General features: G+C 41.7%; 1 protein-coding gene and 1 long non-coding RNA gene across 3 annotated transcripts; one reads left to right on the forward strand and one right to left on the reverse strand.

Moving 5' to 3' along the window:
* Positions 1-12269: 12269 nt before the first annotated feature.
* On the forward strand, positions 12270-58859 carry BEND4 (BEN domain containing 4). 2 transcript variants are annotated; one of them, XM_050791555.1, is made up of 5 exons: positions 12270-12827; positions 20501-21067; positions 44196-44287; positions 49598-49838; positions 52127-58859. In XM_050791555.1, the coding sequence occupies exons 1-5, from the start codon at positions 12341-12343 to the stop codon at positions 52342-52344; spliced, it is 1605 nt and encodes a 534-aa protein (XP_050647512.1). In that variant the 5' UTR covers positions 12270-12340; the 3' UTR covers positions 52345-58859. The 2 variants fall into 2 exon arrangements, with proteins under 2 accessions (XP_050647512.1, XP_050647513.1); XM_050791556.1 differs by having other exon boundaries at positions 49598-49767; positions 52127-52246.
* Positions 58860-61129: 2270 nt separating this feature from the next.
* Positions 61130-70533, reverse strand: LOC126955225 (uncharacterized). The gene is made up of 5 exons (XR_007725847.1): positions 69736-70533; positions 68041-68082; positions 66942-67008; positions 64465-64687; positions 61130-61747 (listed from the first exon to the last, which is right to left on the reverse strand). It is a non-coding gene; the product is annotated as an uncharacterized LOC126955225 (long non-coding RNA).
* Positions 70534-72089: the final 1556 nt, after the last annotated feature.

The raw sequence follows: 72089 nt of genomic DNA on the forward strand, positions 1-72089 counted from the left end.
ATTCAAGATTGTCTGTCTGACTCTGTCCTTTCACTTTTCCCTTCCGATTTCACAGAAGGTTTTACAGTTGACTTAGAAATATTTTTATCCCACAAAATGGCTTTTATTAAAAGGTTGAAAGAAGAGCTATTAGTTCACTCAGTCTCAAAGATGCAATAGAGAGCAGTTGCTCTTGTCTACTCAGCTTCCCTTCCTTAGAGAACCATTTCCTCCCATACGCAGTTCTGGAGGTGTCTTATGGCCCAAGCATAGCTCATAACAGGACCTGCTCTCCTAGGCAATGATGCCTGGTCCAAGGATACCATGTGACAATCATCTTTCTGTTGTGAGTTTTAAGCTGGGAAGACGACACTTTATGGCTGCTGGAGGCCATCTTTTCTGCAACACAGAGAGGTGAGACTTGGATGGAGAGAGAGAAAATTCTGGAATCAGTGAGCCCATTTTTCATCCCAAAGACTCTAATTCCTGCAGTCCTCCTTTCCTGTGAGAAACCTTAGCATTCTTCCAAGCTGAATGAGCCAGTAAATTTCCCTTTGTACTTAATCTAGTTTGAGTTGGATTTCTGTCTCTTGCAACCAAGAGCCAGAATGTAAAACACTAAAAGTTTAAATCTCTTCCTTAACCTCTCAAAGAAGGTACCTGTGTAAGTTAAATGTATTTCCCTCTCTTAAAAAGGACTGAGTTTCTTTTACACCCAGTAAACCTGTCATCTTGCTAGCCTCAGTCCTCTTCGCATTAAATCCATTTCTTTCATTTTCACTTCTCACTTAGCCCAGACTTCAAGCAGATGTGATTGCTTTCTAACTGCAGTAACTTACTTTGTCTTTGGGGAGACAGAAGATACTCAGTTTGCTCATAAATAGCAAAATGCTCAGGCATCCCAATGTGTACTTGCTTTCCACTTGGTAACCTTCATACCATGATGAGTTTATTCTAGTGACATTGCCAGTGCTTCAAGCAATCGTTTTCAAGATAGTTGTATATTAAAATCACCTGAAGAGATATTTAAAACACCAATATCAAAGTCTCACCTCAGAAATTCTGTGATAATTGCCCAAGTATCAGTATTTTTCAAAATTCCTCCAGCTAAGGTTAAACCAGCCAAGGTCAAGATTGGCTGACTAAAAATATGTTCATATATGTCTTTAGTAATTTTTATGAGTGATTCAACTAGAATAACTTATTCTCTGTCCACGCTTTTGGTGGTAGTGTCAGAAAAAGCTTGGAGGTATTAGCCCTATGTAACTGTCCTTCACCATTTCCTGGGATGTGCTTGAATTCATTAAAGCATATTGGATATTTCTAGAGATGTGATGGAAATGAGCAAGGGATCCTGTTCTTTTTTTCTGAGACAGGGTCTCACTCTGTTTCCCAGGCTGATGCGCAGTGGCGCGATCACGGGTCACTGTAGCCTCAAACTCCTGGGCTTAAGTGATTCTCCCATCTCAGCCTGCGAGTAGCCGGGACCACAGGTGCATGTCACCATGCCTAGCTAATTTTTTTTAATTTTTTATAGAGGCAGTGTTTTGCCATGTTGCCTAAGCTAGTTGCACTCCTGAGCTCAAGCGATCTGCCCACCTCAGCCTCCCAAAGTGCAGACCCTGTTCTTAATAGCCACACATTGGCCCTTTGTTCTGCGGCCTCCTAAGAACCCACTCTTCATGCCCAAGTGTACATATCTGTTGTGTATATTTAAGTCTTCTGTCAATATATATGAAATCATACGAGTTCTGATAGACTTGCAAAAAAATCAAATACTTGACCTTTTTGGCATAACTCATTCTGATAAACAGAGATCATATAACCTATATATGGTACATGATTATCATATATGTATATATACCATACACCTATATATATGGTATATGTATTAGTTTGCTAATGCTGCAGTAAGTACCACACTGGGCATGGTGGCTCATTCCCAAAGTGCTGTAATCCCAGCACTATGGGAGGCCGAGGCAGGTGGATCACCTGAGGTCCAGGAGCTCGAGTCCAGCCTGGCCAACATGGTGAAACCCATCTCTACTAAAAACACAAAAATTAGCCAGGCATGGTGGTGGACACTTGTAATCCCAGCTACTCGGGAGGCTGATACAGAAGAATCACTTGAACCCAAGAGGTGGAGGTTGTAGTGCGCTGAGATCACGCCACTGCATTCCAGCCTCGGCAGCAAGAGTGAAACTCCAACTAAAAAAAAAAGAAGTACCACAAACTGGGTGACTGAAACAACAGAAATTTGGACAGAGACAGGCACATAGGGAGAATGTAATGGAACATGAAGATGGAGACTGAGGTAGTATTTCTACAAATTGAGGAACACCAGAGATTGCTAGACAACCAACACCAGAGGGTAAGAAAGAGTCATGGAATGGATTCTTTCGCATGGCCCTCGGAAGGAACCACTCCTGCTGACACCATTTGGTTGAATCTTGGTTGGATCTTGGATTTGTAGCCTCTAGAACTCTGAGACGACAAATTTCTGGGTAAGCTATTCCGTTTGTGGCATGGCAGCCTTTTCTTTTCCCTTACGGAAAATAAAAATCCATGACTTTGCAATCATTCACTTTGATGCTGGAGTGGTGGGGAGAAAGACCCACAAGTTTGAATTACCTGAAAACAATAAATTAAAGGATCACTGTTGGTCTTCATGCAATATATAAAGTCTGTTACCAGCAACTTTTTGGAGACCAAAGAAGAGGTTAAAAAAAAAAAAGTCCTTGTTCTTTCCTAGCCTAGAAAACAGATCCAAAAAGTTCAGCTGCCTGGACATTTCTTATATAAGTCAGTTAGATTCTTATCACAATTTTAGAAGCAAAATCATACTTCTATTGGTTTCCCAAAACTGGTGCTTACAGAAGTTTTGTTAGTAAACTGTGAAATACTCCAGGCAACCAGAACACCAGACAAATCCAGTTGTTTTCTTGGTTGGGAGCAAATGGCATGCATCAATTTATAAAAATTCTAATAAAGCATATAATGTGTGATGTTACAAAACCTCAAGTTGCCAATATTTAAGATTATATTTCAGTGGCTCATTTCAGAAGCTTCTCTATGGAAGTGGTCCTCCTGTGATGGTATGGAATAAAACCTTGGCTTAAACACCAATTACCATTATGAACTGATCATTTCCTGTTGCAGCACAGTACCCAGAGAAAGTTAAGAGTGGCCAGGATGGAAATGGATCTTGATGGAAAAGACTGCAAACTCTTTTTAGGAATTAAATCTCCAACAGTTTGACTTGCTGTTATCGTACCTTCTAAACTTTCTCTTCCTCTTTTCTCCTTTTTTCCTCCTGATTTTAGTATCCAATTTTATTCTCTTAAATATTTCAAGTGGCTGGGTACAGAGGCTCATGTCTGTAATCCCAGCACTTTGGGAGGCCGAAGTAGGAAGATCACTTGAGTCCAGGAGTTCAAGACCATGCTGGGCAATGAAGTGAGACCCTCTCTCTCAAAAAACAAAACAAACAAAAAAAAAACGTTGAGCATGGTGGCTCAAACCAGTGATCCCAGCTATATGTAAGGCTGAAGCAGGAGGATTGCCTGAGCCCAAGAGGTCAAGGCTTCAGTGAGCCAGATTTACACCACTGCACTCCAGCCTGGATGACAGAGCGAGACCCTGTCTCTAATAATCATAATCATAATCATAATCATAATAATGAAATTAAAAAACAAAATTAAACATCTTAAGTTCATACTTATGTCCATGGTGCTTTCAGCTCTTTGGGAGGAATGTTCCTTTAGGAGTTGGAAGAAAGTGAAAAATAGAGAATAAAAGTAACGTTAAAGTTATGAAACTTGACAAGGTATATTTGCTACACTGATAAAGAGAAGAATATTGAGCTAACTTCTTCAATGATTTGCTTGGTGACTTAGGGGGAATTTCTTCAGTTCTCTGAAGGGAAATAGCCACAACATCATAATATTGGAAGGGTCAACGGACAAATAAACTAATCCATTATCAAGACCCAATTAGCCAATAGTCAATTCTGGAGTTGATGGGAAAGAGATAATCTCTTGCACACAGTTGACAACTGCTGGTGGCCAGATAGACACTGTAAAGGAAAAACCTGCCAGAGAATGAATCAGCACCAAGAAAACTGGAGGCAAGAATGGACAGGGGTAGATTACTAACAACAGCATGTGAGCACACACGTCTGCAGATAGATCTCTCGTCTTCATGGGTATTCAAGCCATAAACATGTTTGCTTAAGTCCATTTGAGTGGATTTCTGTCACTTGCTACTAAAAGAGTCCTAACAATTCTAGGATTCTATTAGTGAAAAAAAATAGTAATTAGATCAAAGATGACTGTCCTCGTCTACTCTTTAAAAGGATTCCAAAAACGTCTTAGAAACCATCATAGGAAAGTATAGTGTTAAGATATATATTGGTTTTCATCCACTGTTCCTGGCTCATAACTCTCATAGCCCTTGTTACAATCTTTTGTTACAGTGTTGAGTATGTTAGGCCTCAGGTGTAGACCTCAGGAAATGCAAACTCTGACCTGCCCTCCTCTCACCTGCCCCAAGGCCGAACTTTAATCTTCCCCCCACTTTTCTGACTGTGGGTCTTTTTTTTTTCCAAATCCCCTATTCTGAGAAGCATGAGCGTGGGTCTTAATACCCTTGCCAGAGAGGGCCCCACTCTATATACTGGGAAAAGGAATGCTGACATCATGAAGCTTCTACAAAAACCCAAAAGGGACTGGGTTCCAAAATCTTCTGGATAGCTGAGCACGTGGAGGTTCCTGGAGCATAGTGTGCCCAGGCAGGGCACGGAAGCCCTGAGCCTCTTCCCTCATATCTCACCCTACACGTCTCTTCATCTGTACCCTTTGGAATATCCTTTATAGTAAACTGGCAAACGTAAGTAACTATTCCCCTGAGTTCTGTGAGCTGCTCCAGCAAATTAATTGAACCCAAAGAGGGGGTCATAGGAACCGCAACATGAAGCCAGTAGGTCTGAAGTTCCGGAGGCCCGGACTTGTGACTGGTATCTGTGGAGGGGGCAGTCTTGGGGACTGACCCTTCATCCTGTGTGATCTGATGCTATCTCCAGGTAGATGGTGTCAGAACTGAATTGACACCAGCTGGTGTCCGGTGCTTGGTGGTAGAGAAAACCCTCCACACGTTTGGTCACAGAAGTCTTCTATGTTGATGAGTGTTGTGGTGTGACAGCAGAGGAAAAATGCAGTTAAGAGTTTTTCCTAACCCAGAAGGAAAGATAAAACTGTTGTAGATTTCATTCCAAAGCGAGGAAGGAGGGGATTAAGCTTCCTCTGAATAGCCGCAAGGGCCAACAGTTCTGAGAAGCAAAGACGTAAATTTGTGTTCAACACAAGGAAAAAATTTCCACTGTTGAGAGCTATATAAAGCAGAACAGGTTGCTCTTGAATGCATTCCGGATCTGCCCACTTCCTTCCATCGTCACTGCCGCTACACTGGTCCAAGCAGTCTTGGCTCTTATTTAGACTGCTGCCAGGGCTTCATCATGTCACTCAGTCAGCAAATATTTATTGAGCCTCTTTTATGTGCTAAGCATTATTTTAGATGCTGTGGACTCTGTAGAGAACAAAACAGATAAAATCTCTGCCCTGAGGGAGTTTGCATTCTAGTCAATGGAAGCTAATAATAAACAAGAAAATATACAGCGTAACAGATGGTGATAGGTGTCAGACAGGAAAGGATATGGGGGGGCAGGGAGGAGCAGGTAAATCAGCTGTAAATAGGTGACCAGTGCAGGCCTCACTGTGAAAGGGATACAAGAGCAAAGACCCAGAGGAGATGAGGGCCAGAGCTATACAGGTATCTGGAGAAACAGTATTTCAAGCAGAAGGAGCAGTGACAGCAAGAATCCTGCATGAGACAGGATATTTTTAGCCGGTTCAAGACCAGTGGGGCTGGAGAGAAGTGAGGGAGGGAAGGAGTGAGAGACAGGACTAGCCGGATTTCCTAGGCTGACTAAGAATCCCTAAGCCTAGCTGGGAAGGTGACCGCTTCCACCTTTAAACATGGGGCTTGCAACCTGCAACTTAGCTCACACCCGACGAATTAGATAGTAAAGAGAGCTCACTAAAATGCTAATTAGGCAAAAACAGGAGGTAAAGAAATAGCCAATCATCTATCACCTGAGAGCACAGCAGGAGGGACAATGGTCAGGATATAAACCCAGGCGTTCGAGCTGAGCTGGCAACGTCTACCCTCTTTGATCCCCTCCCTTTGTATGGGAGCTCTGTTTTCACTCCATTAACCTTGCAACTGCACTGTCTTCTGGTCCATGTTTGTTACCGCTCAAGCTGAGCTTTCGCTCCCTGTCCACCACTGCTGTTTGCCGCAGTCACAGACCCGCCGCTGACTTCCATCCCTCCAGATCCGGCAAGGTGTCTGCTGTGCTCCTGATCCAGCGAGATGCCCATTGCCACTCCTGATCAGGCTAAAGGCTTGCCATTGTTCCTGCACGGCTAAGTGCCTGGGTTCGTCCTAACCGAGCTGAACTATCTGAACTGAGCTAGTCACTGGGTTCCACAGTTCTCTTCCGTGACCCATGGCTTCTAATAGAGCTTTAACACTCACCACATGGCCCAAGATTCCATTCCTTGGAATCCGTGAGGTCAAGAACCCTAGGTCGGAGAACACAAGGCTTGCCACCATCTTGGAAACAGGCCGCCACCATTTTGGAAGCGGCCAGCCACCATCTTGGGAGCTCTGGGAGCAAGGAACCCCTCCCCCCACCACCATAATAGGAGTATAAGAAATGAGGTCCCAGAGGCAAGGGGTAGTGACAGATCATGAGAGGCCTTAAGCTGTCAATTTTAAGGACTCTGCTTTTTACTCTAAGGAGGAAGACCAGAGAAGGCAGAGTGGAGACCACATTTTACATATATGTGTATGTGTGTGTGTGTGTATATATCTTTTTTTTTTTTTTGGAGACGAATCTCACTCTGTCACCCAGGCTGGAGTGCAGTGGCGTGATCTCGGTTCACTACAAGCTCCGCCTCCCGGGTTCCAGCGATTCTTCTGTCTCAGCTTGCCGAGCAGCTGGGACCACAGGTGCATGCCACCACACCTGGCTAATTTTTGTATTTTTAGTAGAGATGGGGTTTCACCATATTGGCCAGGCTGGTCTCGAACTCCTGACCTCGTGATCTGCCCACCTTGGACTCCCAAAGTGCTGGGATTACAGGCATGAGCCACCACACCCGACCCACATGATTATATTTTAAAAGGATCACTCAGCTGCTGTTTTGAAAATAAATTGTCTCCCTGCTGCCAATCTGATCCTGTAAAGTTAATCGTCCACAAAGCAGAATGAATCTTTTAAAATACTATGAAATTACCCAGCAATCCACTCCCGGACGTTTATTCCCCCAAAAATAAAACTCACGTCCACATAAAAACCTGTGTTTGTTCAGAGCAACAATAATTGTAACAGTTCAACACTGAAAACAACCAAAATGTCTTCCAACAGGTGAATGGTTAAAGAGCCTGTGGTACATCCATACCATGGAATCTGCATGCCCCCATGGAAAAATCATTTACACATTTAATTCAACATTCCTTTATTCCACACCAATCTGTGCTTCCCTTTGAACACTATAAGGGCCCTGAGTAATTACGTTTAATAAAATCTTTAACACGTTTTCATTTTTATGTCTGTATGAGAGTCACGATTTTAACTTTTCTGAAAACATCATTTTTTAAGAACATAAATCTGGTCATGTCATTACCTCCGTGTAACTACCTCCAAGACTTCCCACTGCCTTTAGAATAAATCCCCCAAGTGTCCCATGATGTACAAGGCCCTGCACAGCCTGGGCCCAGCCTGCCTCTCTCCTCTCCTCCTTGCTCTGCCCCTTGCCATGGCAATTCCCATGGCTTGCCCTCTTTCAGCTCCCTGAGAACATCAAGCTTGTTCCCATCTTATGGTTCTTATGGCTCTTGCACCTATAGTCCCTTAGCCTGGACTGCTCTTCTCATGGGCGGCTTTTTCTCATGAGTGAACTATTGTTCCACCGCAGAGAGATCATCTCAGTCACACTCTATCAAAAGTACACCCTTGCCCTATTTTTTTTTTTTTTTTTTGAGAAAGGGTCTCACTTTGTTGCCCAGGCTGAGTGCAGTGGCACGATCTTGGCTCACTGCAGCCTCAACCTCCTAGGCTCAAATGATCTTCTGGCCTCAGCCTCCTGAGGAGCTGAGACTACAGGTGCTATTAGCCACCATACCTGGCTAATATTTTATTTCTGTGGAGATAGGGTGTCACTATGCTGCCCAGGCTGGTCTCAAACTCCTGGATGCAAGCGATTCTCCCACCTTGGACTTCCAAAGTGTTGGGATTACAGGCATGAGCCACCAAGCCCTGTCTCCCATCCTGGTTTTTCATCATAGTTTGTTTAGAGACAGGTGTAGCTCTGTCCTCCAGGCTGGAGTACAATGGCACAATCATAGTCCACTACAGCCTTGGACTCCTGGGCTCAAGTGATCCTCCTACCTTAGCCTCCCAAGCAGCTAGAACTACAGATGCATACCACCTTGCACAGTAATTATTATTTTTTTGTAGAGACGGGATCTCACTATGTTGTTCAGGCTGGTCTCAAACTCCTGGGCTCAAGTGATCCTCCCCACTCAGCCGCCCAAAGTACTGAGATTACCAGCATGAATCACTGCGCCTGTCCCTAATCATAGTTATTTCTATTTGAAATAATGTTTTTTAGTTAATTACTAGTTTGTTTACCTGTTCCACCTAAATCCATAATAGTAGGACCTTGTGATCTGGGTTAGCATTATATCTTCCAGTGCTTAGAAATGTACCTAGCACATGGTAGACACTCAGTAAATATTTGTGGAATAACTACCTGGGGAAATAAGGTCCCTGAAGGTAGCAAGATCCCCATCAGTGGAGGCATTTAAACATGGTTTGCACAACCACTTGCCAGGGTCATCGAAAACTATGGGCAGAGGCTCAGTCACAAGAATAAAAGACTGCAAAGGTCCCTTCTAGTCCTGTGTACCTATGATTACATAGCCACCACACCTTTTTTGCTATGCAATGGGAAAAGCACAGGAGTATTCCTAAGTCATTTTGTACCAAATGATAGCATGCATAGTCCTGTTCCTGCTGCAATATCATCTTGGCATTAAAATGTTGAAGCTAATCAGACATTTAATTTCAAAGTGGAAGGTCATTATCTTGTCACAAAATTTTATTCCAATTACTTTTTTTTTCTATTATACGAAATGAATTAAAAGTAGCACAAAACATTGGGAGATCAAACAGTCAATCAGAAGCTCATTAAATATCATTGAAATTGGTGCAATAAAAAGCATTTCCCATGGCTGAGTTATTATTTAAAAGCTACATTCTGGATGGCTCAAGGAATTGACATGCTGCCAATCAAAAAATTACCCTGTCCATAAATAGCCCTTGGCTTTTAAAAGTTCACTCTCTCTCTTTTTTTTTCTGAGATAAGAGTAAATATCTAAAAAGATTTAAAGCATGGGTGTAATTACTATTCTATCGGCTCCTATGAGACCCCCAAGACATCAGCAAAGTCACTATCTGATAATCTAGGCCACAATTTAGAGCAAGATGCTCACAGAGTGCTACCAGTAATTTTATAAACACTTAAATACATTACATCGATGTACAATACTCAGTTAAATACAATCTCAGGCAGGGATTAGTGGTCAGTTATAATTTTAAAATTGCCTTCAACTCCACACTTAGAATAAATGCTCACTTTGTTTTTTAAAGAGCGATTCTTAAGTACTTCATTTTTCTATGAACCCAGGACCCAGATATAGGTGACTGCCCACATGAAAATCTGAAAGCTGATCATTTAAAACTTTTAAATATTTTTCCTCTGGGAACCTTCCCCTCCCCCAACTTTTAAAAAGCTAAATGACTAATTTGATTATTTCAGTTTCATAGAAATGATCACTTTTTGATGTAAAGGACAGCAGGTCCTTTTCAATAGAAAATATACAATAGAAGTATTGTTCCCAGTCTCTTCAGGTGTTTAAGTGGTGAGGAGGATATACATTTAAAACTACATAGAAGAGAAAGCCCCCAGGTACAGGAAATTACTTCTTCAGAAGAACTAAAAGATTTCTCCCCTCTAAACGCCCCACACTGCCACCACCCCAATTTCTTTTCAAAAGCCAGGACTTATTGACAAATTATCTGGGAGTAAAGTGGGAGGAAAACATTTCAATGCAAAATTCAGAACTGCTTTATAGAAAGGAAAGTGTGGGGAGGTTTGTTATCATTTATTTTCTCCAGTATATCATTCAATTTCAGCTGTCTCACGTCTCAGAAGTAGCTCCCCCATTTCTCACTTACGTGCCTAAGAAACATCTCCCTGGCATCTCATTCTCTTTCTCTGTCTTTCACCAGCATTTCATTATTTCTTAACTGTCCCTCTCATGCTTGTCTCCTTTTCCTAGTGATCCACGTGTCCTCATTTAGCAGTTTTCAGAAGCCAGGGAGAAACATTGCAAATAATGTTAAATATGATTAATATCTTGAATTCCTTGAAATATGACATGCATGAGTTACAATGAAACCTCTTTTATTTCCCCATGAAATGCTTTTGCATAATGAGAAAGAAAATGTCCTCTATGCCCTAATCAGCCCTGACAGTTCCTGGACTCCCAAATACTTTTATTTATGGCATTATTTATTTCATCTCTAATAAATGGATGGGAGGGGGGTGGAAGCACAGCACCATCTGAGGAAGCTGCAGGAGAGAGGGAGACAATCTAGGGGGGAATAATACAGAAGCTGAACCAGCAAGGGAGAGAGAAAAAGCTTCCAAAGGAAAGGAGACCAGGGAAAGAAGAGGCCAAAAGATGTGAACCCCCAGAAGAAAATGGGTCACCTTCCAAAGAATAAAAGGAAGGCTCTGAAAAGGAAACAAACTCCAGAGTGCAGAGATGAGGGTCCTACACCAAGGAGCACCCAGAACTCTTACCTGGAGAACGAAAAAGGAAGGCTGAAAAGCAACCCTGCGGCAGGGTATGCTGGTTGGCCTAGAGGAGGAGTGATCTGAGATAGGGAGCAATGGACCCTCTGCTCCAAAAAGTGGCTGGGAGAGACAGGACATCTGCGCCCCATGGAGGATCTTCCTCCAAACCAGAGATCTCTCATTCAAACGGCTACTGAAATTAGGCACCCTCCAGACCCTCGCCGGATGATGCCAGTTGCAGTGAGTAAGACAATGAAGGAGTGAGTTCTCGAGTTACCTTGGTCTTGCAAGTACATATACACATATTAAAAATGACACTGTTGAAAGTAATCACCTCAAAGGGAGGTGTCAGGTCATTTCCCCACTCAATTGCACAGAGTCTACTGGGTATGAGAAGTCAGGAGCTGAATTCAAACAATCCGGATGCGTCAGTGCAACACAGCCACACACTCCCGAGTATCTGACTTTGGGCAATTCCCTTCGGCCTCTCTGTGCCTCGGTTTTCTCATCTTTATAATGGGGGGTGGGGGGAATGATGGTGTCATGCACATTCTCAGGGCCCCTACGGGAAACAAATGAAAACGTGAAAAAGTTCTACGCCCTGCGCGCTTTTAAGTTCCGCATGAGCTTAGAGGCCGCGAGGCTCGGGGAAAGCAGGACCCCGGAGCCCTGTAAACACCGCGCGACCACCTGGGCCAAGATCTTCAAGAGGTTCTTTTCAGAAAGATCGGAGAGCAATTCCCGATTGGTAGAAGAACTTGCGGTAATACACGCGTACTCTTGACGACCCCGCCCCAACCACTAGCCCCTCCTCTGTGCAACCCCGAGAGTTTGGGGTCATGCAGGGGGCGCCAGGAGCTCATTTAGGAAGCCCGACCCCGCCCGCAGCCGCAGAAGCCTCGAGTCCACATCTGGGTCTCTAAAGTCTCGCCGTAGCCAAATCCAGGATCCCCACCTTCTTCAGCAGTTCCCGGGAGCCCTCCAGGTCCTCGCTTTCCCCCTTCCCCCCCTCCCCGTCGGAGGCGCGGAGCCGGCGGGCAGACCCCGCGGGCGGCTGCGGCGCCAGGCCCCGCCCCGCCCCCATTATCATTAGCAGATATTACCCTAAACACTTGCTCTTTACCTCCTTTCTCCCTCCAGGCATTGGCGAGGCGGCCTGTCAATCAGGAGCTCGGGCGGCAGCCCCCCGCGCGGGGGCTCGGCGATGCCAGCCTCAGCGACAGGCGGCGGCGGCGGCGGCCACGGCACAAACACACACCCTCCCACACGCGCGCACCAGGGCAGAGCCGGCGGGCAGGCGGCGGAGGCACCCTCGGAGCCCGGCGCCCGGCGGGGAGGGGACGTGCTCCGGGGGACCGGCCCCGAGGCGCCGGATGGAGGAGGAGATGCAGCCTGCAGAGGAGGGGCCCAGCGTCCCCAAAATCTACAAGCAGCGCAGCCCCTACAGCGTCCTCAAGACGTTCCCCAGCAAGAGACCGGCGCTGGCCAAGCGCTACGAGCGACCCACCCTGGTGGAGCTGCCGCACGTGCGGGCGCCCCCGCCGCCCCCGCCGCCCTTCGCGCCGCACGCCGCCGTCTCCATCAGCAGCAGCGAGCCGCCGCCGCAGCAGTTCCAGGCGCAGAGCTCCTACCCCCCCGGGCCCGGCCGGGCCGCCGCCGCCGCTTCGTCGTCGTCGCCGTCCTGCACGCCCGCCACATCCCAGGGCCACCTGAGGACTCCGGCGCAGCCGCCGCCCGCGTCCCCCGCCGCCTCGTCGTCGTCCTCGTTCGCCGCCGTCGTCAGGTATGGCCCAGGCGCGGCGGCGGCCGCCGGCACCGGCGGCACGGGTAGCGACGGCGCCAGCCTGGAGCTCAGCGCAGGTACCAACTCTCGGCACAACTTTCCTTCCCGCCACGGCCGGGGGCAGCGGGAGGGGACCCGGGAAGGAGAAGCGGGGGCCCGCCGACACTCTTCCGTGCTGGGCCGAGTCGGGACGTCGGGGCGCACCCTGAGGCCTCCCCGCGCGCCCGGAAACTTCCTGAGGATTCTCCAGCGCCGCCACGGCTGGGCTTCCGACGGCGCGCGCTTAACAGGTGGCTCCGCGGCTTGGATGCGGCACCGGGAAGCACGGCTGTGGCGGTCGGCTGCCGGGATCGCTTGAGCGTGGGCCGGAGTGGGGCCGGACGCCCCAGGGGGATAGCGGCGGCCGCTACGGGAAAAGCTAGAGCTTCTCGGGCCGCCTCGCTGGGACACTCTAGTATTGCTTCACTTTTTCCGTCCGCTTCTTCCCTTTCTTCTCCTTACTCCATTTCTTTCTTCTCTCCACTTCTCCTTTGCCTTCTGGTGCTTTCTTCGCCACCTCTTTGATGCACTCTCACACTATCGCAGTCCACGCTGGTTGGCTCTCAGCTGCGTTTTTCCTTATGTCTTTTTATGTGCGCCTGTGTTTCTCGGGTGCTCTCTGTCTTGCTCTGTCCCTTTCCCCTCCCACCTTCTGGTTGTGAGACCCGGGGCCCCCCGTCTGCCACGCCGTGGACTTCGCGAGGCGCGGGGAACCAACCCGTCCCTCCTCCCTGCCCTGGAGCCGCAGACACTCTGCTCCCACCGCCCACGTCGTCGTCCCCGCCATCCCCTGGTCCCTGCCCGCCGCGGGGCCCTGCCCCTCCCGAGCATCTCGCCTGAGCCCTGCAGAAACACCTCGTGGTGAGCACCCACCCTGGGGTCCGCGACTCCTCTCCTTTATCCCGAGTCCGCGGGCGCTGCCGGGGCAAAGCAGCCCACTGCCTGCCTGTAGGGAGCAAGATGGGCTGGTTGCGAGGCCACAGCCTGAGGCCTGAGCCCAAGGGACCTCTCCACCAGCTCCCAGTGGGTGCAGCCACATTTATACGCCCATTAGAACTAAAAGTTCCTGCCAAGGCCTTTTGTGACACTTTGGAGCCCCCCAAATCCTGCATGTCAGTGAATCTGATACTCTTTTTTTTTTCCCCTGTGGGAAATAGAGTGTTGTGTCTAAATGAGTTATAGATGCCTCCACTAATAAATCTGTTGTTTGTCAATATTTTGACACATGAAGGATTGGTTTTGAAAAAGAAAACCTAATTACAGGTTATAGTGAAGACTTGATCTGTCACATCTCTCACTGATATGAAGATGGTTGATTGCTTTCAGTGGGATTCTTAGGTGGGCTTCCTTATTGTTTGTGGGGTATATTTTTTTCAGTTGCTCTTGCCCCAGTATTCCATTGTGTTTTTATATTCTTCGTTAGGCAGTTGGCTTACTTGATTTTCCTCCTTACTTTTCTTCTTTTTTCCCCCTTTCTTAAGGAGGTTCGTTTTCTTTCTGGTTTGGGATCTTACTTTCTCCTAAACTATTTCTTGTTCAGATGTATGTTTATTTCTAGACTCAGCTTTACCATCCTGTATTTTTATGTTGTTTTCCAGCCATTTGAGTCCTTTCCCCATTTTCTGTGTTTTGCTTTCACTCTTTTGCATAGCCTCAGTTCCATCATTTTCATTGAGGTTTTCCCCTCATTATCTGCCCAGGTCAGTCTTTCATCTCCTCTTGCTTTCTCTTTCCAGCTTTTGCTGACTGTCTTTCCATATTTTACTTCCTGTTATACACTGTAAATTTACCCCCGTCTCATTTCCATTTTCATCCATAGTTTTAGTTGGCTATATATTTCCTGTATTGCTTCTTTTTTTCTGCACCAGTCACTTGCTGTTCTTTCCTTGGTCACTTCTACCCTGGCAGTTTCCTTGCTGTCCTTCATTCATGTGGAGTGTTTTATTTTTTTTCCTCCCGTTTCTCACCTTGTTCTCAATGTTCTCTTTCAGTGTTCCCTCTAATGTCCTGTTTAGTTTATTTTGTCTCTGTTCCCAGATGGAAATTATAACATCACTAAATCTAAAGGAGTGAAGAGGGGTTTTTTTGATGCCTTTCAAACTTCTCTGTATTTCCTTTTATTCTCACGGCTGCTTTTGTTGTTTTTAAGGGAGGTCATCGAGCGGGGTAAGCTTGATAGCACCAAGGGCTGGATGCCTCGTGCTTGTTGGAAAGATGGGAATTGGATGGTAGGTTTCTTCCATGCAGTGAGGAAAATAGTCTGGGAGGAAAAAAGCCATAGAATTAGACATCATGAATTGTGGTCATAATGTTAATCACTGATGGACAAAGCCATCTCTTAACAGGCACAGTGTTGTGAGTGGCCATCAGGGGCACAACCACTTGAAGAGCTGATTGGTTCTTTGAGAAATTAGTCGTTCCACTTTGAACCAATGAGCTTGTGTGCACAGACCCATGGCCATTTAAGCATACAGGATGGGGTGGGGGATGGGAGTGGTGCTTTGCCTGTTGCACCTTTGCAAAAGTGTAATTGCAGTGTCTGAGGCTACCTGGTAAACTGAAAATAGCCAAAACATTCATGTGAAGAAATGAGTCAAGGACAGAAGAAGAGACATAACTGAGTGTCCAGAGTAAATGCAGTGAAGAGATGAAATGGTTGAAGTGAATCTTAGTTGCCATTAAGGGCCATAACTGAGAAGAGAAATATGTGATTAAAAATAGATTTTTTTTCAACATTCTTATAAAATCTCATGAAGAGTATAATTTTCCTTAAAAGGGGTAATACACCATGGTTTTAAAAGCATATTTTTCCTCTGTGGGAGGCTTAGAGTTAAAACCCACGTAGATCTTGATATGCAGCCTAAATTTGGCATCAGGAAATGGGAAATTGCATCTTTAAGCAGAGTACAATCAAAAATGAATTACAATAAATCCTATATAATTGCATAGGTCATTCTCTTTAATGAGATTTTATTAACCTGACTGTCAAGCTTTTGAGTCAGGCAGATATTTTATCTTCTTCAACTGATAAAAGTGTCAGCTATAAACCACCATATAAATATTCATAAATCTACACATCTGTGGCAGCCTATCAGCATCATTCTTTTGGACATTAAAAGCATTCTAATTACTTTCTGTCTAGCAGAGCTGAAATGCTGCCTGTTATAGTATGTGCTTGGCAGGCATGATTGCTTTTGTTTGCCATCACAAATAGCAGCATCCTATTTTATATACCGATGGTCCAGAAAATATTCAGGGATTGACTGAGCAGGATGAATATTAGGAAGCACCATCTGGTTTTGATAGCACCGAGTATATTAACTCATCTGTTAATTTTTGACACATCATTGATTTATTTATTTAGAAAAATTGCATCCTGTTTTGCTGTGTTGATGTTTGCCATTATGAAAAAAAAATTGGATGGCATTTTTTTAAAAAGACATAGTTCATTGATTTAAGACAAGGGTGGTGCTTCCAAAGATGCTTTCGTTTTCTAACTTCTATTTTCTATGCCATGAAGTCGTCTCTTAAAAAGAAGTTAAATTAATGTTTTAAGGAAATCATCTATTTTGAACTAGTGAGAAATCCTTGAGTAGATATAATATATGAATACATGATAGTAGGTCACTAAAAAAATTTCTGCTTCTGCATTTTTAATATTAATATATTTCACCCTTCGCTGGGCTAAAATCAAAAGGTTACCACTAATCTTGACTACTGTGATCTCCTTCATAGAAACAGAATTCTCTTGGGGATCTGCTGTGATGGGCAAATTCCATTCAAGGCTTTACTTACAAAGAAGGGCGGTAAAGTAGGGAGACTGTGTTTGATTGCCTACTTCCCATCCCTCTTCTTACTCACTTATCAGATTTAGGATGGATTAAACAACTTAAATTCAGACGAATTTCTCGAAATGAATTTTTTAATTAAAAAAATAATCATGGGTTCAGATTTTGGAATTGGACAAGGCACAATTTGCAGCATGATATTATCTCCCAATAGGCTGCACAATAAAGAAAAATAAATTAGAAGTGGGCATTTTGGAGGGCTTTGTGATTGTGATTTATTAACATTTTATGGCGTTTAATTTTAGGGAAGTTAGGGATAAAGTAGTCCTTCTGTAAACTGTTGATTTTCTCTTTCCCTGCCATCGCTTGAGTGGAGCATTCTATGACTTAAAAAAAAAAAAAAAAAAAAAAAAAAAAAAGTTAAAATCATGATACATGTTCACAGTTTGCTCAATTGAGAATCATAGATCAGTAGCCATTCAATTGTGCTCGTACGAAAACAGAACTTTTGTCTATTTCTTAATGATAATGGGCATCACACAGTACTTGCATTTGTAATTATATTCTGTCTAGAAGGCTAAACTATTGCTGCATGCAATGTGTATTAGGTGGAAAGATTTGCTATTTTCCATCAAATGTAATGGTAGTATTTTTCATCACACTCTTCCATGTATCAATGTTAAAATAATATTCAAATAATTCAAGGTATTGAGAAGAGAAAAAATTCAACTTTAAGGGTGACAGTAGCCCTTTTTGTACATATCATTTCTGAAAGCAAATTCAGATTGAAGCATTTAAAAAACTGCAGGCAAGAACTACTTTATGATTGTAGCTATTCTCTCATATTCTGAGTGCACTTTAATAGATTATCTTCATAATGTAGTATATCACATAATGATTTTTTCTCAGCATGTTACAAGTTTATCCTTCAATTAAGAAAACAAATCACGCTTGTCCCTAAGTCAGATTTTTTTCCCTTAAAATCCATGCTCTAATGTGATTTATCAATATGATTAAAACTACTGAGTGTATTGTAGGACACCGAACAAATACATTCAAGCAGTTCTTACCAGGCAATTCTGTGTTAGACTTTCATATTTTGTCCCTTTCATCAAGGTTATGTTGGACTATGCTGATTAAAATGCAAACAGTAAATGCAACTTCAGGTCTAGAATGGGATTATAGGATTAAAATGAATGAAAACTGCTGTTGTGCTGGAATTGAAAATTCCTAATCAATATCATCCTTTGATTTTACTAATAAAAGAACAGAAACCAGGAAGTAAAAAAAATGAGTGTAACATCTTAAACCTCTTACTTGTATAGTTCAGCTGTTGGCTTTCTTATTATTTGGTTTTGGCCATTGTAAATAAATGGCACCCAAATATTTTTGTGAGACACCAGATTAAGAGTACAGATGGTGCGTCACAGAGCATGTATCAGATAGTTACAAAGTATAAATCAAGCTAACAAATTGTGTAACAAAATACGTTCCATCCACCAACCTTGACAAATACACCTTCATGGTAACCAGGTTTGGAATTTACAGCCAACCCATGTCTTTCTCTCCCTACTCCCAGCTTTATCTTCCACCAGGAGGGACCTCATATACACATATATGGAGGTCCCAGTTCACACTTCCAGGATCTGACACCATGATCACTGTCTTTGGATTGATGGCTAAAGAGAAGATGGCAGCATAGATCCTTAAAGCAGTTTGAGTGGGGAATTCCTGGATCTTGGGGTACTTGGCCATGGGGACAGGATTGGCTGGAGAAGGAGGGTCAGGTGGCGGTTCTGCTGCCAAGGTCTGAGGGTCTAGAATGGGAATTCCTAAGAATAAGAAAGTACTATCCTAAGAAGAAAATAGTCCTATGGACTCTCAACCAGCCTAGGGTGGACTTGCTACCCCTGCCCCAGTCAAGTAAATCTGATAATGCTATAAACTGAGATGCTCTATGTATGTACAAGAGTACCTGCTATGTGTTCAGTAAGTATTTCTCAAGGCGTTGTGCTGGCCTCTCACACTCCAGTGCAGTTTATGATCCTCTGATCCTCTGCTGAGTAGAAGAGATCAGGCCTCTGTTCTGACTTGCAGTTTTTCAGCGGGATTCAGGATTTGGGAGATGTAAGGGATGCTTCCCATGTGCCAAACACTGTGCTAGATGGGCTTTACATATATATTCTTTTTTTTTTTTTTCCTGAGATGGAGTCTCACTCTGTCTCCAGGCTGGAGTGCAGTGGCACCATCTCGGCTCACTGCAGCCTCTGCCTCCTGGGTTCAAGTGATTCTCCTGCCTCAGCCTCCTGAGTAGCTGGGACTACAGGCATGCGCCACCATGCCCAGCTAATTTCTGTATTTTTAGTAGAGACAGGGTTTCACCGTGTTGGCTAGGATGGTCTTCATCTCCCACCTCGTGATCCACCCACCTTGGCCTCCCAAAGTGCTGAGATTACAGGTGTGAGCCACCATACCCAGCTGCTTTACGTATATATTCTTATTAAAAAGTTGGAAAAGAGCACTTGGACCCCTCTCCTCTGATTATCTTAGTTATTTCATGACAGAATAGCAAGAAAAAAGAGCACAGTGGAATGTTGAGCACTGCATGGAGTTCTCCTGAAGTGTGGTTTCCTTGGTCTTACATCCTGGGTGTGTTCTAGGGGATTTCTTACTGAAGCTGTTCTAGCTCATTATTCCTATAGCAGCCCTTGAACATCTCACCATTTTTTATTCTGAAAGTTTTTTTTTCCTTCCGAAAAAAATACAGCTAGTCAGCATTTTCAGGGAGAGCTAGTGCTAGTTGCATTTTTATCTTAAACAATGGTTATAGGCATCTAAAATCTCGAATATTTTGTTTGTTGCCGTTATTCTGGGAAAGGGGAGAGGAAATAAGAGACATCCTCATGCTTCTGTGTCAGCTCTGAAAAGTGCCCCTCTCTGTATTTATAATAGCCCATTCTAGGTGGCAATCAGGAAAGAAGTGAATCTACCTCGTGACATTTATATTTAGGGTAAATTTTCAAGACCGTTCGATATCATTAAATTACATTTTCACAATTTGGGTTTTTCCCCCTTTTGTTTTTGCAGTGAGTTGATTGCTTTTGTTTGCTTTTTGCTTTCAATGGTTGACAATATGCTTTAGAATTCATGTACATGGGCTAAGAGGCACCCGTGCCTTGTGCCATTTTAGAATATTTGGCAGTCTACCGGAAGAGGTTCTAAGAAGTGATACTACTGATTTTCAAATGATCAGGTTAGCCTAAACATTGGCCTTGATGAGAAATCCAAGTTAGCAAATAAGTGAAAAGAAGGAATAGTGAACACAGATGTTAGAAGACACGTACAGTTTTGTGTTCATCCTGTGCCCATAGGCCCACTCTTTGCTTTACCTTAGATTTCTAGTGAGCTCTTCAGAAAGACTTATCTTTCTTTTCCAGTTTGCATCTGGGAGCTATGTACTCTCGGCAGGGATTGTATCAGCTGATTAATCGCAAGGGCATGAGGGCACTCCAGAAATAGAAGTAATGATTGCTTTAAGCCCTCCTATCAATGAGGAATTGAGTCTGCAGTGGCTGACTCGATTCGTTAGAGTAAGGATATTAATGAAACCAAAGGTGTGAGTTCAGACCTGTGCAGCCAGTTAATGCCACAGAGAGGAAAATCTCTATATGGTTCCCGAAGTCACAGTCCAGCCGTTTCCTAGAGCAAGAGACTGGGTGTGACTCATCTAGCATCCCGCAGTCGCAGAACAACAGGAAGCTATGCATTCTATTCATAGTGGATTTACTGTGTCGTCTTGGCTTATGACAGAGAGTAGAAATACATATTTTTAACATGTTTGAATGTTGAGCTCAAAATTGAGGACTTTATTTATATTTTGCTGTTGGCTGTTGGTCACTGATGTGTCTTTTCATTTGTTTCAGAGAGTCGAATGATCTTGGATGCCTTTGCCCAACAGTGCAGTCGAGTTCTTAGCCTCTTAAATTGTGGAGGAAAACTCCTGGACTCCAACCATTCTCAGTCCATGATTTCTTGCGTAAAGCAGGAAGGCTCAAGTTACAACGAAAGACAGGAGCACTGTCACATTGGGAAAGGGGTCCACAGTCAGACCTCAGACAATGTAGACGTAGAGATGCAATATATGCAAAGGAAACAACAAACTTCTGCCTTTTTGAGGGTTTTCACTGATTCTCTACAAAATTACCTGCTCTCGGGGAGCTTTCCGACTCCAAACCCCTCGTCAGCCAGTGAATATGGCCACCTGGCCGATGTGGATCCTCTGTCAACCTCTCCTGTGCATACATTAGGTGGCTGGACTTCCCCAGCAACGTCCGAATCCCATGGCCACCCATCTTCATCTACACTGCCAGAAGAGGAGGAGGAGGAGGAAGAGGAAGGCTATTGTCCTCGATGCCAGGAGCTGGAGCAGGAGGTTATTTCACTGCAACAAGAAAATGAAGAGCTCAGAAGGAAATTAGAGAGCATCCCAGGTATCCTGCCATATTCCTTGCAAGACAATTGCAACCCTTCTTTCTTTCACTTGTCTCATCTGTCTGTCTGTATTTCTGTACTCATGTATGTGTATGTGTTATGTATGTGTGGGCTTTTTTTGTTTTTTGGCCAGTGATGTAGAAAAGTTGGAAAAAACAGACATGCTCATGGGCTTGTTAGCCCATCCAGTGCCAAACAGACATTGTAGGATGAGCCACTAGCCTATTTACTTCCAGCTACCGTGTTCTTGTGTATAGAACGCCATAGTCCTATTAAAAGGTGTCTCTATCAATATAAAAATAATTTCTAGATGTGCTGCTTTGACAATGAAATAGGTCAAGTGCTATAAGCCTATTTTCTTAAAAAGTGGTTCTGTTCCTTTAAAATGGGTTTTGAATTTTTAAAAACTTTGATCCTATGCATTTTGTTAGTCAGTGATAGAAATTAAAATGAAATACTTTGAGAGGCAGAACTCAAATAGCACTGAACAAATGAAATGGTTTTTTCTATTTCATTAACTTTCCCTGCCTTTTCTTTTAAGTTTCAACAAGCATAATCTCTTTAGCATGTACACTGTCCTTTACCGTTATTAAGAAACTATGAAACTAATAGGTCAAAGATAGACCGGTAATTCAACTGGCCCCAAACTATTTGTGCCTGGCCTTGGCTAAATATGAGGCATTTCCTGCCTCTTAGAGACACTAGATTTTCAGAGTAGTAAAATCATCTTTCTGGCAAGACATTCTCTCTGGGTTGCAAAGTCTTTTTTATTTTTTATTTTTTGAGAGGGAGTCTCACTGTGTTACTGAGACTGGAGTACAGTGGCACCTTGTCGGCTCACTGCAACCTCCGTCTCCTGGGTTCAAACGATTTTCGTGCCTCAGTCTCCTGAGTAGCTGAGATTATAGGCGCCCACCACCACGCCTGGCTAGTTTATATATATACATATGTATTTTTTAGTACAGATGGGGTTTCACCATGTTGGCCAGGCTGGTCTTGAACTCCTGACCTCAGGTGATCCACCCACCTCGGCCTTCCAAAGTGCTGGGACTACAGGAGTGAGCCACTGCACCGGCCCTGATTTTACTTTTATCTTTGAATTCATTCCTGTATGTCTGTGGCTTACAGAAGACAAGATCATTAACAAGAACAATCTCTTCAAACCTTTTTAATTGTGCAGTTGTTGCTAAAAAGTGTTGAAGCTTGTGCCCACCAATCTACACATTTATTGGTTAATTGCATACATGTACTACTATTCTAATATATTAGGGTTCAAAATAAATCATACATAGAAAATTTTAAAATTTTAATGCCGATACATATGTATAAATGTAAGTTATATTCTTTTTTTTTTTTAATTGAGACGGAGTCTCGCTCTGTGGCACAGGCTGGAGTGCAGTGGCGCGATCTTGGTTCACTGCAGCCTCTGCTACCTGAATTCGAGCGATTCTTCTGCCTCAGCCTCATGAGTAGCTAGGAATACAGGCACGCACCACCATGCCTGGCTACTTTTTTCTTTTTCTTTTTTTTTTTTTTGTATTTTTAGTAGAGACAGGGTTTCGCCATGTTGGCTCGGCTGGTCTAGAACTCCTGACTTCAGGTGATCCGCCCGCCTTGGCCCCCCAAAGTGCTGGGACTACTGGCTCAAGCCACTGCACCTGGCCAATATAAGCTATATTCTTTTCTTGATACAGTATCTTTGTATCACTCAATTTGGCAGCTGATCTAGAAAGAAGGAAATGTTAAAGAAAGCTACCCACTTCTTTATTAGTAGACAAAGGAAGCAAAAAGAAGGCTTATCATTTAAAATAATTCTCCAAATAGAGTTGAGGTTTGGTTCAGAACATTTTGGAATTAGATTAAGTGCAGTTGTCTTGTGGAGCTGGGGAAGTAAGAGGTGCAGCAAATCCATTTTCTCCTTTTGCATTGGAGCCCTGGAGTTAGATGCAGACGCGTAGTGTTTTCCCACGCCAGGCAGGCACCAACTACAAGAGGGACCCTGGGTAGAACCCAGAAGACTGTAACGGAACCAGATCACTCCTGGTTTCCCCAAGTCCGAGACATGGTTGCAGCTAACACACTGTGGGATTTTACAAATCTCACAGCTACGTAACCCATGCTTAGTTCACTCTGGGTTTATCTCACGGGTATTTTTCTTGTCACCCCCACTGCCCCTCTTTAACTGGGGCAGAAAATCGTGTCCTAGAGGTCATCCAGCTACGGAGACTTTTGTCAGCCACTCAGAACCATAACCAAAGGAGCCTTCCTAGCTTTTGAAGTGCTTAGTGGCACTCCTTGATCTCATCTTGGGAAAGAGTTTCAGAGTGCAAGGACAGGTGGACACAAATGTCCCAAGTAGTATTGTCTAATTCCTGATCCTAAATATTTGGCAAGCTGTATGTCCTTGATGTGTCCTAAGCAAACTTGGGGTTCAGTCCCACTCTCACTTACCGAACCCATAGCAGGTCAGGTGCCTTGTGGTAGGGGTTCACTCAGTGTTGGCTTGCCACTAATCATTGTGTTTTGTACTTCCCAGAAAGATGGAAATGCTGCCATTTCTTGAGGCTTCTTGTTGATCAAACATTGAATTGACACTGGTTGAAATTAGGCTAATGATCAGTCCTATTACTGTAAACATTCAACCCTGTTGACAGCCCCCTCCCGGAACTTGAACCAGCAACCATTTCACATGGATAACTGTGTTTACGTTAAGTAATACATCCAACAATATGGATGAAAAGCCAGTTTATTAATTATGCATAGTAAAAATAGTATACAATGAAGAAAATATTAGTTTTTTTATGATTACTTATCACGTATTTATGACCTAGGGACCACTTAATATTGGAAAACAGGTTAAAGTGTCACTTGGAGATGAAAACTTGATCAAAGGGAGAAGCCACTGCCCTCTTGCCCTTACCTCTCAATGCCCATTTTTACCTAAACAATAAACCAGCCTGTGAGTGACACCCAGGAATCCACTTTTTACTTGATTAGCTGTGCATTTTGGGTAGAGGGGTATCTGTTATCATTTGAAGAAAAGTGTGCTATGTGGTACACTGATTTTGCATAGAATAAAAATGTTTTGTCCTACAGTAACTCTCCTACATAATTTGGGATGGATTTTCCCTAAGCAGTGGTCTCAACAGGACCCCATCGTTCTAGAGGCCAATACATTTCTGTGGAAGGACCTGGGGCTTTCTTCTAGTAGAATCTACCTGAGTTGTGGGAATCACTTTTTTACAGCCAAGCAGGATGGATGAATACAAAGGAGAAGGCAACGCTCAGCAGGTAGCACAGAAAATAAGGTTGAAAAGGAGATAGGTCAGCTGCTGCAGGTCAGAGCCCAGGCAGTGTTCCTCGGTCATTTCTCTGCCTTTCCGGAGGAGTGCTGTTGAGGAATTTTTTTTTTTTTTCCTGAAATAAAGCCTTTATACCTGGGAGCAGTTCTTGAAATGAGAGTTAAAAATAAACAAGCCTATCAGTCTACAAGAAAAAATGATTTCACTTGGGCATCTCTCAAGGGAAAAGGTGAGAAACCATACCAAAACAAAGAAGTTGTGGGCAGGCACTATTTCTGGCACTACTCTGAGAGGGGCAGTGTTACGGTATTATTTGTAAAATATCCAACACAGTCTTTTGATGATCAGCTACATACAAGGCAGGGGCTTCTGGAAAATTCCCTCTAACTTTTCAGAGCCAGTTGCAGGTGTAGGGAATTCAAATTTTATCCCAATCAAATAACGTTAGCACATTTTCTTCTGTATTGGATCACCACACGAGAAAATTAGAAAGTGTTTAGAAGTAAAATTTTTTGAAAAGGAATTGAAATTATGTTAAAAGAAAAAAGCCACAAAAGCAGAAGACTTTTGAATCAGGAGCATGAAGGGATGAGGGGTTTTTAAAAGAAGGAAAATGGTGCATAGAACTTCTCATTGGAGAGAGTGTCAGTTTAGAGTAGTCACATTTGCTTAGGAAGCTTAGTCAACACTAAGGAGAACTCATAAAGGAGGACAAATATAAAATAACCATATTTCATCTAATCTGAGATGCCAGTGGATGTAAGCTACACCAATCTTTATGCTCCACTAAGAAAGAAGAAATCATAATTGTACATTTTAATTACCTTTGAACATAAAGTCCATGGATTTTAAATATGAAAAACTGTGGGTCTTAGAATCATAAAATGTGGTAATTTTTGCTAAGAAAAGTCCAAAGTAAAATAATTATAACACATTAAGAATACCTTGAAATTTTCTGTGTGCCAAATATAGGAAGGATGTGTTTATTGTTGATATTTTAATTAAACTTTGTTTTGTAAAGTTAAAGTATACAAAGTGAAGTTATAGGATATATAGATAGTTAAAAGTTACTGTAGTGAAGCTGTATCTGTCATCTCACATAGTTACCCATTTTGCTGTTCTTGTAGTAAGAGCTGCTAAAATCTACTCAGTAGCCTTACTCTCAAGTACGGTACAAATCTGTCACCTGTGTACTCCTCATGTTGTGTTGGATCTCTAGACCTATTCATCCTACATATGTGCTACTTCGTAACATCTGAGCTATATCACCCCATTTCCACTCCAACTCCCCACCCATTGTAGCTACTGTTTTGTTTTCTAGCTCTGTGTATTTGAATTTTTCTTTATTTTAGGTTCCACATGTAGGTGAGATCTTACAATATTTTTCTTTCTGGGTCTGGCTTAACATAATGCCCTCCAGACTTACCCATGTTGTGGCAGTGGCAAAATCTTGTTCTTTTTTAGGTCAGAGTAATATTCTATCCAATAATACACCACAGTTTCTTTATCCACTTGTCTGTTGACAGACACTTAGGTTGTTTCCATGTCTTGGCTATTGGGAATAATGCTGCAATGAACGTGGGAGTGCAGATGTCTTTACAAGATGTTGATTTCATTTCTTTTGGGCATATGTCCAGGAGAAGGTTTGCTGGGTCATATTTTTAATTTTCTAGGAAAATTCCAATACTGTTTTCCATGTCTATACCATTCCACATTCCCACCAATGGTGTACAAGGGTTCCCTTTCTCCCATACACTCACCAACACTTGTTATCTTTTGACCTTTTGCTAACAGCCATCCCAACTGGTGTCAGTTGGTGTCTCATAGTGGTTTAGATTTGTATTTCCCTGGTGATTAATGATGTTGAGTATATTTTTATATATGTGTTGATATTCTTTGGAGAAGTATCTATTCAAGTATTTTGCCCATTTTGTAATTGGATTATTTGTTTTTCTACTGTGGAAGGGTATGAGTTCTTTATATATTTTAGATATTAATCCCATGGTTTGCAAAAATTTTTTCTCAGACCATAGATTGCTGTTTCATTTTGTTGATTGCTATGCAGAAACTTTTTAGTGTGATGCAGTTCCATTTTTAAAATTTTTGCTTTTGTGGCCTGAAAATTTTGTTGTTGTTCTATGTAGTAAGAGCTGCTAAAATCTACTCAATATCCTTAATCTCAAGTACAGTACAAATTTGTTACATTGGGTTATTTATTCTTGCTTTTGTGGCCTGAGCTTTTATGGTACCTAAAAAATTATTTCCAAGGCCAGTGTCCAGAGCACTCTCCCTGTGTTCTTTGTCTTCCAGGACTTTTATAGTTTCTGGTCTTGTATTTGGGTCTTTTCTCCATTTTGAGTTTATTTTTGTGTATACTATAAGGCAAGGATCTAATTTGATTCTTTTGCATGTAGAAATCCAGTTTTCCCACACCCTTAGTTGAAGAGCATTGTTAATGTTTTTGTAGCACCCTCAACTTTCTAAAAAGTGCTTTTTTTAATTATCTCATTTTATCCCCATAACTCCATGGGGCCACAGCAAATATTAATATCATTCCTATTTTACAAAGAGGTTGGACAGTGAGCTCAGTTGGAAACCTAGGATTACAATCCAAGCCTCTGACTCCAGATCTAGTTTGTTATCCGCGCCACCCTCAAAACAGCTGATTCTCATTATTCACCATCGTTGTGTTCTATAAAGTCACTGTGAGCACCACATTGAGAATATTAAAACATTCCTCCTAGGGGAAATACAGAGCTAGGTTCTTAAGAGCCTCTGTTCACAACAGTTTCATCAGCTGATCAGTATATAACTTTGTTTTATGTGTGTGTTTATTTAAAGAGATCTTATTTAATAATTATCGCTGGTTGAGTAACGGCACTATGGTTCATGCCTGAATGAGGTGTATCTAACATGCTTGTTTTCTCTGTAAGACGCATCACAGTCTTCTTGTGCTTAGGAGCAGTAGACAGCACTTCAATGCTACAATTGGGGCCATTTGAAACAGTGAGATCACCAACAAAAGTCACAAAAATACAAAAACTGTAGCACTAAATAATAGACCATGGTGAGGACACTTGTTTACAGTGATGAGAGCTGAAACAAGAAGGCAGAACATTGCCTTGTTCCACTTCAGCTGGGAATGTGTGCATATCAGGTTTTCAGTACTCTGCACATGCCTGTGAGTCACTACAAAAGCACCACAAGGTCTGATTTGGGGGTTACAAATACATTTTGGCAAGTAAAGCACATTTGCACATACCGAATCCGTGAATCCTCATCAGGATCCACTGTACCAACTCTAGAGGCTACAAACTAGAGAACTAACCTTGGATTCTGCAGTTCTGATCATGTTAGTCCCCTGTTGTCATTCTCTAAGAAAGTTTTAAAGTGATCAGTCATGTCAGTTTTTGGATAACAGGAATTTTGCAAGAACAGAACACCCCAGAGTAGATGCAGTGTAGACGTGTGCTAGTATTCTCCGGTGCCCTCACCACCCTCCAAACGTGAATATACCCACAAGGGCCTGTGGGAGGGAAAATGCTCAGGTCGATTTCTGATCCTGAGAAACTCACAGATCATATGTAAAGTGGGGGCTCTGAGGTAGATGAAAAGAACTTAGTACATTCTGAGTATCAGAGCGAATGATAGGGACAGAGGAATAAAGAATTGAGTTCTTTCCCTGAGAATTTGGTGAACGTCATCATGGCTGTGGGTTACAGCTATCAGTGACACTGAGGGAGACAGAGAAACAGGAGGTAAAGAGAATGGATTCGGAGTCAAAGCCGTGTTTGAATCTCCTCTCCTGCTACTTGGTATCTGTGATTGTTTTGGAAAATTGCTTTAATCGTGCCAAACCTGTTTCCCTTTCTATAAAGTGAGGTTAATAATACTGTAGGGATGTTGAAAGTACCAAATGCAGTGAAGTCATGGTTGGGTGCCTACTAGTCTTCAGTAAGCACTCAATAAATGGAAACTTTAAGAAAAAGAGGAAATTATTTTGTGCTTAGTGCTCCAGAAATCATATGTTGTTTTCCTTATGATAAGTGGTATTCTTACCTTACAAAGGTGTCACCATTCAATTAGTTGGCCAGGTGGGGAACCTTAGATCCATCCAGAGCTCATCTCTCCTTCTGACTCCCAGTCAGCCTCCACTCTTCTGGGTCCCACCTCTTACCCACCCATCAGTGGGACCTCTCCTTTCCCTCCACTAGTGTCAACCAGGCTCATCTCATAACTGGAGCTGTTGCAAGAGTCACTAAGCTCCCCTCCCAGACTCCAGTCCCTCCCACACCAGACTCTGGTCTCTCCCCAAAACAGCCGCAGGTCACCCACTGCCAAAGAGCCTCTAAGGGCTTCAAATAGTCTATGGAGTAAATTCTAGCATCCTCAGTGTGACACACAAGGTTCTTCAATTCCTGGATCTTTTCCTGTCTGTTTTTGGAGACTCAGCCTTCAATGCCCACCAGACACCAAGTGTTCCAACCCCATTGGACAGTTTGTGAATCCCTGAGCAGCCAAAAACTTCCATACTTCAGGCCTTCCTTTACTCCTGCTATTCCTTTCAACCTAAGAACATACTCTTTTTCTCTCCACTTGAGAAACTCCTATCCATCCTTTAGTACCCAGGTCAGGTGACACTGTAACAAATACTTCCCACCGTTCCCAAGCAAAATTCATCACTTTTCATAGCACGTCATGCAGATTCTGTTATCGTTACCATAGGAAGTGGTTACTCTGTATGTGTCTGTGTCTCCTGATGTCCTGATATGAAGAGAGACAGGCCATGGAGGTCCTTGAGGACAGAGGCTCAAAGTCATCTTTGTGTCCCCTCTTTCTTAGCCCACTGTTAGGCATGTTGTAACATCTACATGTTAATTGAATTGAATTAATGGAATGAGGATACTGACATGAACAGAAATATAACTGCGCATCTGTAGGCTGACTAATTCAGCTCATTGTTTATTTCTAGATATTTACAATTCAGGAGCTTATACTTTACAGAGATGATGTGAATAGGGCACGTAAAGACGATGAAACACACAGATGGCCATGGTTGTCAGAGGACAGTAAATAATTCAATTGCCCTATAAAAGTGTGTGTGGAGTATTTTGAGATGTTTTAAGTCCTTGAAAACAACTGTATAGCAAGATAGATTAAATATTGCTTGAAGGGTGAAGAGAGAAACTCTGATCAAGATTTTAATGCAATGAAAATTAGGAACTAGAGACCCAAGCACCCTTAAGATGGGCAAAACCAGAATCTGAGCGGTTTTCCCCAAGGAAAACTATTCAGGAAGACCATTTCACTAGTCTCTTTTACCAGCTGCTCATACAAGACAGCACAGTCAACAGAGTCAATTAAGTGGCCTCAATGAAGAATTCACTAGACTCCCAATCTTAAAATGACAGTAGCTTACATTAGGCACTATTTATTGGGTGCCTTTTGCTTTACATGTATTATTTTAATTAATCCTCACAATAACTATATACAGTAGGTCGTTATCCCAGTTTTACAGGTGAGATCATAGAGGCCGGGAGAGGTTAAGTAACCTGCCCAGAATCACATGGTTAATAAGTGTAAGAGTCAGTACACTGAAAAATAATAGTATCCAAGAGTTACTTTAGGACCAATATCCAAGGCTTTTTGTCAGTTAATTGGTGTCTACTAGTGTTATCGTAGAATGTCTTAAAGACCCTATGTGTGTGACTTTAACATCCCTGGGCGCTTTCCTTTTCTTGAGCGGGACACCATCTAGATATCCTACATACCCAGTGGAACATTTGTAACCCATTCCTCTCCATTTTTACTTTGCTTAGACAAAATTGTCTACTGCTGCTTAGACAGTACAGCTGCCGAGAAGGCACAGTCAACAGAATCACATAAGTGGCCTCTATGGAGAATTCAGATAATTCATAGACAACCAATCTTAAATGACAATAGTTTACACCAGGCAGTATTTATTGGGTGCCTTTTGCTTTACATGTATTATTTACACAAAAGACCTTCCTTATTTCCTTTCTTCCTCTTAAGTATTTTACTGTTTCCAGGATTCTCCAAGATGCATTTTGAAATTATGTTACATAGAGGAGAAAAAAATTATAAATATCAATATTGGGATAGGTAGTAGGTATGTTTTAGGTGCCTTTATAGCCATTCTTCGTTGTAATAGAAGTTTCGTTTTTGGTTCCTCATTTATGTTCTCATTACACCTAATAGATTTGTCAGACTTTGTCCTGTAGAATGGACAAATGAATGAGTAAAACATGCCTGATGGGTCTGAAGTAGTAGTTTCACCGTGAGAGTGACTTGTTTAAAATTCCTAATTTAGGCTGGGCGCAGTGGCTCACCTGTAATCCCAGCGCTTTGGGAGGCTGAGGCAGGTGGATCGCCTGAGGTAAGGAGTTCCAGACCAGCCTGGTCAACATGGTAAAACCCCCTCTCTACTAAAAATAAAAAAAATTAGCCAGGCATGGTGGCGGACGCCTGTAATCCCAGCTACTTGGGAGGTTGAGGCAGGAGAATGGCATGAACCTGGGAGGCAGAGCTTGCAGTGAGCCAAGATCGTGTCATTGCACTGCAGTCTGGGCTACAGCACTGAAACTCCGTCTCAATAAATAAAAAATAAAATAAAAAGTTCCTAATTTGCACGAGGAGGGAGTTGGCTGTGAAAGCCTCTGGGGGCATCACCAGCTCCTCGAGGATCCCCTGACCTCTTGCTGCTGAGAGTCAAGACCCACTCTCCCTTCCCTTGGGGGCCAAGGGAGTGGAGTGGTGGCCTGGTCTCCACACAGCTGCACCTGCAGCACTGGTCGCTCACCCCACCCGTGAAGGCCAGTCCTCACTCGGAAACTCCACAGTCCCCCACAGAACCTTAGGTTAACAGAACAGAGGGACACGAGGACAAGTTTTCCACAATTTCCTTTTCAGTGCTGTTGCACCTCCCAGGCAGGCAGCGTGGTGTAGCTGTGGGTCAGGATCATAAATTTCACTCCCACTTTTCTAGACGCACCTATCTCCATTTCCAGATTAACTTTTTTTCCCCAGAAAATATTCCACTTGATTCCACAGCTTCCCTGTGTAAATCTAGGCACCTATCCAGAGAGCCCCCAGTTAAGAGTGCTGTTCCAAATCCTTCACAGCAGGTGTTGGCCAGGAGTGCCTCTAGGTTCCTGCCTTATAGGACCAGGAGTGGGAGGATGGGAGGACAGCTGGTGAAGGGAGGCACTCAGAACACCTGGGGCAGTTTGGGCTATTTTTAAAAAAAAAAAAAACAATTGACCAAATAAGAGTCTTGTCTTCAGTCTTCCTGGTCTACTTAGCCTGTGCCCAGTTATCAGTGTACAGGACCCATTTGCCTTAAATAGGGCCTCCTATGGCCAGTAAATACACATAACACTCCATTTCCTTCCAACCTATGTGCATCCACTGGCTTGGGTCATAGCTTAGTACTGCTGCCTAAATGTGCATGGAAAGAAACAGCCAGCTTTTAAGCCCTTCCAGGACTGTCCCTTCCACACTGAAGTAACAGCAAGGAAGGCGAGACAACGGTGATGTAGACATTTTTCAAACAACTTTTAAATTAGTATAAAACTGTTATACCCACTGTAAACACTGGCTCACGCCTGTAATCCCAGCACTTTGGGAGGCTGAGGCGGGCGGATCACAAGGTCAGGAGATGGAGACCACAATGAAACCCCGTCTCTACTAAAAATACAAAAAAATGAGCCGGGTGTTGTGGCGGGTGCCTGTAGTCGCAGCTACTCGGGAGGCTGAGGCAGGAGAATGGCACGAACCTGGGAGGCAGAGCTTGCAGTGAGCGGAAATTGCGCCACTGCACTCCAGCCTGGGCGACAGAGCGAGACTCTGTCTCGGGAAAAAAAAAAAAAAGTCATAATAACTACCCTAATCCCACAACTAAAAAATAATCATTGTTAACTATTATCATTAACACTTCGGCTTATTTCTTCCCTGTATCTTTTCTATGCACATCATTATATTTAACATGGTTGAGGCCATGGTAAATAGTTTTATATGCTGCCTTGTAAACATTTTGGGATTTCATGTAAATTTATTTTATGTTTTATATATTTTAAGTTCTGGGTTGCATGTGCAGGATGTGCCGGCTTGTTACGTAGGTAAACATGTGCCATTGTGGTTTGCTGCAACTGTCAACCCATCACCTAGGCTTTAAGCCCAGCTTGCATTAGCTGTTTTTCCTGATACTCTCCTCCACCGACCTCCCCTCCCCAATAGGCCCCAGTGAGTGTTGTGGTTCCCTTCATGTGTCCACGTATTGTTATTGTTTAGCTCCCACTTACGAGTGAGAACATGCGGTGTTTGGTTTTCTGTTCCTGCATTAGTTTGCTGAGGATAATGGCCTCCAGCTCCATCCACGTCCCTACAAAGGCCATGATCTCGTTTCCTTTTTATGGCTGCATAGTATTCCATGGTGTGTATGTACCACATTTTCTTTATCCAGTCTATCATTGATGGGCATTTGGGTTGATTCCATGTCTTTGCTATTGTGAATAGTACTGTAGTGAACATACGCTTGCATGTATCTTTGTAATAGAATGATTTATATTCTTTTGGATATATATCCAGTAATGGGATTGCTGGGTCAAATGGTATTTCTGGTCCTGAGTCTTTGAGGAATTGCCAGATTGTCTTCCATAACTGTTGAACTAATTTACATTCCCACCAACAGTGTAAAAACGTTTCTGTTTCTTCACAGCCTCGCTAGCATCTGTTATTTCTTATAATTGCCATTCTGACTATGATGAGATGGTATCTCATTGTGGGTTTTGTTTTTTTTTTTTTAATGAGACAGAGTCTTGCTCTGTCAAATTCTGGACAGAATTTGTTTAAGTTCCTTGTCAGATGGATAGATGGCTGGAGTGCAGTGGCGCAGTCTCGGCGCATTGCAAGTCCCGCCTCATGGGTTCATGCCATTCTCCTGCCTCAGCCTCCAAAGTAGCTGGGACCACAGGCGCCCACCACCACGCCCTGCTAATTTTTTTGTATTTTTAGTAGAGACGGGGTTTCACCGTGTTAGCCAGGATGGTCTCGATCTCTTGACCTCGTGATCCGCCCGCCTCGGCCTCCCAAAGTGCTGGGATTACAGGCCTGAGCCACCGTGCCCGGCCGTAGTTTCTTTTTTTTTTTTCTTCTCTTTTTAAAAAAAAATTTTTTTTATTATTATACTTTAAGTTCTAGGGTATATGTGCATAACATGCAGGTTTGTTACATATGTATACTTGTGCCATGTTGCTGTGCTGCACCCATCATCTTGTCAGCACCCATCAACTCATCCTTTACATCATGCAATCCCTCCCCCCTTCCCCCTCCCCATAATAGGCCCCGGTTTGTGATGTTCCCCTTCCCGAGTCCAAGTGATCTCATTGTTCAGTTCCCACCTATGAGTGAGAACATGCGGTGTTTGGTTTTCTGTTCTTGCGATAGTTTGCTGAGAATGATGGTTTCCAGCTGTATCCATGTCCCTACAAAGGACACAAACTCGTCCTTTTTTAAGGCTGCATAGTATTCTATGGTATATATGTGCCACATTTTCTTAATCCAGTCTGTCACTGATGGACATTTGGGTTGATTCCAAGTCTTTGCTATTGTGAATAGTGCCGCAACGAACATACGTGTGCATGTGTCTTTATAGCAGCATGATTTATAATCCTTTGGGTATATACCCAGTAATGGGATGGCTGGGTCATATGGTACTTCTAGTTCTAGATCCTTGAGGAATCGCCATACTGTTACCCATAATGGTTGAACTAGTTTACAATCCCACCAACAGTGTAAAAGTGTTGCTATTTCTCCACATCCTCTCCAGCACCTGTTGTTTCCTGACTTTTTAATGATTGCCATTCTAACTGGTGTGAGATAGTATCTCATTGTGGTTTTGATTTGCATTTCTCTGATGGCCAGTGATGACGAGCATTTTTTCATGTGTCTGTTGGCTGTATGCATGTCTTCTTTTGAGAAGTGTCTGTTCATATCCCTTCCCACTTTTTGATGGGGTTGTTTGTTTTTTTTCTTGTAAATTTGTTTGAGTTCTTTGTAGGTTCTGGATGTTAGCCCTTTGTCAGATGAGTAGATTGCAAAAATTTTCTCCCATTCTGTAGATTGCCTGTTCACTCTGATGGTAGTTTCTTTTGCTGTGCAGAAGCTGTTTAGTTTATTTGTCAATTTTGGCTTTTGTTGCCGTTGCTTTTGGTGTTTTAGATATGAAGTCTTTGCCCATGCCTATGTCCTGAATGGTATTCCCTAGGTTTTCTTCTAGGATTTTTATGGTATTAGGTCTAACATTTAAGTCTCTAATCCATCTAGACTTAATTTTCGTATAAGGAGTAAGGAAAGGGTCCAGTTTCAGCTTTCTACTTATGGCTAGCCAGTTTTCCCAGCACCATTTATTAAATAAGGAATCCTTTCCCCATTTCTTGTTTTTCTCAGGTTTGTCAAAGATCAGATGGCTGTAGATGTGTGGTATTATTTTTGAGGACTGTGTTCTGTTCCATTGGTCTATATGTCTGTTTTGGTACTAGTACCATGCTGTTTTGGTTACTGTAGCCTTGTAGTATAGTTTGAAGTCAGGTATCGTGATGCCTCCAACTTTGTTCTTTTGACTTAGGATTGGCTTGGCAATGCGAGCTCTTTTTTGGTTCCATATGAACTTTAAAGCAGTTTTTTGCAATTCTGTGAAGAAACTCACTGGTAGCTTGATGGGGATGGCGTTGAATCTATAAATTACCTTGGGCAGTATGGCCATTTTCATGATATTGATTTTTTCTATCCATGAGCATGGTATGTTCTTCCATTTGTTTGTGTCCTCTTTTATTTCACTGAGCAGTGGTTTGTAGTTCTCCTTGAAGAGGTCCTTCACATCTCCTGTAAGTTGGATTCCTAGGTATTTTATTCTCTTTGAAGCAACTGTGAATGGAAGTTCATTCATGATTTGGCTCTCTGTTTGTCTGTTACTGGTGTATAAGAATGCTTGTGATTTTTGCACGTTGATTTTGTATCCTGAGACTTTGCTGAAGTTGCTTATCAGCTTAAGGAGATTTTGGGCTGAGACGATGGGGTTTTCTAAATATACAATCATGTCATCTGCAAACAGGGACAATTTGACTTCTTCTTTTCCTAACTGAATACCCTTGATTTCTTTCTCTTGCCTGATTGCCCTAGCCAGAACTTCCAACACTATGTTGAATAGGAGTGGTGAGACAGGGCATCCCTGTCTTGTGCCAGTTTTCAAAGGGAATGCTTCCAGTTTTTGCCCATTCAGTATGATATTGGCTGTGGGTTTGTCATAAATAGTTCTTATTATTTTGAGATACGTTCCATCAATATCGAATTTATTGAGATTTTTTAGCATTAAGGGCTGTTGAATTTTGTCAAAGGCCTTTTCTGCATCTATTAAGATAATCATCTGGCTTTTGTCTTTGGTTCTGTTTATATGCTGGATTACGTTTATTGATTTGTGTATGTTGAACCAGCCTTGCGTCCCAGGGATGAAGCCCACTTGATCATGGTGGATAAGCTTTTTGATGTGTTGCTGGATTCGGTTTGCCAGTATTATTATTGAGGATGTTTGCATTGATGTTCATCAGGGATATTGGTCTAAAATTCTCTTTTTTTGTTGTGTCTCTGCCAGGCTTTGGTATCAGGATGATGTTGGCCTCATAAAATGAGTTAGGAGGATTCCCTCTTTTTCTGTTGATTGGAATAGTTTCAGAAGGAACGGTACCAGCTCCTCCTTGTACCTCTGGTAGAATTCAGCTGTGAATCCATCTGGTCCTGGACTTTTTTTGGTTGGTAGGCCTCAATTTGCCACAATTTCAGAGCCTGCTATTGGTCTATTCAGGGATTCAACTTCTTCCTGATTTAGTCTTGGGAGAGTGTAAGTGTCCAGGAAATTATCCATTTCTTCTAGATTTTCTAGTTTATTTGCATAGAGGTGTTTATTGTATTCTCTGATGGTACTTTGTATTTCTGTGGGGTCGGTGGTGATATCCCCTTTATCATTTTTTATTGCTTCTATTTGATTCTTCTCTCTTTTCTTCTTTGTTAGTCTTGCTAGCGGTCTATCAATTTTGTTGATCTTTTCAAAAAACCAACTCCTGGATTCATTGATTTTTTGGAGGGTTTTTTGTGTCTCTATCTCCTTCAGTTCTGCTCTGATCTTAGTTATTTCTTGCCTTCTGCTAGCTTCTGAATGTGTTTGCTCTTGCTTCTCTAGTTCTTTTAATTGTGATGTTAGAGTGTCAATTTTAGATCTTTCCAGCTTTCTGTTGTGGGCATTTAGTGCTATAAATTTCCCTCTACACACTGCTTTAAATGTGTCCCAGAGATTCTGGTATGTTGTATCTTTGTTCTCGTTGGTTTCAAAGAACATCTTTATTTCTGCCTTCATTTTGTTATGTACCCAGTAGTCATTCAGGAGCAGGTTGTTCAGTTTCCATGTAGTTGAGCGGTTTTGATTGAGTTTCTTAGTCCTGAGTTCTAGTTTGATTGCACTGTGGTCTGAGAGACAGTTTGTTATAATTTCTGTTCTTGTACATTTGTTGAGGAGTGCTTTACTTCCAATTATGTGGTCAATTTTTGAATAAATGTGATGTGGTGCTGAGAAGAATGTATATTCTGTTGATTTGGGGGGAGAGTTCTATACATGTCTATTAGGTCTGCTTGCTGCAGAGATGAGTTCAATTCCTGGATATCCTTGTTAACTTTCTGTCTCGTTGATCTGTCTAATGTTGACAGTGGGGTGTTGAAGTCTCCCATTATTATTTTATGGGAGTCTAAGTCTTTTTGTAAGTCTCTAAGGACTTGCTTTATGAATCTGGGTGCTCCTGTATTGGGTGCATATATATTTAAGATAGTTAGCTCTTCCTGTTGAATTGATCCCTTTACCATTATGTAATGGCATTCTTTGTCTCTTTTGATCTTTGATGGTTTAAAGTCTGTTTTATCAGAGACTAGGATTGCAACCCCTGCTTTTTTTTGTTCTCCATTTGCTTGGTAGATCTTCCTCCATCCCTTTATTTTGAGCCTATGTGTGTCTCTGCATGTGAGATGGGTCTCCTGAATACAGCAAACTGATGGGTCTTGACTCTTTATCCAGTTTGCCAGTCTGTGTCTTTTAATTGGAGCATTTAGTCCATTTACATTTAAGATTAATATTGTTATATGTGAACTTGAATCTGTCATTATGATATTAACTGTTTATTTTGCTCATTAGTTGATGCAGTTTCTTTCTAGCATTGATGGTCTTTACATTTTGGCATGTTTTTGCAATGGCTGGTACCGGTTGTTCCTTTCCATGTTTAGTGCTTCCTTCAGGGTCTCTTGTAAGGCAGGCCTGGTGGTGACAAAATCTCTAAGCATTTGCTTATCTGTAAAGGATTTTATTTCTCCTTCACTTATGAGACTTAGTTTGGCTGGATATGAAATTCTGGATTGAAAATTCTTTAAGAATGTTGAATATTGGCCCCCACTCTCTTCTGGCTTGCAGAGTTTCTGCCGAGAGATCTGCTCTTAGTCTGATGGGCTTCCTTTTGTGGGTAACCTGACCTTTCTCTCTGGCTGTCCTTAACAGTTTTTCCTTCATTTCAACTTTGGTGAATCTGACAATTATGTGCCTTGGAGTTGCTCTTCTCGAGGAGTGTCTTTGTGGTGGTCTCTGTATTTCCTGAATTTGAATGTTGGCTGCCTTACTAGGTTGGGGAAGTTCTCCTGGATGATATCCTGAAGAGCATTTTCCAACTTGGTTCCATTTTCCCCCTCACTTTCAGGCACCCCAATCAGATGTAGATTTGGTCTTTTCACATAATACCATACTTCTTGAAGCCTTTGTTCATTTCTTTTTCTCTTTTTTCTTTAGACTTCTCTTCTCGCTTCATTTCATTCATTTGATCCTCAATCACTGATACTCTTTCTTCCAGTTGATTGAGTCAGTTACTGAAGCTTGTGCATTTGTCACGTATTTCTCGTGTCATGGTTTTTATCTCTGTCAGTTCGTTTATGGCCTTCTCTGCATTGATTATTCTAGTTATCCATTCTTCCATTCTTTTTTCAAGATTTTTAGTTTCTTTGTGCTGGGTACGTAATTCGTCTTGTAGCTCTGAGAAGTTTGATGGACTGAAGCCTTCTTCTCTCAACTCGTCAAAGTCATTCTCCGTCCAGCTTTTATCCGTTGCTGGCGATGAGCTGCATTCCTTTGGAGGGGGAGATGCGCTCTTATTTTTTGAATTTCCAGCTTTTCTGCCCTGCTTTTTCCCCATCTTTGTGGTTTTATCTGCCTTTGGTCTTTGATGATGGTGACGTGCTGATGGGGTTTTGGTGTGGGTGTCCTTCCTGTTTGTTAGTTTTCCTTCTAACAGTCAGGACCCTCAGCTGTAGATCTGTTGGAGATTGCTTGAGGTCCACTCCAGACCCTGTTTGCCTGGGTATCAGCAGCAGAGGCTGCAGAAGATAGAATATTGCTGAACAGCGAGTGTACCTGTCTGATTCTTGCTTTGGAAGCTTCGTCTCAAGGGTATACCCCGCCGTGTGAGGTGTGGTGTGTCAGTCTGCCGGTAGTGGGGGATGTCTCCCAGTTAGGCTACTCAGGGGTCAGGGAGCCACTTGAGCAAGCAGTCTGTCCGTTCTCAGATCTCAACCTCCGTGTTGGGAAATCCACTGCTCTCTTCAAAGCTGTCAGACAGGGTTGTTTGCGTCTGCAGAGGTTTCTGCTGCTTTTTGTTGTTGTTGTTTAGCTGTGCCCTGTCCCCAGAGGTGGAGTCTACAGAGACAGGCAGGCCTCCTTGAGCTGCTGTGGGCTCCACCCAGTTCGAGCTTCCCAGAGGCTTTGTTTACCTACTTAAGCCTCAGCAATGGCGGGCGCCCCTCCCCCAGCCTTGCTGCTGCCTTGCCCTTAGATCACAGACTGCTGTGCTAGCAATGAGGGAGGCTCCGGGGGCGTAAGACCCTCCCGGCCAGGTGTGGGGTATAATCTCCTGGTGTGCTGTTTGCTAAGACCCTTGGTAAAGTGCAATATTGGGGTGGGAGCTACCTGATTTTCCAGGTGTTGTGTGTCTCAGTTCCCCTGGCTAGGAAAAAGGATTCCCTTCCCCCTTGTGCTTCCCAGGTGAGGCGATGCCTCGCCCTGCTTCAGCTCTTGCTGGTCGGGCTGCAGCAGCTGACCAGCACTGATTGTCCGGCACTCCCTAGTGAGATGAACCTGTTACCTCAGTTGAAAATGCAGAAATCACCTGTCTTCTGTGTTGCTTGCGCTGGGAGCTGGAGACTGGAGCTGTTCCTATTCAGCCATCTTGCTCTGCCCCCTCTGATGATAGTTTCTTTTGCTGTGCAGAAGCTTTTACTTGGATCCTATTTGTCAATTTTTGCTTTCGTTGCAATTGCTTTTGACATTTTCATCATGAAATCTTTGCTCGTGCCTATGTCCTGAATGGTATTGCATAGATTTTCCTCTAGGATTTTTATAGTTTTGGGTTTTACATTTAAGTCTTTAATCCATCTTGAGTTAATTTAAGTCTTTAATCCACTTTGAGTTAATTTTTGTATAAGGTATAAAGAAGGGGTAGAGTTTCAATTTTTTGCATATGGCTAGCCAGTTCTCCCAGGAACAAGGAATGGGGAAAGGATTCCCCATTCCTTTCCCCATTGCTTGTTTTTGTCAGGTTTGTCGGAATCCTTTCCCCATTGCTTGTTTTTGTCAGGTTTGTCGGAAATCAGATGGTTGTAGATGTGCAGTCTTATTTGTGAGTTCTCTATTCTGTCCCGTTGGTCTGTGTGTCTGTTTTTGTACCAGTACCATGCTGTTTTGCTTACTGTAGCCTCCAGCTGTGTTCTTTTTGCTTAGATTCTCTTGGCTATATGGGCTTTTGTGTTTATGTTCCATAAGAATTTGAAAGTAGTTTTTTCTAATTCTGTGAAGAATGTCAATGGTAGGTTAATGGTAATATTTGAATCTATAAATTACTTTGGGCAGTATGGCCATTTTCATGATATTGATTCTTCCTATCCATGAGCATGGAATAGTGTTTCCGTTTGTTTGTGTCCTCTCTGATTTTCTTAAGCAGTGGTTTGTAGTTCTTCTTGAAGAGGTCCTTCACTTCCCTTGTTAGTTGTATTCCTTGCTATTTTATTCTCTTTATGGCAATTGTGAATGGGATTTCACTCATAATTTGGCTCTCTGCTTGCCTGTTGTTGGTATATAGGAATGCTTGTTTGATTTTTGCACATTGATTTTGTGTCCTGAGACTTTGCTGAAGTTTCTTATCAGCTTAAGAAGCTTTTGGGCTGAGACAGTGGGATTTTCTAGATACAGGATCATGTCATTTGCAAACAGAGACAGTTTGGCTTCCTGTCTTCCTATTTGAATACCTTTTTTTTTTTTTTTTTTTTTTTGGAGATGGAGTTTTGCTCTGTCGCCCAGGCAGGAGTGCAGTGGCAGGATCTCAGCTCACTGCAAGCCACCTCCTGGGTTCACACCTTTCTCCTGCCTCAGCCTCCCGAGTAGCTGGGACTACAGGCACTTGCCACCATGCCTGGCTAATTTTTTGTATTTTTAGTAGAGACGGGGTGTCACCGTGTTAGGCAGGATGGTCTTGGTCTCCTAACCTCATGATCCGCTTGCCTTGGCCTCCCAAAGTGCTGGAAATACAGGCATGAGCCACCGCGCCAGGCCTCGAATACCCTTTGTTTCTTTCTCTTGCCTGATTGCCCTGGCCAGAACTTATTATATTTTTTTTTTGAGACAGTCTTGCGCTATTGCCCAGGCTGGAGTCCAGTGGTGCGATCTCAGCTCACTGCAAGCTCTGCCTTCTGGGTTATCACCATTCTCCTGCTTCAGCTTCCCGAGTAGCTGGGACTACAGGCGCCCGCCACCACACCCCGCTAATTTTTTGTGTTTTTTAGTAGAGATGGGGTTTCACCATGTTAGCCAGGATGGTCTTGATCTGAGCTCGTGATCTGCCCGCCTTGGCCTCGCAGAGTGCTGGGATTACAGGCGTGAGCCACAACCCCTGGCCCAGAACTTTCAATACTATGTTGAATAGGAGTGGTGAGAGAGGACATCCTTGTTTCGTGCGGTTTTCAAGGGGAGTGCTTCCAGCTTTTGCACATTCAATATGATACTGGCTGTGGATTTGTCATGAATGACTCTTATCATAAAAAATTTTTCATACACATGTTTTTGTTTGTTTGTTTTAGAGAGCGAGTGTTGCTTTGTTGCCCAAGCTGGAGTGCGGTGGCACAGTCATGGCTTGTTGCAGCCCCTGAAATGCTGGACTCAAGTGATCCTCCCAGCTTACTCTGGGTAGCTGGGATTACAGGCACAGGTCACCACACCCAGCTAATGGCTTGATTGTTTTGTAGAGATGTGTTTTTGCTATGTTTCCCAGACTGGTCTCAGTCTCGTGGGTGCAAGCGATCCTCCTACCTTTGCCTCCCAAATTTTGGGATTATAGGCGTGAGCCACCGTGCCTGGCAACATCTTAATGACTCTAAAATATGGGTGAGGCAAAAAAAAGTTCATTCAAATCCTGATCAGTCAATGAGTCTTTACAATTTCTCTAAAACTTCCAAGCAAAATCCAAGGTAGTGCCTTGCACATGTCGCTTGACAAAGCAGTGACATATGTACCCTTGTGTTTTATTCTAACCATAAACTGTGAAGAACAGAATGCTGCTTTGGAGCCTCATACCCAGCCCTGTGTAGAAGAGATTCCTACGTAGAAAGTAAATGAAGTCCCCAAAGTCATACAGTCAGTGAAAAACCTGGAACTAAAATGCAGACCTGTTTCCTGTCTCCATTTATTTCTCGAAACTTAGGGTTTTTTCCAGCAATTAATGCTCAGTGTCAGGAGACACATTCTTCCTCGCTGTGGCATCAGTAAAAAGGGCTGGACTTTTAAGAAGCTGGTGAAATTAGGGGCATTTGACAGGTTTTATTAAACTTTGGTTTAATAACAGGCCTACCTCTAACTGATACACATGTGACTTATTTTGGTTGACCTCTTATTGTTCAGCAAGTGCTTCTTCAATTTGGAGAATATATTCATATAACTGTTCACAAGTGGCTCCAGCCGAGGTCTGTAAGGATGATGACTATTTTAAGAAAATGCTTTTTTGGCAAGAAGAAAAATTTTCTAACCTACTCCTACTTCCTGTTACTCAAAATCTTCAAAAGGATGTTGAAGTAGTTTTTGATTTATGTTACATTGTGATGTCACCTAAAAAATCCAAGGCTGTTGTTATATTACACTGCATAAAATGATAATTCCTGTTTGCTATCTTAAAAAAATCGTGAGAAAAACGAAATTTAGAAAGCTCGGTGGTGATACTTTAAAATTAGGGCTTAGGTTAAATATTTATTATTTTTTTGAATGTGACAAGAACATCTTAAGAAAACACACAGCTAAGAAATACAGTGGCGGCCGGGCGCGGTGGCTCAAGCCTGTAATCCCAGCACTTTGGGAGGCCGAGACGGGCGGATCACAAGGTCAGGAGATCGAGACCATCCTGGCTAACACTGTGAAACCCCATCTCTACTAAGAAATACAAAAAACTAGCCGGGTGAGGTGGCGGGTGTCTGTAGTCCCACCTACTCCGGAAGCTGAGGCAGGAGAACGGCGTAAACCCGGGAGGCAGAGCTTGCAGTGAGCTGAGGTCCGGCCACTGCACTCCAGCCTGGGCGACAGAGCCAGACTCCGCCTCAAAAAAAAAAAAAAAAACAGTGGCAACAATTCATATAAATTAGGTTATTAACTAAGCTACCAAGACCTTTAAAGGCAATTAGTTACTACTCCTGAAAGGGTTCTAATATAAATCTTAAGATGTAGGCATTATTTATGTAGTGGTACAAAAAAAAGTCATGCTCTATGTTGGGTTAATATCTATTCACTTTTATTTTGATTATTCAAGGAGTCTATAAGACTAAGCCTCAAAAAATAGTGTAATAGTGAAATATATAAAGGGATAAAATCAGTTGAGCTTCTTTGGGACACTTAGGGAAGAACTGTGTGGCCAAGTGTGTATGCATTGAGAAGCAAGTCTAATTGTATGGAATTCTGCTTACTGAAGAACTAGGAATGAATCCGTCATTAGAAACAGTTATATTATTGATTAGTAATTAGCAAAACCTTAGTTTTCAGTACTTTAATTTTAAAAAGCATCATTGGGTGCTACTGCTACAACCTGAGTCAAATAAGTCAAGACATGTCTCTTCTGTGGGTTCTTTGTGATCATGATTGTTGACCCAAATTCATCTTGGAGTAAGTTTGACTTGAAAGTTCTCAGTGAATTGTGCTGAACCTAAAAATTCTTTTCAAACTATAGCATCTGTTCTGTATTTACAAACTGAAATAACTACGGATGTCAAATGAAAGAAGATTCTATTTCCTTTAGAAAATATTTTTTTTTTAGAAGTTTGCATCAAAAATCTTTTTAGAGGCCGGGTGCGGTGGCTCGTGCCTATAAACCCAGCACTTTGGGAGGCCAAAGCAGGAGGAGGCCAGGAGCTCAAGACCATCCTGGGCAACATAGCAAGACCCTGTCTCTGCAAAAAAATTAACATGATTAACGGGGTGCAGTGGTGATCACCTGTAGTCCCAGCTACTGGGGAGGCTGAAGTGGGAGAATCACTTAAGCCCAAGAGTTCAAGGTTGCAGTGAGCTGAGATCACCGTACTGCACTCCAGTGTGGGTGCCAGTAAGACCTCTGTTTAAAAAAAAAAAAAAAATTAAAAATATTTATTTATGTTTATGTTACAGGAAAGCCAATGTGTAATTGTTGCTATTTCTTCCACCCAGTGCCCTGCCAGACTGTTTTAGATTACTTGAAGACGGTTCTGCAGCACCACAACCAACTCCTGATACCACAGCCAGCCGACCAGCCAACTGAGGTAGGTCTCTAGGGAAAAGATAAATGTTCCATTTGGGATTCCCTTAAGATGAAGTCTCTTGATAATTTACCAGTGTATACCAGAACAGAATGGCTAGCAAAATAGTTTTTGACTGAGGTTTACCGGTCTGTTACCTGTAAGTATGTAATTTGTGGAGAAAGATGACACATGTATTTATCTACAGAGATTCAGCTTCGTACTGAGTGGGGAAAGACAGAGGTAATGACAATTTAAATAGCATGGGCAATTTTTCCACCATTCTGTTTGCACAGAGATGCCTGAAATGAGAGACACCAACTTGTCATTCCCTCAGACAGAGCCTGTGTTCCACATGCCCCCCACTCTGGGCACCTCACAAACTGGGCACGATTCTCCAGTGTGTAGATAGGCATTTTCCAGACGTCAGGGCCTCTGGATATGGGTTATTTTTTTCATCTGGGTTTCAGTGGAAGAAACCACAGTCTCTCCCAATCTATAGAAGACATTATGTGTTTTAATAGTAATAAAGATGGTATATACTTATAAGATGTTCAAGACTCAGTTTTGAATATATGACTTTCATACAAGACTTGAGAACCGTGGACAGTCCCCACAAGAATCCCCTGGGGAAGCTCTGAGGTTTCCCCCAGCCTAAAAATAAGCCTTCCTTGGATTCTTCTCCTCTTCCGCCATCATTGCCCTCCTTTCTACTTCCATCTTCTTCCAGGCTCCCAAAGCATCCTGGGTCAGCACCTTCATTCTGCACTACAGCACATCTTGCTCCTCGAAAGTTCGGCCCGGGTCTCATCTCTAGTGTCCTAGAAGACACTCGATTCATGATTGCTGAATGGTGACCTCATTTTTTTCTAATGATTAAACATTTGAAAAGCAGGTCTATATTCTTTATCTTCTCTCTCTTAATTTCCATTTGCTCTTCCCCCCTGTAATCTGGCTTCACTTCCACCACTACCAGAGTTTTCTGCAAGAAGCCCCTGGTGACTCTCCAGTTGTCTGGTCCTGTGACACTTTTTCCACTCTGGTCACCCCACGCCCTCACCTCTCCTCCTCTGTGCTCTCTCTTGCCCTTAGCCTTAGTGTTAGTACTTTCTCCTGGTTCCTTGCTCCTCTTCCTATGACGCCTTCATGAGTTTTTCCATCCACTGTTCTCCAGAGTTCATGCTTTGTCTTTTTCTCTCACTCTCTACTGCCTTTTCTCATCAGCTATGTTTCTTATTTATTTATTTATTTATTTATTTTTGAGACAGGGCCTCGCTTTCTTGCCCAGGCTGGAGTACAGTGGCATGATCATGACTCACTGCATCCTCTACCTCCCAGGCTCAGGTGATCCTCCCACCTCAGCCCCGCAAATAGCCGAGACTACAGGTGTGTACCACCATGCCCAGCTAACTTTTAGTTTTTATAGAGACAGGGTCTCACTATGTTGCCCAGGCTGGTCTTGAACTCCTGAGCTCAAGTGAATCTCCTGCCTCAGCCTCCCAAAGTGTTGGGATTACAGGCATGAGCCTAGGTCCAGTTGTGTTTCTTATAACATTCACTAGATGTGTGTTAACAAGTCCCACATGCATACCTAGAGCACCAGTCCCGGTGGCTTCATTGTAGACCACCGTGCCAACTGCCTGGCCCACAGTGGTTTGCCCATACACTGCTTGATCTCACCGCACCTATTCTGAATACCCATCTGCAGTTCCTCCAGTTTTCAATAAAGGTGCCACCAACCCCAGGTAAAAGTTTTGACACATCACTGACCCCCTCATTTCCTACGTCTAAGAATTCTACAGCTATGTTGAGTTGTCTCTCTTTTCTTAGGTCGACTGTCTCACCTGACTATTGCAGCAGCTTCTTTCTTCTCCATTCTCCACACTGGAAAGTTTTTTTTTTTCCCCCTGAATTACAGATCCAAAGTAAATGTATACTTAAAATCCTTTGCTCCCTAGAATTAAATCCATATTTCCTAACTTGACATTACTGTCATACAAAAAACACAACTGAAAAGCCCACTTCCTCCAAGAAGCTCTCCCTGACTGCCACACCCCTGCTTTGTGCCTGTGTGGCACACTGTTCATAAGTGTAATTCAGAGCTAGTTACCTTGCTTAATAGTAAATGTACACCTATGTCTTCCATTTGATCATGACTCAAGTAACCCATTAAGGGTGATTGATTTTGTTTTTTTTCAGTGACTCAACAATAGGTCAATGTTTAATAACCTGTGGGTGGCTAATTGAAAAAAATATACAACAAGAATTCTACAAAAATAAGAAGATAGGGGAAATATCTACGTTTCCTCTGGATAGGACTACTTAAACTTTATGACTCATCATCATTATGACTGTACTATTTTTATTGTCATTTCAGGCACACGAGCATTTTCTCATTTTTTTTATTTATCACATTTTACTTCTATTAACTATGCTAAAACAGGTTTATAAATCTCATCCATAACCCGGAGAGCATTCTGAGTTGTGCTTTGGGCTATAGATTACTTTCTCTTTCTTTCCCTTTTTCTTGATAAAAATTACCTCCAAATGGTATTCCTACATTTTATGAGACCAACATTTTATGCAGAGCTACTGCATTCAGTGGATTTTTTCAAAGTTTTTGGGAAAGCTCCTTTCCTGGATTGTCAGCTGCCAGATCACTAGTCTGTCCCATCTTGAAATAGACCGGTTTCAGGGGCACAGCAAAGCATTGCGTACAGGGTGAACCCTGAACTCGGGGATGGCATCCCCAGCCCCATCCCTTTGAGTTGTGAAGCCGCCTTGGAAAGGGATTTGACCTCCTTGGTAAAACAGAGCTGTAATCCTGGCTTACCGGGTGAGCTCACTCGCCTGAGCAAAACAGCTTTTAAAAATTATATGGTGTTAAATAAACAGCTTAAAAAGCAGCTAGACAGTCTTTTCTAAGGCTGATGAGTATTTACAGGGACCATAACTAAGAGGATGGTGGAAGTCTTGTTTTTTAAATTAAGGATGGTAGAAGTCTCCTTTTTAGTGGCTCCTCATCTGTGTTGCTCTCCTTAAAGTTCTTTACTTTTGCGAATTTATATTCAGTGGTTAAAAAAAAAGTAAGAATTCTTCATTGTAGCCACCATTACTGGGTGTCTGCTGTGTGCCAGCCACAGAGGCCTGTGCTCCACTGCATCAGCCGTTCAGCAAATGTTTATTGCACCTGCATTGTGTCAGGCGCTGTACTCCACCCTGAGAGTCTGGCGTAGAATAAACAGGTAACAGTTCCAGCTCTCATAAGCTTATCTTCTAGTGGGAGACGGCTGGACTGCTCGCCACAAACCACCAAGCTGGGATTGTCATCTGTATTTTAACAGAAAGGAGTGAAGTTTAGAAAAGTCACCTGCCCAAGGCTGAACCCAGAGCCCAGCTGTGGAGTAGACCTAGTACCTCCACCTGTGAGGAGAAAGGAGGGAAGTGTGCAAAGTGCTTGGGGCAGGCGCTTCGGGCTGGTCATCTGTTGCTCAATACATCGGGACGTTTATTAAGCTTCCTCCATGAAAGTGCTGGTGACACAGTGAGTGGTTTTGAGTCAGCCAGCCCCCAGATTTCACGCCCCCGCCACCACCTCCCACCCAGCCTCCCTGAGGGCCGAGGGGTCAACCATTCAGAGCCCTTAGGAGACCTTTCCTCTCAGTGCGTGGGAAGCAATGGATTTATTTTCCCTGCTGCCGCTTTCCTCCCAACCAAAGCCTCTGTTCCTCATTTTTGTGAAAGACATCACTGTTTGACCTGGAGATCATCTTGCTTCCTCAGTCTCCCGTACATACACCCTGGCCCATGGAATTGGTTGCCTGGCCTCCTCGATTCGACAACTTTCACCCCCACCTCCCTCTGCCCTGCACAGACTTGATTCAGACCTCCGTCTCTCACCTCCTGCCAGGAAACAGCAACCGGGGCTGAAGGACTTTTTGGGAGCTCTGGGCCCCTGCCCATCTTTTGATTGTCTCTTATACGCAGGGTCCTCCACTGTACCCAGCCAAGGCTGGGCTCATGCTCCCAAATAGTCACATCTTGTACTCATGATAATTCAGTTCCTTTCAGTTGTGTAGATAGGGAAACTGATCCAACAACTTGAAGTAACTTGCTCAAGTTAGTCTAATAAGACACAGAACCAAGATTCAGTTCAAACCCAGCCTGACTGTAAATTCAGAGCACATAGGTGCCTCAGCTGCCTTCCTTAGGAAAGGAGGCCACATCACATTGTTGCTCGTTGAGGAGCGTATGAGTGCTGCCATGGTGAGTCTCCACGCGCAGAACTCGGTGCCAGTTTCCCAGCCGCATCGGGCTGCCTCCCTCTTGTTGGTTCCTATGCCATTTCCCCTTCTCAGTGTTTAACTAAGCAGGGCACTTTTTGAAATAAAACCCTATCAGATCCAAATGGTGCCAAATTTATAACCTGTAGTAAATTTGCCAAGTTGTAAAAATGAATGAGTTTTCCCTTCTTTGTTTTGTACACCTTAATTACTGGGGAAGGAGTACATTAAAACTAAGATCATGGGTTAATTAATTTGTCCTGGACTGTAGAATTTTATGGACAACCAGAACTAAAGTAATGGTTGTGTAGGTGCAATTGATTAAACATGGCTTATAAATGTTACAGAAATTCCCGTAATTAGTCCCACTGCAGCTATTTAGCCCGGGAATTTTATAGCAGACATAAATTATGAAGGTGAAAAGTAAGAAAAATTTTGAGTTGACATAGTGGCATTTGCAGAAGCTATAATTTGAGGAAACCTGTTTTGCATGATTATTAGTGATTTCTTTTTTCGGTTTCCACAATTCTCCCTTCTTAAAATTTGCTTTTTAATGTTGTTTCTATTTTAATGCAGTGACTACCAGGTGTTGGGTGCGTTAAACATAAGTAATACCTTATTAAAATAGATCACCAGCATCATTTCGAAAACTACTTAAAAGTAACCAAAAAATGAAGGACCTGTTTGATCACACTCTTCAAAGTTTTGCATAGTTTAATAGATTGAAAAGGAAAGTTACAGGTTAGATTTAAATAGTGTTCCCTGTCATTGGATCTTGACACGTTTGAACCTACCTGTTAAAATGTAAGTTATAAATAGCTCCCCTTTCAAAGGTGTTCATTATACCTCATTGGCTCTTGTTACAGAAAATGCAAATGTAATTTGAAAAGTGCCCCTTCTGAGTCTGAGCAATTACTTGCGCACTTCAATACCTGGTTCATTGTCAGCATAGCCATTTGGTTAAAAAGCGTGTTTGCCTTTGAAATGGAGATCACTTCTGCTTCTGGCTGGCTGACTCGGTGGGTAATGAGAAAATATTTCGCTTTTTCAGGGAAGCAAGCAGCTGTTGAACAACTATCCTGTCTACATAACGAGCAAACAGTGGGATGAGGCTGTAAATTCTTCAAAGAAAGATGGGAGACGGCTCCTTCGATACCTCATCAGATTTGTTTTCACAACCGATGAGCTTAAGTACTCATGCGGCCTTGGGAAAAGGAAAAGGTCAGTGCAGTCAGGAGAGACAGGTCCCGAAAGACGCCCTCTGGATCCAGTTAAAGTAACATGCCTCCGAGGTACTGCATCCTTCCGCTCAGTGTCACCATCTGTGATCTCATTTCACCGCATTGGCTGTGGCTCTCCCCGTACAAGTGTTCAGCCTTACTGTATTTTGATTTCTTTCTGCTGAGAACGTCTAGGCTTCATGTGGCCCATCTACTCAGTATTGAGAAGCTCTTTTAAAAACCTCCGTTTGCCTTAGCATTGTTGTTCTCACTTAGTGGTACATAAGCATCGCATAACACCTCATGTTTCACGCTTCAAATTCAGATTTTCTTTGCTGCCAGAGAAGGCCACCTCCAGCAAAACTGGAGCATAGGGGAACACACAGAGGAAGGGAAGGCGTGGAAATTTTTTGTAATGGGTAAAATGTTACCTCATTTCCAGTTCTAGTTTGTGTCCCCTTCTAGTACCTTCTCAAGAATACTTGGCCCAACTCCTTAAATTTGTTTAGGATTAATTCTCCTTAATGCTAAAATATACCTTGCCCAGTAAAACATTTTTCTTTTGGTTAAAAAAAAAAAGTTTCTATTAAATGTACTGCGGAGATAATATGACTTCAGCAGTATTAATAGCTGATTACTTTGCAGTTGATCTGCACTATTGTAGGCCAGGCAGAGGGGTGGGAAGGAGGAATCAGGAGGTATCCAGTTGATTCAGCAAGTGCAAATACAGACCTAGAAAAATAGAAGTGTTATAGTGCCAACAAAACATTGTTCACACCTGAAAAATCCATATCAAAAAGCTCAGTATTAGCCTATACAATTCAATGGCAGTTTTATTGACTAGAAAGACTTAATATTGATTTACTCTAAATAGGGATAAAAATTTTTCCTGGTGAGGAAATCACAGTAAAAAAAAAAGCTGGATTATCACTGCTAAGGCCCTGGTTATATGAAAGAATACTTCTGCACTCCCTTCTGAGATGCGTACAGTGACATTATGTGCCTAGGATGCATACGTAGTATTGGTTAGCAGCTGAGATTCCCTAGCCCTGCCCCCAGAGATTCTGATTCAGAAGGGATGGGGCAGGCATGCTCAAGACAACCTTAGGGATTTATGCACACATGGCCCACGATTCAGGAAAGCACCTGAGATGAAAATGCCTGTGTTTACTAGGCACAAGTGCTCCAGCACACCTCCTATTAGTCGGTCTGAATATTCCACTTACTCAGAGTGACTAGGTGGTAGAAATTTCCAGGGTCTGTCCTGCCAAACTAGCTACAGTTTTCTGTATTCCCTGACATCATCAGAGATGATGGAGTTACTCACCAAGAGGCAGTGTTGAGCTTGGGGGCTTGACTGTGCCCTGTATGTGTGTACTCAAGGGAGTTGCCTTTAGACTTATAAAGGAGTCAAATAAGGGGTCTCATCGCTGTATTGTTTTCCAGAAATTCTTACACAACATTTTATATTTCTGTAGCAAGTCAGTGGAAGTGATGGATTAAAATACATCCCAGAAAACTCGTGCTGCTGCTCTGGAAGCACTGCAGGAGCCACTGTCACACTGATGTCTGATGCAGCCCAGGCTGCCTAACCAGAGACTGCCGTCTCCAGCTCATTTTTCACTTAGGGCCACAATGCATGGACCTCCATCCAGCTTTTGGGTGGGGAATACATAGGCAAGATATGGTGATTGTCCATGTTGGAGGCAGCTGAAACAGTTCACTCTTCCGGGCATGTTAATTGCTTTGTGGTAAAATTAAATATTTGGAGGAGATAGCATGTAAAAAATATTTGCCAGCCCATGTATAGAAATGACATTTTCGGAAGTGAGTATAGCTAATCACACGACATTCTAAGAACATGGGTACCTTCTCTGAACTAACACTTAGGCACCTCCTCAGTCATTAAGACTCTTGTTTTATTGTATTCCATCTTCAAATTAGTAGCTGGTTAAAGAATACCATGCTAATGATACTTGTTGTGCTTCTGGAGATAGTAACATTCTCAAAATGTGAGCAGGTAACAACTTGGGTTTTGAAATCTACTCCTTGCTTATACCAGACGTGGTGCATCCCATGCCTTACAAATCAAATTTACCTTTTATTTCAACAGCAAATGTTCCTTAGAGGGATTACCCTCTTACGCAATTTTTTTTTTTACTTTTGCACATGAGAAGAAAATTTGTATGGAATAAATTGGGTCTAATGAGTGACATCATCATGGCATTGCATTGGATTTCCCATAAAGCTTTTCTTATAGAGCTTCTGTTAAAGTTTAAGCAGCCTGTCCTATCATCTTCTGCAAAAACCAGCTGTTTTTCTCTCTCTCTCTCTTTTTGATGTTGTGTATATTCCTACAGAATTCATTAGGATGCATTGTACCTCCAACCCCGATTGGTGGATGCCCTCGGAGGAGCAGATAAACAAAGTGTTCAGCGACGCTGTCGGGCACGCCCGACAGGGGCGGGCAGTGGGGACTTTCCTGCACAACGGTGGCTCGTTTTATGAAGGGATCGATCACCAGGCTTCTCAGGATGAAGTCTTCAATAAAAGTTCCCAGGATGGATCTGGGGATTAGTGGACAGAATCTTCCTGTTGTAGCAGCCGGTCCTCTCAAGAGTTCCAATTGTGAGTGTCCTGTTCCTGTCACCTGAGAGTCCAAAGCATGTCATTCTGCCATACTCTGCACATACTCAGCTGCCACAGGACCCAAATAGAAATCCATTTTAGGGTTGTTTGGGAAGTCTGTGGCGCCTGCAACAGACTTTTGGAATATTATAAAAGGAAAAAACTATGATTTTTAAATGATTACTGGCTAGATGGCGAGGGTGAAAAAATACGTGAGCTCCTAGTTACCTTTCTGAAATCCTCAAACTCTGCTACCTGGGCAGAGATAGTCCCCAAGGTAGGCTGGGGTAGTGTTTCTGCCCATGGGAGAAGGTGGAGACATGGAGTTGTGTTAAGGGACAAGGAGCAAACATTCTCTTAATTCAAGTAAGTTGTCTTTATGTTTTCCAAAGACCTGACTTCGTATTTCTCGGCAAAGGCATAGGATAGATGACATCATACACCATTTTGACATTAATAATGTCTATTATTAAAAGGAAACCAGAGAACAGAGGCAACATCTACAGACTGATTAATTATAGGTCAGCTGTTTTTCTGTTATTTAAAAGCCACTGTGTTGATCAGGAAGGCACTATTTGATCTCTGGAGTTTACAAACAGTAGTCATTTTTCATTGTTAGTCAAGAAACATCCAAAGATCCAAAACCATTTTCAAATGCTCGGTTTTGTAGGTTAATAAATCCGTAGTTTCCATAGCCTTAAATCAGGCTTTGTTGACACAATGCCAAAGTGATGGGTAGAACAATGAAAATTTAAATCAATTAGTTGTTTGGTGCACTGAAGACCAAACAAGGGGTGTGACTGATGGTATTCGCTGAGTTGACTAGATGTTCTGGCATTGTATACACACAGCTTCAAGGCCATTCTGACAACTATGCAATGGGCTTGTCAGTAATTGCTCTGAAATGTGAGGGTCTTTCTCTGCTGATTTGATCTTTAGAATTTGTATGGAACTTGTTTCCCATTGTCCTTGATGAAAATGTTTCATCCCCACCATGCCTCCTTTTCCCCAATGTTCCCTGTAGCTATGGCTAAGTTAGCACTGTGCTGCTCCCACTCACTATCCCCTGGTTAATTTGTTGAGTTCCATATGTGAAATTAGTGGTATCTTTGGAACCTTTCCATATTGGCAAATGCTATAGAGGTGCTGGAATCATCATTTCTGAGGGCTTCCTGTTTGGAGTCAGGCCTTCTTTACCAAACTCGTCCAGATTACTACATTCTTTGTAGAGCAAAGGGCTAAATGGACAGCATTTATTGAAGGCTACTATCATCTGCAGACATGACCAAGGGTTTTGAAAATTGAATGGAGATTCAGGTTGATGAGCATCCATTGATAAAGGGTTTTTTGGCTATTTTTGTCAACCTAAACTCACAAATTATCCTTTAGATTTAATACTTAGTTTGCATTCACTATATACAAAGTCCTAGAAATAGGTCTTTCTGTAGCTTTTGCTTATTAGGTTTTTTGGTATTACTAGAATTCATCCATTGAAAAGTTTAATGTTTATGGAGATGGTCATCTGGCTTTTTTCAGTGATGTAGGGGGAACTAATATTTCAATCCTGTTTAGAGAAAATTAAAATTTGTCAGATTTACTCAACAGTATAAGGAGAACTAATATTCAATCTACTTGGGAAAATTAGCTAAAATTTGGAAGTAAAAGAAATTATATGGGCAAATGCCATGTTCTTATGGCAACCACGAGACCAGTATCTTTGGCTCTCCAAGGAAGAAAGATCTCTTAAAGCATTTTTAGAGGTCTGAGAAGTCAGTGTCTGTCTTTATGATTTTTTGACAACATCTTTGCTAGAAGAAAAACACCACCATAGCCTCATCTGTTTTTCCATCTTACCTTAATTTTTCACTGGCCTTAAGTTGTCCTTACTGCTGAGTACATTGTTCTGTTTTTCTGTAGCAACAATATTTGATCACTGCTTTTAAGAAAAACAGACTAGCCCTTCTTATTTTCCTGGAAGTTTGAGGTCCTGAACGTTTCTTGATATCCAAATATCTTGGAGCCCTGTCGTGCTGGTCTTCGCTGAGGCTAAGAGCACTTTCTGCACTCCCGCTCCGTGGCCGTACATGATGACGCACCTGCACCAGTGCTGCAAGAGCAGGGGACAGCAGCCTGTGGTTTGGCTGTCACTGTTACTCCTGAGAACGCTGCTGTCCCAGGCTTGCCCACCACGTTTGTTCCAAAGTTACACCTGGTCTCTTCCTCCCTCATGCCCATACCAGGTTAATCATTTCTCTATCAGCTCTTTCTCCATCAACAAATTCTGAAAGTTGAGACTAATTGTTGGACATCTCTTTTGCACAAGGCTGACACACTCCACACTCAGCATCATGCAGCCAGTTCTAATTCCTGGGTCTAGGACTTATGACTTTTTTGCCTGAGTGAGATGTTCCGCTGTACTTCTACTATTCGTGTAACTGCTAGGTTCCTTTAGCCAAGCCTAGCGTTTGACGCAGGCACTGGCAGCCACTGAGGCTAAGATACAGCATCAGTGTGGACACTGCTGGCTCCTCTCTTTGGGACATATCCACACTCCCACTTGAGCTTCACCTTTAAGGCTAGTATGTACCTAAGTTCACGATGGTTGTCTGCATGGTCTCCTGATCTTTAAATCAGGACCTACAAAGGATGTTCATTTGTTTTTTGGAAAGGTCCATTGGGCCTCTGTGTAGCCAAGTTAAAAGCTCGCCCACTAAGACGGGATGCTGCCATTGCTCTGGGAGCCTTTCAGCTGAAATCCTTGGAGACTTGGAAGTGTTGCTTATCATTTTGATTTGATTTTCTACATCTTTATCTGGCAAATGGACAGATTGCTCTCAGTAGAAACTTAGTCATGTCAGCTTTTAGAGTCCTTCTCGAGTCATGTTGGCATTGGTGGTGTAAAATAGATGGAGTTAAAACAGCTCAGGATGCAGCCGTGCCCCCGCTTCACTGGTGAGAGGAGGAGGTCACGGGGCTGGCATGACAACAAAGACTAAATGTGGCTGTTTTGTCAGTGACTACGTGTGGTCCATAAGCCCAGCTATCAGAAGAGCCATACCTACCAAAAGTGACGGTGTCCTGTGTTTTCCACATTAAAATCTTGTTACAAAGATCCTGTTGGCTTTTCACAGTGAGCTGAAGCCCCAAGCTCAGTTCCAGCCAGGCTCAGGATGGCCCTCGAATGATCGGTATTGGATAGTGTAGGCCGGGAGCCTGTGGAGGGGACCAGTATTTTGCAAGCCGTTTCTGAAGTCACTTTTCTCACTGATTATTGATGGTGCACTGTTCAAAATGTTATGGCTTAACCTTAGTGTTAAATGCTTTCAAGAAAAACTGTAACCATTTCAATTTTACAAGTACTTTCTCGTTTTACTTGAACATTTTACAAGTACCTTCCCTATTTACTTGAAAATATTTCCTCTAGCCCTTGAACCCGGGCATCATTTTTTTGGTTTTCCCCATTCCACCACAGCATTTAGGTGACTGTTACCATTTATGTTTCATTAAGCTTCACTAGGAATGTAAGGATAATATTAGAGCATTTGCAGAAAGTTGCTATCATCTCCTTTGGTAGGGGAATCAAGATATATATGTAGCTCCTTCACAGCCATAGAGTTAGTGGGTGATTGTGTATTCTGCATTGTTCCTTATCCCTGCATCAGTGGCAGACACATTGACATAAGAGATTCCTTCAGCATTATAGGGAGAGATAAATGATTAACATTTCTTATTTGATCCAACTACTCCGTGTCCCATCAACTAGTGGTAACTGATGTTGATAGGATTTTTTTTAAGTCCAGTAACTATTGTTGCACTGTCAGATGTTTACCCCAAATTAGGCAATAATCCAGACTTTGGATCTATGGGTTTATGATTCCTACATTCCCCTGCCACTCTCAGTGGCTTGTTGCCTCCCTTCTGTTGCTCTCAGAAAATGGATGGAGCATCAAGATGAAACATGCACTATGTTCAGAAAAGCAGACATCCATTGCCCTCATTTAGATGCCATCCTTCACTATATGCTCTAGAACCTAAACCTAATACCCATTAACTACCTCCTGAGTTTCTTAGATTTCAATTATTTTAAAAAATCTCATCCATGGATAATAACTTCAATTTTAGAAAAGATTTAAACGTATAACTTTCCTCATTCAGTGCTATGTCATTTCACAGTACATATCTGCCTTACTTTTTGACAGCTCATATATACAGATATTTAGAAATGTAATAGAAAATGATTTTGCACATATGGTGCAAGTCTTGCTGGTGTATGTTTAATGTGGCAACACGTGCCAAAACTGTTTGGCAAAACATGTCAAATGGAGTGCTTGAGTCAGAACTCTAATGTAAATGTGTCTAAACAGCAGTGTGTATCATTATGATGTATTTTTGTAAACATAGTGATGGCTTCTTTCAGTCATGTAAGTACTGGATAAAAATAACCACTTCACTTGGAATAATGTAGGAAAATGTCACCCAGCGGATGGATAGTCCTCTGCAAAGTTACATTGTCAGCCAGTGGCACTGGTTCTTTTATTTATGTTGTTGTTTTTTTCTGTTTTTTCTTTTTTTGGAGAGTGAAGAATTAACATCAGACAACATGGAGTGCAAAAATAATAACCCGTCAATATTTGTCTTCTAAATGTAAAATGTAAAAGTTTAACTGATTGGTGTACACATTAGAAACCACTTTCACACTCCACAGTATGTTCAGTTACAGGTAGCACTGAGAGGTCGAGACTTCCCTCATCTAATGACCAGCTTGGTTAATTTGACTTCTGAAGGCACTAAATCACCAAGTCTTTGCAGTAATGGTGACCAGATTAATTTTCCTCATAACTCTCTGTAGCTGTCTAATATAAGGGCTGTGTTTTTATTGAATCACAGATCCTCGAATTAGAATGAAAGCACATCTGCTAGTAAGACTCATTTGAAAACCTGTTTATTCTTGCAGTAATCGGGCCAGTACAAGTGGCCAGATGTATCCTGGCCACATTGGAAAACTATCTGGGCCCATTCAGAACCACTTAATTGCAACAACAGTGGTAACTATAGTTAATATCTATCTATTGAGTTCTTGTGTGCCAATTACTTTGATAAGTACTTTAATGCATCCTCATTTTAATCCTCACAGCTACCCTTTGAGGCTGTTTCTGTTCTTATTCCCATTGTATTGATAAGGAAACTGCCCAAGCTAAGAAGAGGATCACTTTGGGCGTAGGAAGCAGAATGATGAGTTCAGTCTTCCTCAGTAGTTGCAGCACAGTTCTCAAAGCCCATCAATACTTTGGAATGGATTTATAGTTTTATTTATGCCATCAAGGGAGAGTTGATATTTGTGTATTACTAAAAACTACTTCTAAAGTATGTCGACACTTAAGTAGGAACATACAAACTATATGTCCTCTGGGAACCGCCCAGGTTTGTGTATAAGGCTTGGCCTATGTAAGATCCTATGATGAAGAGCAGAAAACTTTTTTAAAAAGTAGGTGAATTAAAATTAAAATCAGGAGTTTGTTCACTTTTATCTCGTAGGTTCCTAGTGCAAAAATGCAGGGAGACAAAAGCAAACATTTGAAGTCAGTGAAGTGAGAGTCTTTGGGAACTCCTAGATGTTAGAAATAGCACCAGGGCATCAGGTAGCCAATGTTCAATTCACTTTTCACGTTTGTGTCTTTGTAGCTTTAGAGCTGATGAGTCTGGTTGGTTTGGAAGAGAGAGTTTTAATTTATGATGTCACTGTGAGAACTGTGGTGAAAATTTTGTAAGAAAATACAGTAATCTGTTGATTCTTTCCTGTAGTTTGGGCTTTCACATCCCTTTGGCTGTGTTTAAGTTCAAGAGCATGCCAAGGCCATGAGGGTCCTGGCTTGTGCTTCTTGGGATCAGGGCATGCTAGCGGTGGGTCATGAAGCTGTCAAGGTCACTGGTCCAGCCCGACCCTGCCCAATTTAAGCATTGCCTTTATGTCTCTCCTCTCTGGAACTTCATGTAGCAGCCTAACACCGGGGCCGACTTGCCTTTACTCTATTTTCTATGATGAATACTTGTGGAGAAACTGTGACAAATCCATTGATCCTGATATTTTTATTGTTGGAGTCTTGTTGATTCTCTATGAATAATTTCTATTTGATTGTACTGTGTAGAGTTAATACCCACTAGGGATATGTTAATAAAACTACAAATGCATAGTGTAATATAGAATAGCAAGATTTTTTTTGTGAACAATTTATATAGAAGAGTAAGTTGTTTTTTAAGTGTTAGGCTCATTTCTTTTGGGAACTTAAAATGTTATAAAAGTTTTTTAAACATTCAATATTTTTAATTATAAGAGACATTTGTTACTAGAGCCAATTATTTCAGGTGTTCTAATTGGAGTGTTGATTTTATTACCTCATATACCTCTAGAATGCCACGTGTTCTGTTGGGGATAAAATTGCACAATAAATGTCAAGTCTCTGTTAAGTGTTTTAACTTGCTTTTTGCATCTTTCTAATTCATTGTAAATACTTTTCTGTTTCTTTGAATAGATAACTTTTCTCTCCCTGACGCTAAGAGCTTTCTGCTTGTCTCTGAACATCAGGAAAATGTTATATGCTTAATATCCAAATAAAAGATGCTCAGTTTTGTCAGGAAAGTGACCGGAGATCATCCAGAAATTCATTTGATCTAGTGAATGAAAGGCACAGCCAGTGACGATCTCAGAGTGACATGTAGTCCAAGAGGATTTCCATACAGTATTTTATACATTCACACATAAAGCACACATGCTTGCTGGTTGCTGTTCATGGTACCATTTAACCAGGAAGAAAAAAACCTATAGCTGCTGCCCATGACTTTAAAAAATAAACAGATACTGATTATTTATGGTTTTTGAGCAGTGTTCTGCGTACAAAGGCAGAATAGCTATGGCTAAATAAGGGGACATGGTTGTGACTTCCCACTTCTAGTTATTACATAAAATATAAATCTGACATAATCATTATCAGACAGCATAATTGAATAACTGTTAAGTCAGACTAAGTACAAGCTAAGACAACACACTGTTTCATTTTAGGGAAAACATAAAGGTGTTTTATTTTTGCCCTAGAAGATGAAAACTTTTAAGATAGGAGTTTTTGTTTTGGTTTTTTGTTTTGAGACAGAGTTTCACTCTGTTGCCCAGGCGGAAGCACAGTGGCTCAATCATGGCTCACTGCATCCTCGACCTTCCCGGGCTCAAGTGATTCTCCCGCCTCAGCTTCCTAAGTAGCTGGGACCACCGGTGCACACCATTGCACCCAGCTAATTTTTGTAGTTTTTGTAGCTACGGGGTTTCACCGTGTTGCCTGAGCCGGTCTTGAACTCCTGGCTCCCACCTCAGTATCCCAAAGTGTTGGAATTACAGGCATGAGCCACCATGCCCACCCTAGACAGTAGTTTTGGATGGAAAAGCAATACGTTAGTCCAAATAATTTTTGTTAGAATCAGAATATCAAAAAGAAATTAAAGTTATTCTGAAGCATTAAAAGAGGATTATTAAGTAATATGAGCTGTTGGATATTTTGTAGCAAAGCACACATAGGGTAAAGCTACCAACTAAAAAGTACTAGAAATGGGCGGGGCACGGTGGCTCACACGTGTAATTCCAGCACTTTGGGGAGGCCAAGGCAGGTGGATCCCTTGAGGCCAGGAGTTTGAGACCAGCGTAGGCAACATGGCGAAACTGTGTCTCCACTAAAAATATTAGTACAAAAATTAGCCAGGCATGGTGGTGCACACCTGTAGTCCCAGCTACTTGGGAGGCTGAGGTGGGAGGATCACTTGTGCCTAGGGCAGTGGAGGTTGCAATGAGCTGCAATGGTACCACTGCACTCCAGCCTGGGGACAGAGTGAGACCCTCTTTCAAAAAAAAAAAAGTTTTAGAAACGAGTTAAGCTGCAGAATACAAAATCAATGTGCGAAAATTGCTTGTACCTTTATACGCTAGTAATACACAATGTGAATGGTATTAAGAAAATAATTCTATTTACAGCCACATCAGAAAGAATAAAATAGGAATAAATTTAACAAAATAAGTGCCAAACTTGTATACCGAAAAAGAGACTGATGCCAGAGTATATAGAACTTATGACTCAACAATAAGAACAAAAAGCCCCATTAAAAATAGGCAAAGGATGTGAGTATGTATGCTCCAAGGAAGATATGCAAATGGCCAATACACGCAAGAAAAAATACTCAACATTACTAATCACTAGGGATATGTAAATCAAATTACAATGATATGCCACTTCACTAGGATGGCTAAAATGAAAAAGACGGTAACCAATGTTGAGGATGTGGAGAAAGTTGAAACCCTCAGGCATTGCTGGTAGGAATGCAAAGTGGCACAGTCACTTTGGAAAACACATTGGCAGTTCCTTAACAAGTTAATCATAGAGTTATAGGACCCAGCAGTTCTTCTCATGGGTTCATACTCAAAAGAATTAAAAATATTGTCTACACAAAAAGTTGTACTCAAATGCTTATAGGAACATTATTTATAATAGTCAAAAAGTGGAAATAACCCAAGTGTCCATCAATTGAATGAGTAAACAAAATGCATATCCAAACAATGGAATATTATTCTGCCATTAAAAAGGAATGAAGTATTAATACACACTAAAACATGAATGAACCTTGAAAATGTATGGTAAGTAAAAGAAGCCAGACAAAAAGCCATGCATTGTATGATTCCATTTATATGAAACGTCCAGAATAGTCAAAATATTATGTAGGCAATTTTAGAGAGTGCTGCTCAGTGCACGGTTTACATAATGAAGGAACTGAATATAGTATATAATCACTTCTAAATTTATTATACATTCATACAATATATCAGGAGCCTGATGTGCCTGGCATTGTTATCAGGCACCATGGCCTAAGAACCAAAGTAATACAGCCAATGGCTTGGCAACTATTTGAAGAGAAATGACAAGAGCTGTTAATTACGAGAAAATCCCAAGCTTCACTGGGCAACTTGTTCCCCTATATAAAGCTGTATTCAGGAAGGTGAATCGGGTTGGCTGTGGTGACTCATGCCTATAATCCCAGTGAGGTTGAGCTGGTAGGATTGCTTGAAGCCAGGAGTTTGAGATTGCCCTGGATAACACAATGAGACTCAATCTCTAAAAAAAAAAATTTTTTTTTAAGCAGAGTCAGACATAAAACAAGAGAAAAATACGTGCCAGTGAACCAGTGTCTCTATTAACTGAAGCCAGCTATTAGATGTGGCCATCTCTTGGTTCTGATTCAGTCCTAATGCTCTGTAGAGATACGGTTTCAGTGTCTCTAATCATTGGTCCTAATGTTTAAGAAACATCCCTGCGTTTTATCTGTAAATTTAAAAAGATACAAAATTGATGTGAAAGAAAAATACGCTTGCAGCTTTAAATAAAAAGCTGCGATAGAATAAAATACATCTAAAGTAGAATATCTTAGTGCTTGTACTTGTCAGTTGTATATTTTTCACAAATTGGATTAAACCATAGCTTTGAAATACAGCTTTACAATAAACATTCATTGTCATTTCACAAACATTTTATAGACCAAATTGATCCCAATTTTTTTTTACCTTTTTTAGTATTAAAAATTCCTTGAGGCATGAGAATACTTAAGAACATTCTCGTTTAAGAATGTTTAACATAATAAAAATGAAATACAGGCTGGGCATGGTGGCTTACGCCTGTAATCCCAGCACTTTGTGAAGCTGAGGTGGACAGATAAATTGAGGCTAGGAGTTCAAAACCAGCCTGGTCAACATAGCGAGGCCCCTGTCTCTACCAAAAAAAAAAAAAAAAAAAAGAAAGAAAGAAAAAGAAAATTATCCAGACATGGTGGCACACCCTTGTAGGCTCGTTTACTCTGGAGGCTGAAGTGGGAGGATCACCTGAGCCCAGGAGTTTGAGGTTGCAGTAGCGCATGATCACGGCACTGCACTTCAGCCTGGGCAATAGACACTCTGCCTCAAAAAAAAAAAAAAAAAAAAAAAGAGGAAGAGGAAGAAAGAAAAAGAAGAAATATAGTCATGCACCACATGGTGACATTTTATTCTGTGACTGTATATATGACAGTGGTCTCACAAGATTCTGATACTGAATTTTTACTGTACTTGTTCTTTGTTGAGATACATAAATACCACTGTGTTACAGTTCCCTACACTGTTCAGGACAGTCACATGCGGTACGACAGGGGTGCCCAATCCTTTGGCTTATTTGAGCCACATTGGAAGAAGAATAGTTGTCTTGGGCCACACATAAAATACACTAATGATAGCTGATGAGCTAAAAAAAAAAAAAAAAAAAAAAGAGAAAAAATCTCATAGTGTTTTAAGAAAGTTTACAAATTTGTGTTGGGCCGCATTCAAAGCTATCTTGGGCCGCATGTGGCCCGTGGGCCACGGGGGCGAAGCTTGCTGTACAGGTTTTCAGCCTAGGAGCAATACGCTGTACATAGAGTCTGGGTATGCAGTAGGCGATACCATCCAGGTTTGTGTCAGTGCTCCCTGTGATATTTGTACAATTGCAGAATCACCTAATGACACATTTCTCGGAACCTGTCCTCATCATCGAGCAACGCACGACTGCTCAACAGTAGGCTGTGCGATTGAATAGAAGCAGGGGGACCAGCAAATGTAACTGGAGATACAGGCTTTTTTTAAACCCAGGGTTTGCTTCTAGACAAAATAAGGGTTTAAATAGTGACTTTTCACTCTCCACCAGATGCTGGCGAGAAACGCAGGCCCTGCCAAGAGATGAGGAAAGGGATATAAACATGTATTCTAGTCTTTTTTTTTTTTTGTACCAGTGACATTGATTCTTTCTCCTTCCTAGCAACACAGAAGCATTTTCAATTCAATATAAAAATATAATAATTCTATTTGATTGTGGCTTAAGTTGCATTTTCTATTAACATTTTGTGCTAAATAATTACCCATTCACTTTCTGGTATGTATTTGGATAGACTTTGTGTGTGTATGTGTTTTGAGACAGGGTCTTGCTCTGTTGCCCAGGCTAGAGTGCAGTGATATGATCATAGCTCACTGCAGCCTCGAACTCCTGGGCTTAAGTGGTCTTCTCACCTCAGCCCGAAAGAGCTGAGACTATAGGTGTGTGCTACTATGCCTGATTAATTTTTTTGCTTTTAGTAGAGACAAGGTCTCACTATGTTACCCAGGCTAGTTTCAACCTCCTGTCCTCAAGTGGTCTTCCTGCCTTGGCCTCCTGAAGTGCTGGGATTACAGGTATGAGCCACTGCACCCAGTGGATAGACTTTTTTTTACAGAAGAATGTCTATGATAGCTTTAAAATAGGTAAAGATTGGGGCTTTTCCTAATCCTTTCACATTTCTCTTTAAGGATACGTAATGAGGAAAATCCTCATGAATCTGTGGGGAACTACAAACATTTGTTTAATGAAGAATTTATAATACTGGTGAAAAGTATAAAGGATGCCATTTCTTTGAAGTTATCAGCAATTGAGAAGTTACGGATAGAAGGAATTCAGAGATCTTCTAGTTCAGCAAGTAATTACCATTACTTAAGAAAGTAAGGCATGGAAAATTTGAGTAACCTGTTCACGTTTATGCAGCTATTAACTAGCAGTGCCTGAATGAATATCAAAATAATATAGTCCCCCAGAACCATAAGGTTGTTACAGCCTTTGCCCAAATTTATCGGTGTCTTCCTTTTTTCCTTGGCTGCTAGGAAGCCCAATGTTAAGTTATACAAGTTGATTGTCAACTGCTGCATCCCTTAGCTCAGTTTTTCTGATACACTTATTCTCTACCACTGTCGGCCGCCTTTTTCTTTTTTTGTCTCTGCATTTATTGTTAAAAGTTTGTTATAGCAGTGCTTTCTTCTTATAAGCTGCCTGTTTTCCTGTTGGAAGTCAGCGAAGTATAGAAAAGAAGCATATTATCATGCTTTCTGGAACATAAATTGTAGGAGTCAAATTCCTAAGCTAACTTAAGAAATAAGACATCTCCCCCACCTTTCCCTGCCACCTACTCCTGTTACACACACACTAATTCCAAATTATTTGTTTCCACTTACCTATCTGGAATCTATCTTCTCAACCATGCTGTCTTTTTCCCACCTGGGTTCTGGCCCTTCGTTGTAATGAAGATAAGAGTCCCGTGGATAAGCAAAAGCTGGGAACTTGCGAGAGGTGAGGACATATGAAGTCCAGGACACCTGATCCTTCCCTCCTTGGGGTCCTCACTGGGAGCCTTTGAGCAGAGCAGGGTCTGAACAAATGTCTGTTAACTCACAGGAGCTGGAAGGGGAAGTAACATAGGGAGTGAGAAATCACTGTGGTTTTAAGCTACTGAGGTTTCAGGGTTAATTTGTTAAAAGAATGATTCTAACCTTTTGGGTCAAGACCAAAACTAGGGAACCTTTCCGCGGAAGAACATACACTCCGGATGTTTCAGGAAATTCCAAGGGATTCTTGAATGCCCTGATACTTATCCATGGTCTCATGTGAAGAACTCCTAATCTAGAGTTCCTCTCTGCTTAGAGTCACTTTTTCCCTGACAGTTTATCTTACAATTTTTCATTTCTTCTTATAGCACTTACTGACTACATAGAAAGGCATTGTAGTAGGATACACTGTTCTAAACTGTTAAAATGAAATGCCAAAATTATTATTCTAGAAAGAGGGTATCAGAAAGACAAATGGAAGAACCTGTTCAAACAAATGAAAATTCCAGTATTAGCAAAGCACTGTGTGGCCGGGCATGGTGACTCACACCTGTAATCCCAGCCCTTTGAGAGGTTGAGCCGGGCGGATCACCTGAGGCCGGGAGTTCGAGACCAGCCTGACCAACATGGAGAAACCGCGTCTCTACTAAAAATACGAAATTAGCCGGGCATAGTGGCGCATGCCCGTAACCCCAGCTACTTGGGAGACTGAGTTAAGAAAATCACTTGAACCAGGGAGGCAGAGGTTGTGGTGAGCCGAGATCACGCCATTGCACTCCAGCCTGGGCAACAAGAGCAAAACTCTGTCTCAAAAAAACAAAAAAGAAAAGTATTGTGCAACAGGGAACACTTCTACACTGCTGGTGGGAATGTAACTAGTACAACTACAATGAAAAACAGTGTGGAGATTTCCTTAAAGAACTAAAAGTAGAACTACCATATGATCTAGCAGCCCCACTGCGGGGTATCTACCCAGAGAAAAAGTAGTCATTATACGAAACTTGCACATACATGTTTATAGCAGTACAATTTGCAACTGCAAAAATGTGGAATCAACATAAATGCCCATCAATGGAGTGGATAAAGAAACTATGGTGTATATATATATACGCAATGAAATACTACTAAGTCATAAAAAGGAATGAATTAATGGCATTTGCAGCAACCTGGATGAGATTGGAGACTTATTCTAAATGAAGTAACTCAGGAATGGAAAACCAAACATTGTATGTTCTCACTTATAAGTGGGAGCTAAGATATGAGGATGCAAAGGCATAAGAATGACACAGTGGACTTTGGGGACTTGGAGAAAGGTTGGGAAGAGGGGGAGGGATAAAAGACTACAAATTGGGTGCAGTGTATACTGCTTGGGTGATGGGTGCACCAAAATCTCACAAATCACCACTAAAGAACTTGTGTAGCCAAACACCAGATGTACCCCAATAACCTATGGAAGAAAAAAAAGCATTATGCTACCATCCTTACTGAAATAAAGCAGTTTTATTCCCCCCACCAAAATGCCCTAAAAACTAATGCATATACCTTCTCAAAATTATGCCAAGTCTTAGTCTGGTGAATTCTTTAATATTAAAAACAGTATACTAATATATTCGTAAGGAAATAGTTTTTGAGGACAGATTTTCCATACCGGAAGCAATCCTTTCCATTTTGTTACCCAGACAGGCTTGCCCATTTATATTGCAAACAGGCACACACTGCAGGCTCAGCTACTGACATCATTCCCTGCATGCTCCTGCCCTCCACTCCCTCCCCTTTGTTCTTATCAGAAAAGCAAATGGAATTGTTGGAGTGTCTTTACCTTGTGCAATGGTATCTGTTCAATGAGCAGGTGTCTCTATTGCTTAGGCAATAGGTGCCTAACCAGGAAAAGACTTGGTGAGAATATTTAAAATCTGTCCACTTAAATTCGTTCCTAAAAGAAAACTATTTTTACAAACCAGTAACCATATAACAATCCAATGATTTGTAAAGTACCTTTTAAATCATTGTTTCTTGTCTCTTTCTGCTCAGGTTCTTATCCAACAGTGAATAAAAACAAACTAGTTCCATCTCCCTTTATCTTACAATTTTTCATTTGTTCTTATAGCACTTACTGACTACATAGCTATCTGAAGCCAGACACTTATTTTATTATATATTTTTTTCTTTTTTTTCTTTTCTTTTTCTTTTTTTTTTTTTTTTTTACATATTTACTATGTAAGTGGTCTGCCCCAGGCCCGGGTTCCATGTCCCCAGTTCCCATCACTGGGAAAATATAGGACATAAAGGAAATGTAGTGTGATTGTTTCAGAACAACACTGGGTCACCTTTTACATCAGATGCAGTCGAGCTTCAGACCAGCAGTCTCCGGTTGGGAAGAATTGGAAACAGCCCCTGTAAGACCAGGTCTTGGTGAGACAGGGAAGTGATCCTCCTCCACCTGATAGCAGGCCTGGCTCAGCTTCACCCAGGAACAGCTCATGATGAATGTAAGAGGATCTGAGTGTGCCCTTTACGGACTGTAGGTTACATTGCTTTTAGCTTATCTTGGTAAAAAAAAAAAAAAAAAAAAAATGTAAACATACCCATTTTAAAACAGAGTACCTAAAGTGAAGAGGTTTTTGTTTTTGTTTTTTTTTCCTAAAGTTCTATGGCTAAAGTCTGTGTTATAACAAAAAGTTCACAGTAAATCTTCATTCTTAAAAATCATTATTCTTTTAACTGTGGAAAGGAAAGGATAAATAACTTTCAAAATAATTGCAGGTGGCAGCCCTTCCTACTCAAGAGACTACACTAAAATAGCTTGTTAAAAAAAATCACTTATACTAGAAATTAACAAATGGAATTTGCAATTAATAACACAATACCATTTATATTAACACCCCCAAAATGGAATACTTGGGTATAAGTCTAACAAAATATATACAAGATCGATATAAGAAAAACTGTAAAACTCTGAAGAAAGACATCAAAGAACTAAATTCTTGTTCATGGACAGGAAGACTCAGTATTGTCAAGATGTCAGTTCTTCCAAACTTGATCTATAGATTCAACAAGATTCCAATTAAAATTCCAGCAAGTTATTTCCTAGATATTGACAAACTGAGTCTAAAGTTTATATGGAGAGGCAAAATACCCAAAATAGCCGACACAATATTGAAGAAGAACAAAGTTGGAGGATCACACTCTCTGACTTCAGTACTTACTATAAAGCTATAGTAATCAAAATAGTGTAGTATTAGTGAAAGAATAGGCAAATCAATAGAACAGAATAGAGAACCCAGAAATAGACCCACGTAAACATAGTCAACTGATCCTTGACAAAGGGACAAAGGCAATACAATGTAAAAAAATAAAAATCTCTTCAACAAATGGCGCTGGAACAACTGAACGCGCACATACAAAAAAAAATGAATCTACACATACCTTATATCCTTCATGAAAATTAGCTCAAAGTAGATCACAGACCTAAATGCAAAACACAAAACTGTAAGACCCCTAGAAGATAATATGTAAGATAATCTAGATGACCTTGGCTGGGTGCGGTGGCTCACGCCTGTAATGCCAGCACGTTGGGAGGCTGAGGTGGGTACATCACAAGGTCAGGAGATGGAGACCATCCTGGCTAACACAGTGAAACCCCATCTCTACTAAAAATACAAAAAATTAGCCGGGCGAGGTGGCGGGCGCCTGTAGTCCCAGCTACTCAGGAGGCTGAGGCAGGAGAATGGTGTGAACCCGTGAGGCGGAGCTTGCAGTGAGCCGAGATTGCACCACTGCACTCCAGCCTGGGCGACAGAGCGAGACTTTGTCTCAAAAAAAGATAATCTAGATGCCCTTGAGTTTGGCAATAACACCGAAGACACGATCCCTGAAAGAAAGAACTGATAAGCTGGATTTCATTGAAATCAAAATTTTATGCTCTATGAAAGGAACTGTGAAAAAAATAAGCCACAGACTGGGAGAAAATATTTGCAAAAGACATCTGATAAATAATTCCAAGACTGTTATCCAAAATATATAAAGAACTCTTAAAACAACTATAAGAAAACAAACTTCTCAATTAAAAAATAGGCCAAAGACTTCAACAGACACTTCACCAAAGAAGATACACAGATGTAAACAGGCACATGGAAAGATGCTCTGCATCATATGTCATGAGGAAACTGCAAGTTGAAACAACAATTATATATCACTACATACCTATTAGAATGGCTGTAATTCAGAATGACAAACACCAAGTGCTGGTGAACATGTGCATTAATAAGAACTCTCATTTATTGCTGGTGAGAATGCAAAATGGTACAGGAATTTTGGAAGACAGTTTGGCAGTTACTTACAAAATTAAACATGCTCTTACCATATGATCCAGTGATCATGCTCCTTGGTATTGATGCAAATGAATTGAAAACTTACATTCACACAAAAACCTACACACAAACGTTTCTAGTAGCTTTATTCATAATTGCCCAAACTTGGAAGCAACCAAGATGTCCTTCAGTAGGTGAACGGATAAACTGCTACATCCGGAAAATGGAATATTATTCATCACTAAAATGAGCTATCAAGCCATGAAAAGACATGGAGGAAACTTAAATACATATTACATGTGAAAGAGGCCAGTTGGAAATGGCTGTATGATTCCAACTCTGACATTTTGGAAAAGACAAAACTATGGCGATAGGAAAAGGATCAGTGGTTGCCAGGGTTGAAGGGGTAGGGAGGTATGAAAAGGCAGAGCACAGAGGGTTTTTAGGGCACTGAAACTACTCTGTATGAAACTATAACGAGGGATACATGTCATTATACATTTGGCTAAACCTGTAAAACATACAACACCAAGAGTGGACCTTAATGTAATCTGTGGTCTGGGTGATAATGATATGACAATATAGGTTCTTCAGTTGTAACAGATGTGTCACTCTGGTGGGGGATGTTGATGATGGAGGAGGCTATGCCTGTGGTGGGGGGGAAGGGGTATCTGGGTAATCTCTGTATCATCTTCTCAATTTTGTTGTGAACCTAAAACTGCTTTTAAAAATAAATGCAATAAATAAATAACTTGAGTCCAAGGATGCTAAAATTTTAGGGATTTTAAAATTACTAAACTATATTACTTACCGTCAGCTTCTGGCCCGGTGGCTCTGTGATAGTTTTAAAGTCTTCAATATGCTTGGTGAAATAAGAAAACAGCTATTCCCATTGAATATATGGATAACAATGAAGAGCCGCAAGAACATTCTGGAAATTTAAAAGGAAAATAAGCAACATAATCATGATACCAATTTTCTTAAGTGTGTGTATGGGGGCAGGGGAGGTTTGTATTTATCTTCAAATTGTTCCAATAGGTTATCCTGTTATGTCATGGTATTGTTTTATTCATAGCACTTATATGACAATGTAATTTTATATTTGTATGGTTCTTTATATCAAGTGTGTATCCCCCATGAGATTCTAAGTGGTACAATATCAGGGGACATAATTAATTCTTTACTTTCTTATATCTTTTGCCTGGCACAATACCTGGCATATTTGCATGGGGCTCCAAAATATTTTTTTTACATTTTCATAGTGTATTTTGCCTATATATGTGTGTGTACAAAGATTATAAGCACAAGCAAGAAGTTAAGGTTTGAAGAGGTTTGTGGAAATTGACAGGCTGCTGCAGCTGTCAATTGCAGGAAGACAATGCTGTACAGCAGGCTTTCTGGTTTCTAACACCATCTCATTCTTCTCCCTCATTTGTAGAGAATTAGGCATATCCTGGCTTGTGAAGGAGAGTGAAGAGAGATGGGAAAACACTTAAAAAATAATTCCCATGTAGCTTCAATGTAATTTGAAAAGTGAGAATATATTTTAGTTACACCTGCACATAGAAATTTAAGTGTGAATCATATGCACAGTTGATAGACGTGTTTAGCTTGCACGCGCATGCGCACTGCCGCGCGCGCGCGCGCCGCGCGCGCACACACACACACACACACACACACACACACACACACACACACACACACACACACACACACACACACACACACACACACACACACACACACACACACACACACACAGTACATTACCTTAAATAGGTTCATAGCCTTAAATAAAGTTCATAGACTCGGAAGGCATATGGAATATGGAACCTGAATTCAACTTCCAGCCCCAGTACCTCTTGGGTGTGTCATCTTGGGAAAGTTATTTTAAAGCACTGTCAGTCTCAATTTCCTTATCTGTAAAATTATTTCTAGATTAACATCAGAACTAAAACTAACATCTTATTTGCTTTTTGTCTCCTTCTTCCTTATTTATTTCCTTGGTTTGGATTAATTCAGTATTTACGATTATTCCTTTTTATCTTCACTGTTGGCTTATTAGCTATATCTTTGTGTGTGCGTGTGTGTGTTTTAGTGGTTGCTCTATGATTTACAATATACATCTTTAACTTACTGCAGTCTACCTTGAAATAAAGTCATACCAATCTATGAATAGTGTAAGAATCTAACAACAATGTATGTCAGTTTCCTCCCTCCTGTCCTTCATGCTATTGTAGTTATATCTTCTAAATTTCCATGCTATAAGTTTTTAATTAAATTCCATTGTGGTTAAATAACATGTTTGGTAAGACTTAAAATTATTCTGACTTTATGAGACTTGTTTTATGGCCAAGCAGATGGTCTTTATTAGTAAATATTCTAAGAGCCCTTCAAAAGAATATGTGTTTTGATATTTTTGGGTGGAAAGTACTATAATTGTCAAACAGGTCATGCTGTTTGATCACATCTTGTTGTTCACATCTTCTCTATACTTACTGATTTTTCTATTCTATTGATTATTGTGAAGGAGCGTTGTGTGGGTTTATCTTTTTCTCCTTTCGGTTCTGTCTATTTTTGCTTCATGTATTTTGAAGCTCTGTTTTTAAATAGACGATAAATACTTAGGTTTATTATGACCTCTTGAAGAATTAAGCTCCCCCCTTTTTTTTTTTTTTGAGATGGAATCTTGCTCTGTCGCCTAGGCTCGAGTGCAGTAGGGTGATCTTGGCTCACTGCAGTCTCCACGTGCTGGGTTCAAGTGATTTTCCTGCCTCAGCCTGCGGAGTAGCTGGGATTACAGACACCCACCACCATGCCTGGTTAATTTTTGTATTTTTAGTAGAGACAGGGTTTCACCATGTTGGCCAGGTTGGTCTTGAATGCCTGACCTCGAATGATCCGCCCACCTTGGCTTCCCAAAGTGCTGGGATTACAGGCATGAGCCACTGTGCCTGGTCCCAGCTCTCTTTTGATTGGTGTTGGTCTGGTATAATTTATTCCACCCTGTTACTCTTATGTGTATCTTTATAATTACAGTGAATTTCACAGGCATCATATAATTGGGTCTTGCATTTTTAAATCTAATCTGACAATCTCTGCCTTTTAGTTGAAGTGTTTAGACAATTTACATTTAATGTGACTTGATACAGTTCAGTTTAAATC

The sequence above is a fragment of the Macaca thibetana genome, chromosome 5 (genome assembly GCF_024542745.1).
Source record: "Macaca thibetana thibetana isolate TM-01 chromosome 5, ASM2454274v1, whole genome shotgun sequence".
In the NCBI taxonomy this organism is placed as follows: Eukaryota; Metazoa; Chordata; class Mammalia; order Primates; family Cercopithecidae; genus Macaca; species Macaca thibetana.

Bases quoted from the DNA above. Each gene is read 5' to 3' on its own strand.
- BEND4 (XM_050791555.1), top strand. From the start codon at position 12,341: ATGGAGGAGGAGATGCAGCCTGCAGAGGAGGGGCCCAGCGTCCCCAAA. The intron at 12,828-20,500 runs GTACCAACTCTC...CATTTGTTTCAG, and splicing joins CAGCCTGGAGCTCAGCGCAG to AGAGTCGAATGATCTTGGAT. The intron at 21,068-44,195 runs GTATCCTGCCAT...TCTTCCACCCAG, and splicing joins GAAATTAGAGAGCATCCCAG to TGCCCTGCCAGACTGTTTTA.